Raw genomic sequence first — 72,089 nt, 5'->3', positions numbered from 1 at the left:
TAGACTTTATCATGGTAAGAGAGTTTCAATGTTTTATCACTATTTTAATACTTTTTTTTTTCTTTCTAGAATAACATACAATTAAAACGGAAGAAATATTAGTATAACTCAAGTCATTTAATCTCTTTCTTAAAAAGTGTGTGTGTTTCAGTTTTGAATAAAGATAACATTTATTACAACACACACCACCGACAAGCTTATAAATTCACTCAAAATAAAAGATGCTACTCTAACTTTCCTATCCTATACTTTCCACACTTTAAATCAAAACAAAAAAGCTAGAGAAAATTATTCTACCAAAGAACATAGAGTTTACAATGGCAGAAACTCCACAGAAAAAAGGCCACATAGTGATGACACCCTTCATGGCACATGGTCATCTAATTCCCTTCCTAGCACTAGCAAGAAAAATCCAAGAAACAGCACCATCCACCTTCACAATCACCATAGCCACCACTCCTCTCAACATTCAATATCTCAAATCTGCAATTTCCACCACCTTTTCTGATGTCTCAATCCATCTTGCAGATCTACCTTTCAACCATAGCCAATATGGTTTACCACCAAACATAGAGAACACTGAGAAGCTTCCTTTGACTGATATCATCAAACTCTTTCATGCATCAACAAGCCTTGAAGCTCCTCTTAGCTCTTTGATATCAAACATCACAGAACAAGAGGGTCAACCTCCGGTTTGTGTTATATCAGATGTGTTTCTTGGTTGGGTTACCAATGTTGCAAAGAGGTTAGGTACTAGGAGTATAACTTTCACAACTTGTGGTGCTTATGGAACTTTGGCTTATATCTCTATTTGGTCTAATCTACCTCATAGGAAAACAGATTCTGATGAGTTTTGGACTCCAGGGTTCCCTCAACACTACAGATTTCATAGAACTCAGCTGCATAGGTATCTAAGAGAAGCTGATGGAACTGATAGTTGGTCGAAATTCTTCCCTCCACAGATAGCATTTTCTATGAAATCTGATGGGTGGATTTGCAACACTGTTGAAGAGGTTGAGACTTTAGGGCTGCAACTATTGAAGAACTATCTTCAACTTCCTGTTTGGAGTGTTGGTCCCCTTCTTCCGTCAAAGGGTTCGAATTCGAAGTACCGTGCGGGAAAAGAATCTGGGGTAGCTCTTGAAGAATGCATGGAGTGGCTTGATTTGAAAGATGAGAATTCTGTTCTTTACATTTCTTTTGGATCACAGAACACAGTAAGTGCTTCACAGATGATGGCTTTAGCTGAAGGGTTGGAAGAAAGTGAGATTTTTTTCATTTGGGTCATTAGACCGCCTTTCGGTTTCGATATTAATGCAGAGTTTAAGGCAGAATGGTTACCAGAAGGATTTGAAGAGAGAATGAAACTTAGCAAAAGGGGTTTGTTGGTGCATAAGTGGGGACCTCAGTTGGAGATTCTGTCACACAAATCAACAGGAGCATTTCTAAGTCATTGTGGATGGAATTCTGTTTTGGAGAGTCTTAGTCAAGGAGTGCCAATTATCAGTTGGCCACTTGCAGCAGAGCAAGGATACAATGCAAAGATGTTGGTGGAAGAAATGTGTGTGGGTGTGGAATTGACAAGAACTGTGGAAAGTGTGATTTCTAAGGATGATGTGAAGAGGGTTATAAAAATAGTTATGGATCAAGAAGGGAAGGGAAAAGAGATGAAGGAGAAGGCAAAACAGATTGCATTACACATGAAAGAGGCAACAGTAGAAAGAGGTGATGAAAAGGGGTCTTCATTGAGAGCAATTGATGATTTTGTTAGAACCATTTTACAAATATAAGGTTCTATGTATTGTTGCATTTGAATTTGACAAATACTTGTCATAAATTGCTCAATAAACTTCTCACATAAATTTCTCAATTTTGATTGCTTGACACAAATTTTGCAGCACCAAATAGCACATTATATTATTAGTTTAGCACTTTTATAGTCAGATATTACTTATTACGATTTTTTTGTGAATAGTTATCATGTCATCAAACTGAGATATGACATGCCTCTTGAAATAACACTGAACAATAATTGTACCATCTTTTCTCTTTTCTTGTTTTCTGGACATTCTTGGATGCAGGGTAGAGGATTCTCCAAATACTTCCTATCAAACAAGTCTGCTGCCTACGATATGATACATATACAATATATGCAAGACAACAAATTTACGTAGAGAACACGAAAAAGAAAAAAACTACATTTCCTAATTCATTTGTGTATGATGTAGCCACCACCCTGCCATCAAAATGATACATACTCACATAACCACCTTGGTATCAAATAAAACTTTGATGCTTCAGGTTCTATGCTTTTTTGACATAGGTTCTGATCCCTGCAAAAAAAATTCATGCAAACGAAATATTAATATCCATGGTGAAAACAATATTGAAATAAGAGATTTTAGATTAAAACTAAGTTGAATTTTAGTAACAATATAGATATAAGTTGATATATCATTCTCAAATTACATTGTAAATTGTAACATAGAACTCTAGACTAGATTTTGACATGATTATTACGTGTCCAAATGGAAAACTAGTTAGTTTTCTTGTAATATATTAGACATTGGAAGGTTAACACCTTGCTTTTGAAAAAAAATTGATTTGTATTGGATTATTGGTGACACATATTTAAGTAACAGGAAAACTTACAGCGCAAGAAAGTTGCTCGCGGATATAAGACATTGATCGCAGTACAGCACCCAATGCATCTCTGGACACTTGAAACTTAACTTCAGACTCACCAGAAGCCTGGGCATCCTCAAGCTGAAACAGCTTAAACAATTTCAACAAACTTACAATATTGAAAGTAAATAAAGCTTTTTCAGAAAGTATCATTCCTACAATAACTAAAATAGGAACCATTATTTCTCCCATAATAATATAATACCATTATTTTCTTTACGTTTCCTTTTATTCTTTACCATATTTGGGTGCTGGAAGAATATAAAAATGAATGTAATCTTATTTGATTGGGTGGAAAAGTGGGGGAAAATTGAATGTAATCTTATTTGGTTGGATGGAAAAGTGGGGAAAAATTGAATGCAACCAATGTAATGTCTTTTTCACCTTGATAAAATAGGAAATAAATAGACCCCACATTAAACGAGAGACAGATACATTCGTAAAATTAAAAAGAGTATCGTGTCTGCTTGAAATTGTATTCTCTCCACATGAGAGAAAACTTTAATGTGGCCCCCACATCAACTTCTTTACTTCTACTCTATATTCTTTCCATAATCAAATGAGAGAAAATGAGACATTACAGTAGCGGGGAGACCCGGGTCGGTCAAAGAGAGAAGATGAATACTAGACCTAGCAATGAACAGGTCTTACATAATATTGCACATTTCACCCACAACCAAAGAATCTGAAACATCTTATTGTCAAAAAAAAAGAAAAGAATTTGAGACATCCACTATTGACAACTATTACTCCACATACATTCTATTTGCATCAAAATATGGCTTCCAAATTAGAATGACAATTCTTTTTCAGTCTTGCAATGCAAAGGAATGAAGCCCAATATTTATTTTATTCCCTTCTTTTCTGTTGTCAATCTATTTTTAAGTTAAAATCTTCTTAGTACAAAAAGAAGTGCATTGATATACGAGTTTCATTCCAGTAGTAGAAGAATAAAGCAACAAAGCAAGCTGACAGGGCATATTAGAGAATGGCAAGTCTTAAGAACAAAATAACATACCTTTAGATTTACTACAGCAACCTTATTAGCTGTTGTTGAAAGTTGTTCGCTGACTTCAGCCATAGACTTCAAAACAGGTCCCACAGTACCTCGAGAGAGATGGAACTTAACTTCATATTCTGCTGATGGACCCTTGCTGTAATCTTGCAACTGCAATTGAAGTGTGTTAAATGACTTGCAATCCTCACTAGTAGTGGGTTAAAATGTTGCAAAAGAGGATAAAGGCAGAGTAGACTACAACAATTAAATGTTAAAGAGAACTTTATACCCAAAAAAGAGCAATGGTCGATGGTTAACCGATTGGCAGAAGTTTCTCGAGTGAAGCTTTTAAATTAAATTAGGAATAATATTGGCATTTTTTCGTTGTCAAGATTGTTGTGAGCATACCTTGAGATTGATAACAGCTACTTTGTTCTCTGGGGTTGAGGTTTTGTTCTCCATTACCCATGTCATTGACTTCAGACATGGAAGAACCACCTACATGACAGAATAAAAGGGCTAGCTTAATGCAATGCAGTGTGTTCCAATCTCAAGAACATAATTTAAAAAAAAAACAACAAAAACAAAGGTTTTTCTTGACCTACCTTGTTTTCAGGTGGACCATCATCTTGCTGAAGAAGCAGAGGAGGTGGATGATCATCTCGCTGACTAGACATCGGGGGTGGACCATCAACTCGCCTACGAGGCACTGGCCGTGGACCATCAACTCTCTGACGAGGCCCTGGGGATGGACCATCAACTCGCTGACGATGCACTGTGGGTGGAACATCAACTCGCTTATGTGGTGTTGAGGTTATTTGAGGTAAATTCAGATCAGCAACTGGTTGAACAGGAGTACCGGCATCGTTAAGATTAAACCTTGTTGTTTCACCGTTTAGTGGCCATAAAATAGGGGTTGTTCTTGTATCTGATGTTGAAATATGGGTTTTCTTGTCAGTGCAAGCATTCTCACTGACTCGATGATTAGTTGGTGAAACTTTGGCAATATTCCTCTTCATGACAGCAATTTTCTTTCCACCTTCTCTAAGAGCACCCATTGCAGCATCATAAGTTTCCATTGCTACAGCCCCTTCCTCAGCATATTGGATGGCTTCCCGGCATAGATTGGTATACCGTGATGTCAAAGATTCATGTGCATGTAATTCACCACCACATTCATCCAATACAACACTGCTTTTTGCATCCCTTGTCCACCGTTTTAAGATGTAGTGGGATGGTATGGTGAATACATTAGACACAGTGAAAACAGTTAAAACATGCCTGCAAAGAATGCCTGAATACTCAAACATTTGGCAACTACAGTTAGCTTTCAACTCGGAATGGTTTAATGTGACAGTATACGACTTATGGACATCATCAAATTTTGCAACTCTAAATATGCTATTTGCCCCATCCTCTTCGATTCTGTTGGCAGTATAAGCAAAAGTTTCAACTAGCTCTTCTTGAAACTTCAAAAATATTTTCCGTGTATAAAGCTTAGCAACTTGATTCTCCATTGGGGAAGGTGTCTTTAGAACTGGTGTCGCACTAAGTGTCTCAAAATCTGATTCTATTTCCTTTTCAAACCACCTCTCCAAAGCTAGTTCATACTGCCTAAAGAACATTGGTAATGTTGTATGCTGGTTTACAAAACCGTCAAAAAAAGAACCATCAAATCCTTGATTAGGAGATAATACAGCGAAAAATGAATCACGGAAATATGCTGGTACCCATTGATCACGAGCACTATACAAGGACTGAAGCCAATCATGCCCTCTGAGTCCATATTTGTCCATGATAGAATTCCAAGAAAATTCAAACTCCTCAATCGTTTCTGTCAGATTAATACAATTATAAAGTTCAAAATGAAAATGTGGATGCATGCGACATAGATGGCCCAACTTTTCGTGGCCTTCTCGCAAGACATACCGCTTATTTATACAGTGACGTGCTTGGCGGAAAACTTGTGAAACTGCCGTTTGTATGGATCTGTCCTGATCGGTAGTTATAGAGAGAGGGTGACGGTCGTTCATAGCGGCTAGAAATGTCTTGAAGAGCCAACCAAAAGAAGCCTCGGAATCATCAAAAATGAGTGCACAACCAAACAAAATCATCTGACCATGATGGTTAATCCCAGTGAATGGAGCAAATGGCACATTATATTGATTCGCTCTATGTGTTGTGTCCAGAGTAACTGCATCACCAAAATGACTGTAAGCCGTCCTTGATCTTGCATCTGCCCAAAACACATTAGACACACGATTATCTTCATCAAGTTGTATTGCATAGAAGAAACCAGGGTTTTCAGCCTGCACTTTCTTAAAATACTCCAGCAGGCTCTGAGCATCCCTCCCTAATGTCTTCTTTTGAATAGGTTGCCTCACAGTATAACTCTTCAATGGGGAATTTTTAGCTGGATGACTTGTTTTGGCAGCAGCACCAGCAGGATAATTCCTACTCTTGTGACTATTCTTGGAGGAAACATGATTCCCATCAATAGATATATACATGACACCAGTGGGAACAAGCCCCACTCCTTTGTAAGTTTCAGGCATGGTTCTTCCAACACTAGAGAAATGCTTCAGTGGTCGAAGTTTTTCCACCTTATCAGTTACCGCCGTAGAATGACTATGTTCCTTCACAAACTTCGTAACAACCCACTTATTTTGACCCTTTTGCTCTATCCTAATCATCGCCTCACAACTTTCAGTCATCTTCCTTTTCAAACCCTCCCTGCTACACACAAACTCCCTAAACATATTCGTCCCATCCGCATTAAACTGACCATGCAACCCAGCTCTGGAACTAAAACCCGACCGTCTAGCATACTCACTATAAAAAGTTTTCGCAGAGTCCTCAGAATCAAATTCCATACCCAAATACGGCTCAAAAACCATACCCTCACCATGTGACCCAGAGTTTCCAACATTATTAACTTCACCAATTTCACCATCCCCGCCATTCTCCATACCTCGATCACCACTTCCTTCTCCAATAGGTATCACATGAACATCCATTACAAACAATTTATACTGCTAAATCATTGAGTCCCTATTTATACTTAGCAAGAGCTTCACCAGTTGCATGTATAGTCTAAACTTCTATCAGCCACCATGCATACCCAAAATCAAACAATATAGCTTATGAAGATTATCACAGTACTCACAATAAAATTTCAACAAAGCACCACTCTTTATTCTTCTCCAAGCATATTAAATTAATTCCACCTTGAATATTCCTAATAATGAAAAATGTAGCAAAATAAATAAATAAACCACAAAAGTGATCTTTATAATAATTTCAAAAAACACAAACATTACTTACACAATTTGATTGATCAAAACCAATTTCACCAGAGGAAAATAATAATAATTCAATAAACACAGTACCAATTACAGAATTGAATGAAGAAATTAACATGAAAAATTGGAAACCCTAACTTACAGTAATACAAAAATTAAGCGCGTGGTGAGCTAGTTTCAGAAGCTTCCGATTGCGGAAAAGCACGCGATTGAGCAATGCGGGGATAAAACGACGGCGTTTTGGGAGGAGTTAGGGTTTATGGTGGTGAAGCTCCACCGTTGCAGAGTCGGAGAAGACCGTGAAAGAGTGTCGTGTGTCATAGCATAGCGTGGATTTTCGATATGAAACACGTTAAGTACACCCACGTGTTGGTTACCGTTGGATGAAATCTAACGGCTGATATTTGTTTTGGTTCGTAAACATTCACATTCGGTGCTTGATTTAATTAATTAATTAATTTTTTGTTTTTAGTGTTGGGATCTATCAAGAGTAGTACAGTGTACTGTACCTTTCATTTTTGTTGTTTTTATTGATAAATGTGTAAATGATAATACTAATTCATTTTTGTTATTATTAATATTATTCTATTAGAGTAGTTGTTTTCATTTTTTTTCTTTTCTTTTTTGCTTTTCTTTTTATTTGAGGATTATTTTTATTTTGAAGTAAGTTTTTTTTTAGTGTTGGTTATGAATTTATGAATATGATGATGAATGGTATATCAAAGGTTTGTGTAAAAATAAATAGATTCCTTAAATATATGGAAAATCAAGTTTGACTATAAAATTTGAATTATTGTAATTAATGGAAAGATATCTTTAAAATAAAATTGAATTATTTGAATTATTCTAATATGTCCCCTTTCATAACTATTGTATTTAATATTTTTATATTTTCAAATATTGTATTTAATAATTAAAATCTTACAATTAAATAACACATTAATTTAATTTTAAAATCTTCCAATTATTGTGTTTAATCTAAAAGATGTTGATAGTAAATTTACATTTAATTAGAAAGAGTATTATCCAACAAAAAATATTGTAAAATTTCAATCATGATTAATTTAATTTTTTTATGCAAATCAATCCGTTTATGATGTTTGTACATAGACTTTATTATTAAAAATAAATATTTTAGTCATTGACTAAAGTTTTATTTAAGTTTTTCTTTTTAAAATTTAGTAATACATTAACTATAATTAAAACTACTATTAAAATATAATCAATTATATTAAAATTTCAGTTTATCAAAAAATTGTTAGTTTTTTCTATGATAAAAGTATCATTTATACTAAAAAATGATATAAATATTTATATATGATAAAAGAACATGAGACAATTATGATAAAAACATACATAAATTTATTATGAAAAATAGAAAATTGTCATTCTTTTTAGATTTCTACAATTATACATTATCATTTTATTTAATTAGTACACATAATATAAAGTTATCACCGCATCAAAAATAAGTTTTGCATGTAAAAAATAAAATACATTAATTGTGATAATTTTAATTATTATAATAACACGTTAAACATAGAAATTTTTAAGCATTTGACGGGAGCTGTCATACATTTTAGGTTTGAAAAAGTGAGCTAATATCTCAAATAGGTTTAATAAATTTTATTCTCTAACTATGATTAGTTTCTTAATTAAAATTATATAGTTTTAAACTTATAAATTATATTTTTTATATTATAATAATATACATTAAATGTAGAAACTTTTAAGCATTTGAAGGGAGCTGTCATACATTTTACGTTTGGGAAAATGGGCTAATATCTTAAATAGGTTTAAATTTTTTTAGAATTAACTCATTTGGATTCAACTGAGGTTTCTTAACTCATCTGAATTGACGGGTAGATGTGAACGTATCTATGAGATACAATTATTCACAGATCATTTTAATGTCTATATTTTAACTATTTTTTTTGTTACTGTTTTATAAAATTGAAGTTATAAAAAAAATTGACGGGTAGATGTGAACGTATATATGAGATACCAGTTATTGATGGATCATTTTAGTGTCTATCTTTTAACTATTTCTTTTGTTACTGTTTTATAAAATTGAAGTTATAAAAATAATTGTACGATTTATTATAAATATGAATTTGATACATATTATTAATATATAATTGAAATTACGTGAATATTTATGAACGACAAAATAAGTTATATTATGTTTGATATTTCAAACACATGAATTAAAATTTGATAAATGATTATAAGTTATAAATATATTAATGTTACCCATTCTTTGTATCTATATATGTCACACACTTTATTTATTTTTTTCCAAAGTTTTGATAAATAGAAATATTATTTTATGCATTTTACTATGCAGGTATATGATGCAGGCTTTGTTACTGATTGGTTCTGATGTATTATTAACACTTTCGTTGTTAACTATTAAGTTTTTGGGATTGACATGACTAAGTTTGAGTTGCATTTTGGTTATATATATATATATATATATATATATATATATATATATATATATATATATATATATATATATATATATATATATATATATATATATATATATATATATATATATATATATATATATAAAGGAACTTTTCAAATCATACTTAGGTACATGTAATGTGAAGTCCCGACGCACGGGTTTCCTACTAGTTCTTACTAATAATGTTTTCCATCTAAAACACTTCCTTAAAGTATTTTAATTTGTAAGAACACTTGTTACAAATTATTTTTCTTACTAAAACACTTGTTTGTTGAGGTATTAATTTAAGATACAAGTGTTCTTACTAATAATGGTATTCATATAATTTTCCTAAAACACTTTCTGTAATTAGTATTGTAGATGTCAACTGAAGTTTACTTAATAAATCTTTGAAGTAGGTTAAATGATGTGTTTTGATGAAGATATTAGCAGTTTAGTCCGTAAAACAAATAGAAATTAAACCTATGTTGGTATTAGTAACATGATGACATATGATGCGACAATCAATTTTATTGTATTTTATGCGTTCATGAAAAACTTTATTATGAGAAATTTGAGTAGCACTTTTATCGTCACAATGAAGTATAGTAGTAGAAGAATGTGAAACACTAATATCAATTAAAAATGATCATAACTAGAATAACTCATCAGTAGAATCAGCAAGAGCATGATATTCATATTATGTGCTCGAATGAGCAACAATTGTTTGCTTTTTTTTCTACACAAAGAAAATATAGTACCATATTTTTGAACAAATATTTGTTAGGTCACCTGTCTAATCGACATTAGACTATTCAAATAAGATCAAGGATGAACTAGTAGAGAAATGCTAACCATAAAAATGAGATGATTGAGGAATAAACATAAATTGACGGAATGTATGAATGACATATGCAATGTCATGGCAAGTAATAATGAAATGAAAAGACTACCAATAAGTTGTCGATACAAGATGGCATTTTCAAGGTGAGTTTTGTCAAGTGGTGTGCGCTTTTAGTTGACTTCCAAGGGGGGTGATTTAATATTAGTGTCTACGATACATGCTCGAGTAAGCAAGTCAAAGACATACTTAGTATGGGAGAGAAAATAGCCTAATGAATATTGAAAAACTTCAAGACCAAAAAAACTAAAGGAACCAAGGTTTTTTGTTTCAAAATGTTCACTTAGATAATGCTGTAGACTGTAGTGTTGAAATTACAAACTCATCATCTTTTATTATGATCATGTTATAGTTCCTTTTGATTTGATGCATTAAGTAAAATAACATATGTACAAGATGTATTTTATACAGAGGCAACATGTGGAACAAGATGATCCAACATATTTTCTAGCATCTAGCCTCAGTCTATTAGCTAGATTTCATGAAGAAATCTGAGTGTGAATGTGTTTGTTTCCAAGAAATTTTGCTTAGTTCGAGGTTCTGTTAAAGTGCTTAATAGAACTAGTTAAGCTAGATGTTTAACATATAGCTAATGTGTTTTACAGAACTAGTTAAGCAAGAGGTTCAACATATAGCTAAAGTGCTTGGCAGTACTTATTAAGCAAGAGGTCTAACATGGGATTGTCTAACATATTGGCATAAGAATTGAGTTTAGACTATCTTCGGATTTTCTTTAGAAAAGTTGTGGTGTTGACTTCTTCAGAAGATACAAAAGTTTACTGTTGGAAGAAGTTTTTCAATTCAAATTAATTTGGAGAAAATTTTATTAACTTATGAATATGGAGAATATGATTAAATTTAAAGATTTGGTTTTGATTCAATTAAATAAGTTTTGATTGGATGTATTTTGAAGGAAGACGTGGTCCAAGATTTACTATACAATGAAGATTTATATGAAAAGAGTTATTTTGGATGTTTGGGTGCAACATGTGGAATACGTTGTTCCAGCATATGGCAACATCTGGCCCTGGTTCAGTAGGCCAATGTTATTGCATTTTTGGAGCAAAATTCTTGATGAGGTTCAATCAGATTTGTTGCTATATTTTTGCAATGCGTTTGTGTGATTTGTTTGACAGTTGTTGAAGGTCAATTAATTTATATGGAGATTTAAATTTGAATTTGAATTAATAACAAATCATATCTTTTGTTGGAAATTTTTATGGAGAAAATCAAATCCAAAAATATATGATATTAATCTAGGCGAAATTAAATCAAATATCTAAAGGAGACCAACTCATAATGCATTTCTATTTAAGGAGACTCAAACCTTATGTTTGAGGTGTGCATCTTTTGAGGATACCTTGTGTTAGGGTTTATCTTTTGAGTATTTTTTTGTGATATCTTTGTGCACAACTCTAGCGCCTTCATTCATATCTTAGGGTATAGAGTTTGGTTTGTCAGTTGAGTTGTAAAACTTAGTTCTAAGATACTAATTCTATAAGCACGATAACAGAGTATTTTTTGTACAGCACACTATTGTTTCAGTAACTTGGCATAATTGTTGGTTTGTCTTAGTTGAGTTGTACATTTAACAAGCATTGTGTTAATGATTAAGTTGATCACCTATAATTAGTGATTGAGAGAAAGTGATAGGGGTTCTCATATTTAGGGGGAGTCTTAAATATAAAGTTACTAGGATTAGGAAAAGGTATTAAATATCATGGGGTTAGTCTTCTTATAAGACTAATTCTACTAATTCAAAGAAGTGAATTTCCTTTTTTTGAATAGAGTGCCCTTCAGATGTAGGTGTGGTTTCACCGAACTGTGTTCTTTTCCTCTTTTTTGTTTCATCATCTTGTATAAGTTAAGTTCTTATAACTTGGTAGTAAAACTGGTTTTCTGGTGCACAATGTCCCTGACATCGTGTCTGACCTTTGTCCCTTCAGATACAAAATTTCACATGTCATCGACATAAAGAAGCAGAACTAAAATACAATATCACTTCTCTAAGTAAATAAAGCAAAACCATGTATAATATATAGAAATCCACATTGTGTAAGAGTATAACTAAACCTAGAAAATCATGCCATATGAGCTTTTTTCAAACCATATAATGATTCCCACCATGTGTGTTACCTCTAAAAATCCCAAGATAACTTAAGGGAAACTCCTCCTCAGGAGGGAACGAAAAAACATTGTAGGAATAAATATACCATTGATTAAAAAATTTCATATTTAAAAATCATTTGCTTTAATAAGATTTCAAATCTCGCTTTCCATGATTCAAAATTTTCATCATGAAATAATGAAGGTGTTCTAGACTGGGCCGAGCAGGCCCAACACTTACTTTTGGACCGAGCAGGCCCAAGTTCCTTGGCTAGCCGAGCAGGCCCAATCTGCTTGGGCCCATTTCCCAATTACCATTACGAACTGGTCACGCGCAAAGACCACGTGGGTAACGCTTCAACAAAGGATTCGGTCAATCACCTCCGAACCCTACGCCACGCTCACCCAAAATGTGAGCCACCTGTTGACTCAGCCCTAGCAAAGGGTGTTCTGGCAGTTTCCTAGCATGTGGGCCTCCAATTGGATTTGGCCCAATTAGGAAACCTTGGCCCAGCGTCGGGGGCTAAAATACCCTTTTTCACTAGAGGGTCAGGTATTCATTCTTTACTTCCTAAACTCTTACTTGCTCTTTCTCTGATTGCTGCTTACTTTGGCATCGGAGAACCCTGCAGGTACCCCCCCCATTCTGTCCTACTTGCCAGATCCAGCCGTCGTGACGATCCATTCTAATCAGGTTAGATCAGGAGGTATATTTAAAAAACAGATTCATGCTTTAAGGGATTGTCCCAAAGCAAAGCAACTTTGGATTCACAAGGTCCCTGACAGAATTAAGATAGGTTTCTTTTATATGGAGTCAGCTGACTTGATTGACCTCAATCTTAGTATGAATCATAACTGGGCCAGCTATTGGGCGATTGGATGTCATAGTAATTAGTTTTGGAGGAACTAGGTGAGTCATGATAACAGTTATAATAGACCCGACTCTCTGGGGATGTTGGTCCAATGTAGAATGGGTGATTTTGATATAATCATGAAGAATAATAAGATAATGTCTAGCAAGGAAAACTTTACGATCATGGTGGGCCGGAAACCCCCGTAGAGAGGTTGAGTGAAGCTAAATATGGATGAGTCTTATAGGAATGAAAGTGTGTTAGGCTGTAGAGGCATTATCAATGGCATGCTTGGAGAGTGTAAGGGAGAGTTTTCCAAATTTTTAGGAAATTGTAGTGCAGCAAAAGCGGAGCTTTGGGGAATTTTAAAAGGGCTCTCGATTGCTAAAGATTATGGATGTTTTAAAATGGAGTTGATTATCGATTCTACTATAATCATCAAAATGATTAATTCAGACATAGCAACGAATATGGATAATTCATCTTTTGTGAAATAGATTTTGCGGATTGTGAAGATGTTTAAGAGGTGAAGGTGACTCACATTTATAGAGAAGCAAACTTTTGTGTGGATGCTTTAGCTAAAGTTTAAGCCACAAATGGGGATTCCATGATATTTTGAGAAGATATTATAGATTTATCAGGCACCGAGTGAATTTTGATGCTTTTAGAACTTCCATTTTGAGGAGAATTTTGTTGTAGTTTTTTCTTTTGGGCTTAGGCCCTCCCTATCACCAAACAAAATAAATAAATAAATGTGTTTGCAGTTATCATACTACATCTTGAGACGATAAGTCTTATAATAGGAATTAGACTATGATGTCACTTGTTGGACAATTGACTCCCAACACAAAAAAGAGATGAATTGTATTACATTGAAAAATGGTATTTCAATTAAAAAACATTTTATAAAAGTAATTGTGTAAACAATTTAAAAAAATGTAAGCAGCGAAATGAATAAATAAAATAAAATTAAAGTTAAATTTTTTTAAACGCAACTGAAATAAAGTAGCAATGAAAAAAAATACACAAGATATTTTTATTGTTTTGATTTTTTTTTAATTTTTGACAATTTTAAAATACATTTTTCTCTTTCATCATTACTCTGAAATTTTAATATATATCTATAATTTAATTTATTGAACTTTTCAATTTAACAAAATAATATAGAATAACTATATAAAAGTCCTTCCTTTATGTTTTAATGTGGTTTGCTGATTTTGAAAATTACATCATCTATTTGTATCAATCACATTAAAATAATCTATATTTTCCAATTTAATGAATTATCTAAATTATAAATTATTTGTATACTGTCTATCTTAATATAACTATTTTTTTAAAGCAAGATATACTATAAGAGAGAACAATGGGTTTTTCAACCCAGTTATAAGAAAAAGCGATCAATCCCGATAAAAAGGAAAAACCATTTACATTTACGAAATGAAAAACAACACATCCTTAAAAAACTCATAAAAAAAAAATTAGAATGTGTAATTTTTCTACAAAACAACCCCTTCCAAACAATCAATTCCAAACAGGCATCTTCATATTCCAAACTTAATATAACTATCTTAATCACATCAAATTTAGACTAAACCCATATAACTCGTGCATCTAGACCGGTGTCCAAATTGAAACACATGTAACAACAAATCTGATTTTACTTTAGAAATAGAGAGACTAATTAAAATTTTAATTTAGAAAATTTAGAGATATGAAAAGTACATTGAAACCATTTATAGTTATATATCTTCTTGCATTTTGTTTCATACGGGAACAATGGAGGAGAACGCTAAAGAAAACGAATGGCAAAGGGTGGGCAAAAGCAGGTTCAAAAATCTACATCCCCGTTGGGATGTGTTTCCGGTTGGAAGTAAGGCACATGAGGACAACGGGAACTCATTCACCACGGTTTTCTTCTCGGAAATACCGGAAAGAATCTCCTCTAAGGAGATGTTTGAGTTGTTTGGATGTGTGGGAGATGTCGTGGAAGTAGTCATAGCCCCAAGGAAGAACAAGTATGGAAAACAGTTTGGTTTTGCACGCTTTGAGGAGGTAGAAGATGGAAGACTTCTTGCCGTAAAGCTTGATAACATAATGGTGGATGGCAAAAAGATCCATGCTAATTTACCTCGCTTTTCGAGAAGGGAGTTTAATATGAAGACAGGCTCAGGGGTCAGGGTCATCGGTGAAGGCATGGAGCACAGAAGTCACTCGCGAAGGGAACATCTTCGTCAGGAGCAGGGAAATGGTTATCGGCCGGAAGGAATAAGAGGAAACTCCTCTTTTGCCGACGTTGTAAGGGGGGAGAAGAATACGAAGCAGGTGTGTTTTCTGAATTTCACCACTGGTCAGGAGTCTTTGGAAAGATTTAAGAAAGCTTTTGTTGGAGTGATGGTGAACCCAGGGATGTCTTACAATATTCAAACAAGTTTTGAAGTGGAAGGTTATTTCTCCAGTAGGGTAACCCCTCTGGGAGCAAATTTATGCTTGTTGGAAGATTTAGAGGAGGGTGCTACGCTGGACTTGGTTATGGAAGGGAGGAGTTGGTGGTCTCAGTGGTTTTCAGAGATTAGAGGTTGGAAGGAGGAGGACGTTGATACAGAGAGAGCAACTTGGTTAAGGATTTATGGGATCCCATGTCACGCATGGAACTATGACTTCTTCGTGTTGCTTGCAAACATGGTCGGAAAGTATGTTTGTTGTGACGATAATACAACTAAAGGGGAGCATATGGACATAGCTAGGATTTTGGTCAGAACTAATTGCGCTACTGTGTTGAATGAATCATTTAGTGTGAAGATTAATGGAACAGTTTTTAGAATCAAAATGTCTGAGGATACTCATGGTCCTTTGCGTATCGATCTAAAACAGTCAGCGAGGAAGAAAGATTTCTCAGATAGTTCGTCCGATTCCGAGTTGAGATGGAGCAACCTGGATGTTGGCAATCTTGAAGAAGGAGAGCTGTCAGCTTCTCCTATTCTCTCAGAAATGCCAAAGGAGAAGGACACAGCTATCGAGGAGAGAGGAAAAGATGTTACTGTGCCGGAAGACCTTGCGAAGGAAGAGACTCTGGGGAAACGTGTGTCAGAAGGGACAGAGAACAACAGGAGCCTTTCTTTTGATACAGCTCTTAGGGCGGCTAGGGAGGAGAAAGTAGGTAACACAGTCAGGATTGCTCCCTCTAAGTTAGTTCTTTCTAACGAGGTTGTTGGAGATGAATCCTCGGTTGATACTTTTTTCAAAAAGTTGGCAAAAGGAGTGGGTGAGCCAGAGTCTAAGGCTAATGCAAAAAAGGCTTTGAAAATTAAGGCCTTAGTTGGGCCGAGGGTAGGAAAGGCCATTAGGCCCAAGAAGCGTTCTCTTGCTTTTTTGGAGGATACAAACTCTAGCTTTAAAGTTGGGCCGTCTGAACTCTCTTCTCTTCGGAAGCCCAACTTTACCCAAAGGTTGTCTCAAATCTCAGAATCGTCTTGTTCGTCAAGCTCTAAAAAGGAGGAAAGCATCTTTTCCGGAGGATCCATTCTGTGTTGTGAACAGATTACCGATTCAGATGTTGCTAGAGGAAATTCTAGATTCTGGAATCAAATAGAATCTAAAGTCGGCGAAAGATTGATGAATATAATTTCAAAGTTTGGAGCAGAATTAGTGGGAGGCGAGAAGAATTTAAGAAAAAAGATCTTAGAACTTGAAGAGGTTGATAGTAAAAGTAAGCAGGGGAAGAAGGCGAATTCAATCGAGGAACAATGATTATAGGTTCTTTCAACATTAGAGGAGGCGGTAGTCTGATTAAGAGGAAAAGGATTGCTCACATCGTAAAGAATGGGAAGGCTGATATTTTCTTGATTCAAGAATCCAAATTGGAATCAGTGGATTCGGGTATTGTCAACAGCTTGTGGCCTAATGAGAAGGTGGGGTGGTCTTACTTGGGTTCCAACGGAGCTTCTGGAGGATTGATTACTATGTGGAAGGAAGATGTTTGTGAGGTGTTGTTTTCTTTCAAAGGGGAAGGGTTTCTAGGGATTAAAGTTATTCAGAAGGGGGTGTCTTTCTATGTCGTGAATGTCTATTCTCCCTGTTCTACTCAGTTAAAGAGGAAGTTGTGGAAGGATCTGCTGGAGTGCAAATCTCTTTATTCTGATGGGGAGTGGTGTTTAGCTGGGGATTTCAATGCGGTGGTTGATAAGAGGGAAAGAAGAGGGCAAGGTACCAGTAGTAGGAAGTCAGAGATGAAGGATTTCGCTGAGTTCATTTACAGTTCCAACCTTATCGATGTGCAGTGCAAAGGTAAGCGTTTTAGCTGGTTCAGTGGTGATGGCCTTTCTATGAGCAGAATAGATAGGTTCCTTATATCCGATTCTTTGATAGAGGCGTGGGGCATTTCTGGTCAGCGTATTGACAATCGTGACGTCTCAGACCATTGTCCAATATGGTTAATATCCGACCACTCTGACTGGGGACCGAAACCTTTCAGAGTAAATGATTGTTGGTTCGATAACCCTTCTTTCTTGCCGTTTGTGGAAAATGAGTGGAGGAAGATAGAGGTAGAGGGAAGGAGTGATTTCATCCTGAAAGAAAAGCTGAAGATTTTGAAAGTTAGCCTTCGAGCTTGGAATGAGGAGCAGTTTGGCAAAATCGATCTTGATATCAGGGAGGGAATTCAAAAGATCAACTTTGCGGATGATCTGCTCGCGTCTTGTCAGGAGGATTTGATCAAGGAGGTGGTGGTTGAGAGAAGTGCTGCTATTGGAGAGATGTGGAAGAAGATGAATCTTAAAGAGAACATTTTGAGGCAAAAAAGTAGGTTGAAGTGGGATAATTTTGGTGATTCGAACAGTAAGTTCTTCCATAGTTGTGTGAAGGAGAGGAATCGTAGAAACCAAATTTGTTCCATTTTAGGGGAGAATAGGTTGTTGGTCAAAGTTGAGGACGTTAAGGAGGAATGCAGAAATTTTTTCTCTCGGTTATACACTGAACATGACTCTTCTCGTCCTATTATGTCGGGAGTCCACTTTAGATCTATTTCGGTAGAGGAAGCAGCTCATTTAGAATCTCCTTTCCTGGAATCTGAGATCAGGGATGCAGTGTGGGGGTGCGAGGGTTCCAAAAGCCCTGGGCCGGATGGATATAATATCAACTTCATAAAGAGATGCTGGAGCTTTATTCAACAGGACTTTTACAATTTGTTTAGGGATTTCCATAATCATGGCAGGCTCTCAAAGGTCATTAGTTCCTCTTTTATTACTCTTATTCCGAAGTGCGACAATCCTTTGAGTTTAGGAGAATACAGGCCCATTTGTCTTGTGGGATGCGTTTACAAGATCATGGCTAAGCTGCTCGCATCTAGGCTGAAAAGGGTTTTAGGTTCTGTGGTGTCAGCTCATCAGAGTGCATTCGTTCCGGGCAGACTCTTATTGGATGGCGTTCTGGTAGCTAACGAAGTGGTTGATCACGCGAAGAAGTCAAAACAGAAGTGCCTTCTTTTCAAAGTCGACTTTGAGAAAGCCTACGATACGGTTAGTTGGAACTATATTAAAAGCGTGATGTGTAGGATGGGTTTCGAGAGACGTTGGATGCAGTGGATGGATGCAACAGTGTTCACTAGTTGGATGTCTGTTTTAGTTAACGGCAGTGCAACCAGAGATTTCAAGGTGGAAAGAGGGCTTCGCCAAGGAGACCCTCTGTCGCCCTTTCTCTTCGTTCTGGCAGCGGAAGGGCTATCGGGCTTAGTCTCTAAAGCCTTAGAAGCTGAAGAATTCTGTGGGTACAGGATAGGCTCTGAGTGTGTAGTGGATCTTTTGCAGTTTGCCGATGACACTCTTATGTTGGGAGCTGCATCCTGGAAGCAAGTGTGGGCGTTAAAGGCTATTCTTAGAGTTTTCGAAGCAGCGTCCGGTCTGAGGGTAAATTACAACAAATGCAGGATTATTGGGATCAATACGGATCCTCGTTTTCTGGAGGCAGCCGCGTGCTTCTTATCTTGCAGGATTGAGGCTAGTTCTTTTCGCTTTCTCGGTATCCCGATAGGATGTAATCCGGGGCTTTGCACCACTTGGGATCCTTTGATATCAAAAATGAAGTCGAAACTGAACAACTGGAAAAACAGATTTTTGAGCTTTGGGGGTAGAATCACCTTGCTGAAATCGGTTCTTTCTAGTTTAGCCATTTTTCAATTGTCTTTCTATCAAGCTCCAATGAAAGTTTGGAAGGAAATTCAACGTATTCAATCGGGTTTTCTGTGGGGAGATAGAGACACAAGCAGGAAAGTTCATTGGGTGTCTTGGGAGCGTATTTGTCAACCAATTGAAAGAGGAGGATTAGGGGTGAGGCAGGTCTGTGTTTTCAACAAGGCGCTTTTGCATAAGTGGAGCTGGAGGATTTTCAATCGAGAGAACGCGTTATGGATGAAGGTGCTTGAAGCTAGGTATGGTTCTGTCCAGAGGGTTCTGTGTGAAGGTGTTGTTGGGGGTGGCAGCCGTGCCTCTTCGTCCTGGTGGAAAAACCTTGTAAGTTTAGATGCTGGAAATCCGGTAACAGCTTTTTCTCGGAGTCTCTCTTACCGGCTGGGTTGCGGTAGCGCCATCTTCTTTTGGGAGTCATTATGGCTGGGTGATACCATTCTCAAGGAAGCTTTTCCTGCTTTATTTTCTGCTTGTTCGAAGAAGGGAGAGATGGTGTGCGAGTTTGGAAAGTGGATTAGCGATGTTTGGTCATGGGATAATTTAGGTATATGCTTGGATATGCTGTCTGTTTCTTCCTTGGCTGAATATCAGTGTCTTATCCACACCATTGGGACTGTCGCGCCGGTTAGGGATGAACCGGATGTTCTGTTTTGGAAGCCTGATAGGGACCGTGGTTATAGCGTGAAAACTGGTTATGATAGGCTGATGGGTAGCACGGATGTGGAGCTCTTCGAGGATGAGCCTGCTATAGCTTTTCGAAAGATGTGGGATGCTGAGGTGCCGTTTAATATCAAGGGTTTCGTCTGGAGATGTTTCTTAAACAGGCTTCCAACCAAGGAGCAGCTGGCCCGGAGAGGCATCCAGCTAACAAACTCTGATACGTTCTGTGTTTTTTGCGCAGGGGAGGTCGAATCTTTATCTCATATCTTCTTCTCTTGCATAATTGCGAGGCGGGTGTGGAAAAATATTGCTCTTTGGACAGGTTTGGATCTGGTTAATGAGGAGATCCCGTGGAAAAATTTTCTGCAGTGGGTCGGTAAAGCGAGATTGTCGAAAGTTCATAAAAAGAAGGAGGGGCTGATTTGGATGGCAGTGGTTAGGGGCCTTTGGATGAAAAGGAACGATATCATTTTTAATAGTGGGTTGTGTAACGTTAGTGACATATCTTGGGAGATCAAGTTGAAGATATGGAGATGGTCGTTTTTCGGCGAAATTGCTTATTCCAAGTGTAATTTCTACGACTTTTGTAAAAATCCGCTATTTTACCTAACGTAGAATTCAGTTGGTCTGAAATTTCCTTGTTCCGAGCTGTGTGCTCCTGTTTTGTAAGCGGGTTCGAGTACCCCTAGTACTCGTCTTAATCTAATCCTTGCTTATAAAAAAAAAAAAAAAAAATCATGCTGACATTGATTCTTATCGTTAACCTTTCTTGCTTTACATTTAATTAGTTGATTGAACTTGATACAACCTCTACTAATATCATAAATGGATCAGATTCACACTCCCTGAGAGAAAACTATTTCTATAAAATGGATCCTTGGAAATTTTTACCATATTATTGGCAGTGAAAATTGAGAAATGTCAAGATTATAAATGTTATTACAAAGAGAAAAAAAAGTGAGAACACCCTGATCTAAAGACTAATAACATCAGTCTTAGGTGGTTCAGTTGGATCAAAATCATCAACAACAACATTCTTAGAAAGCCTCAACAAGCTCCTCATAGGCAAAATAGCTTTTGGATTCACATCATGCATTGCCCTAGCAAACAAACACCTACATGCTTCACTTGCTGCTTCAAACAACATCGTATCCTTGTTATCAGGACCCAACAAACAATGTCCCAATATTCTTAACACCGGTTGCAACAACTCCCATGGCATTGAAACCCTACCCCTCTTATTAACACCAACTTTCTCTCTCTTCTCTTCTCCAACAACTTCAACATCTTCCCTTTCATCATCATCATCATCATTAGCATCATCTTCAAGATCATCGTCTTCGAAATCCTTATACATGTCACCATCTTCACCGGCCCATATTTTACAAAATTTACAAAAATCAATCTTCGACGCGATTGTGAAATGAGAGATCTTGCTGTAGAATAACTCGAGTGCAACACCGACGATTCGAGCTCTTCGCGTGGATCGGACAGTGCCGTGTGGCTCAAGCGACGGGGATAAAACAGCGACGTTTAGATCAGTTGCATTGTTTTTATTTATAGTTGATTTTGATTCATGATATACGCTAGGGTGAGACATGTCGGGGATGGTAACGGTAACAGATTCACCTGCACGTGAGGTTGTTTCGTAGGCATAGAGAGCTAAGAGAACGGCTTCGAAACCGGCTTGCGGTTTTCTATCGGCGACGCGGGAGAGGTAAACGCCGGCGATGATAGGGAGGAAGCGGAGGACGTTGAGTTGGAGATCGGGGACGTTGGATTGGAAAGTATCGTAGAGCCAACGGCAGAGATTGTTGTCGCCGGAGCCGGAGTTGGGGTTACGGAGGAGGGTGGCGATTTGGGAGTAGATTTCGGGTTCGTTGAGGATGGAGAGAGGGGTGGTGGAGGGGGTGATGGTGAGGGAGGGGTTGACGATGGAGGAGAGAGATTGGACGGCGGATTGGATTTTTTCGGAGGTGTTTGGGATGAAGGTGACAGAGGGGGTGGTGGGGGTGGTGGTGGAGGTGGGAGTTTCTTCGTCGGACATTGTGGGTAAGATAAGGAAAATGGGGGTTTGAGAGAGGGAAGGTGGCGGTGGTGGTAAGAATGAATGAATTGTGTTGTTTTTGTGTTAGTGTTAATGAGAGAGAGAAGGCGTAAGGTGTGGACTCAAAATAGGATCTTAGTTTTGTGTTAATATCACTTGGAAAGAATGCAAAAATCTTTCAAAAAATGAGGAAGAGTTTGCTACATTTTATATGTTATTTTAATAGGATATCCTTATTTCAAATTATATATTATTATACAATATTAATGTTTAACTTTTATTAACTATAATTTTTTTATTTTAGTTTAAGATTATTTTTACTCTCAACCAATATACTAATGAAGCATTATTAACTTTAGTTTAAGATTATTTTTATTCTCTCAACCAATATACTAAATCTATTTTATTATTTCTCTTATGTTAAAATTTTCTAAAATTAAGTAAATGATAAATGTGTAAATAAATTGAAAATTATGATTCATTCTACACACTTATTCATTTAAGAAAAATTTTAAACTTACCCGCTCCAATTATCCTGCACAAAATCATGTAGACTACTCTTACTGGCAGCGTCAGGATAAACTGATTTTACATGCCATTATTTACTCAATAGATCCAAGTATTATCACCATGTCTAGAAGTGTCAAAACTTCCAAAGACGCATGGGATACCATCCACAACATGTTTGCAAACAAAACTCGCTCTCGCATTATGCATCTTAAAGAACACTTATCGTGGTTTAACAAAGGTTCATTGTGAGTGACATATTACCTTCACACAATCAAATCAATGGTTGATGAACTTGCTGTCATCAACTCTCCATTAGATAATGTTGATATAATCATTCATACTTTGAACAGACTTGGAATTGAATTCAAAGAAATTTCCACTGCCCTTCGTGCTCGTGAAAATCCGATTGAATTTGATGCACTTCTTGACTTGCTGATTGACTATAAAAGTCATCTTAAAAGAGAAGAAGGCCCAACTCCTATACCCTATATAAACTCCATGGCTACCTACCCAAGCACAACACTGGCCCCTCTGGTCACCATGCTCGAGAAAATTCATCTGCAAATTCCATAAATTGGATTTTGGATTCGGGAGCCACACATCATATCACCAAATCATCATTAGTTATGGATCTAAATCCCAATAGAACATACATGTAAGGCTATTATTTCCACAAAAATGTATAACTTACACCTTCCTAAAGTTCTTCATGTTCCTAATATTTCACAAAATTTATTGTCTGTTACATCTTTATGCCAAACTAATCTCACTTCTATTGAATTTTTCTCTAATCATTTCTTGGGGAAAGATCTGAAAAACAAAGGAACCTCTTCTAAAAGGATTGCATAAAAATAGACTTTACCACATGCCACCACTCACAATCCCCCATACAACCTTCGTCACCACCATCTCTTCATCTCTTCCTTGGCATCATATCTTTGGCCACCTTTGTGAAAGAACAATGAGACATATTTTCTCAAAGCATAAAATATAATGGTTATCTTTTGCAGCAACTAACCATTGATGTAGAATTGGAAAGATCCCGAGCGATGAACAAACAAGAACATAATGCCTTCAATATCAATACTAGCTGTTATAAATAAAGACTTCGAGAACAAAAGCGCGACTAGAATTTCAAATTTTGAATTTTGGTCAAGCAAAAAATACTTTAACATAAGGGTTCTATTTCTAGAACCACCTGTGAGAGCAATAAGATGAACAAGTCCAGTAAGCATGTTGTATCTTATGCATTATGGTGTACTGTATTTAACTTAAGTGAATCGTATCTCACGGCATTACATATTTATTTTAGTACATCGTACCTTACGTTGATCCTTATTTCACTTAACTACATTGTACCTCATGTGATATGACAAAATCTTTCTGTAATAATGTTTATGTGTGTAATTACCATTTGTCCCTCATGTTTATACTAAACACAAAGCATAAACTGTGTCACCTTTGTCTAATTCAATATTGGACCTTTATACATTTATCATATTATGCAAGATGAGCAAATTTCATATAGGTCACTCATGTCCTTCAATATGATTTGTGGAATATCCATCAACCATCTTTATGGTCATCCTATTAGAATAATGTTTGATCAATAACAAAGTACTCAATTCAACATATAAGATTCATAGTGATATCAGATCGAAAGGCGATATATATCAATATCACATGGAGAATAACTTATGACACTTGCATTATATTCTATGTAGTATTTTAATGGCGGGCCAATCTAGTATAAATATTCCTCCTAGTATTTATAAATCTCTCAAGATTTGATAGTTCTTTATTCATGATATGTGAGATGTGATCATTGATCTATCCATAGAATAGTCTCAATGCTTTAATGTTATCATGTTTCACAATAAAGTTGTTTACGAATAATGTCCTTGTGTTTAGGGACTTTATTACTTTGAAAAGAAAAACATGATAAAAAAATCTCTTATGATTATTAGTAGATAACTCGATACAAGTATCAAACTTTAATAAAACTATTTACTTATAAGACTTACACCAGCAAAGTAGCAAAGTACTTGTTATGGGTTGGACAAAGGCTCAATAAGAGGACCCAAGTGCTAAGCCCAATGACACAAATTCCATTAAAATTATTTATTATATATAATTGTCAAACATAACATAAGATACATTTTGTGATTTCATACTATGCGTCACCCATTTTGAACTCTTAATTAACTTAGAAGTTGAAATGTTAACCTTGTAGGTTCACCTTTGTGCCACCGCACCACTGTATCAAGAGTCCATCACCACGAATCAATAATCAATCACAACTTTGGATTTTAGAAAAACTAGATCTATGGCCCGTGCGTTGCACGGGTTTAATTAAAATATGTTTTAAAAATATTTTCTGAATTTTAAAACATCAATTTAAGTAAATATGAATTTACATAAATAATTTTTTAAATATAAAACTGTTTTCATATTTAATATTAATTTATTATAGAAAATAAATTTTCTTATATCATTTATAGCCTTATAGGTATTAAAATTATATAAATTTTTTTAAATATAGTGGTTTAGTGATAAATTAAAATTATAATGCTAAAGATATTGAGTTTAAATTTTTTTGTTCAATTAGTAAAAGAGACATTTTTTCAATTTTTTAAAATAAATAAAAGTAAAAATAATTTAAGATGATTTTTAATATTCAATCAAGTTTAAATATCATATCATATTTTATTTTAATAGTGCTGTCAGATAATATTTTTTTTGGAATAAATATATAATTATTATCAAAAATAGTTAAAACAACCGTTCCGAAGATCCAGGTGATGTACTATGCATCCACAATCCTTAAGGAGATATATACAATATATCTATAATTATACATAGTTTTTTAAGTTTAAAAATATATTCATTCGATTATATTTTCACTAATCTTATCAAATTTTATTTTAATAGTGCTATTAGTTGATATTTTATCCACATATGATTGAATATTTTTATATCATTTATATTTATTTTTTTGTTATATATGATTTGTAAATAACAACTCATTTATATTATAATATTTTTTATTACTCACTCATGCCATAGTACATAGTTTTTTAAGTTTAAGAATATACTCATTCAATTATATTTTCATTAATATTCTTTTTATGAATTTTTTCATCGTCATTTTTCTATACATTTTCAACAATTACATTTATCTTTTATTTTTTTATATCAAATTTTAAGTTTATCAAATATTGTTTAAGTGTCACTCTCGAGACTATTGTTGGTAAATAAATTATTTTGAATTTTTAATGGTCTCTATTTAAATGCACCATCAATTGACATGGAATTGAATAAAATAACTCTTCAATTTTAAAAAATTGAGAAAACTTCAAGGTTAAGATTTTTTTATTAGTTGAATATTTATTTTAAAATAAGATAAATATTTCATTTAAGTTTATTTTATTTACTATGATTTGATTTATGCTAAAAAAAATTATTCAACTTATTTTATTTGTTAATAGATAATATTATTTAGTAATATTTAAATATCATTTTTCATTTTTAATTATAAGCAATTCATTTTTAAATATTCTAACTGTTCAAATCACTTGTAAGGTGTAATTAAAATGATGAATGAAAAGAAAGACAATAAAAAAAATCTTAAAATTTCACACCTTTTTTATTTTTCCGGTTAATTATAGTAAAGAGAAAGTAAACAAAAATAATATAGTAATTGTTCAAATCACATATATGATATAATAAGAATGAAGAATGAAAAAGATAAGAAAATGAAAAATCTTCAAAATTACATTCCTTTCTTGTTCTTCCGAAATAAACTCAAACAATATATTAGCAATTTCCAAATATATTTATTTCATTAAAAAAATCTTATATATGATTTTTTTAATAAAACGAATAAATATATTAAAGATATTGAAAACAAAATGATAAAAATAAATATAATTAAAAAAATATAATTATCATCAACATATTAGTATATTTTAACTTTACAATTTAAGTATCATCTCCTATATTTAAAAATTCTTAAGTCAAATTTTATAATTTCAAATTTAGTCTACGCAATTAAAATGGTTAGAGACAAACTTATCTCTAAGAGATCACTTGTCATCGATTTCTTGAACACTAAAGATGCAATTGAAATAACAATATGAAGATAAGATCAAATTAATGGAGTTAGTATCATACAACATTAACTAAGGAATAGTCAAAATAAAGATTAAGAAAGATAAACAAAAAGTTACAATACAAAATTAAAATCCTGCGACAAAATTACTACTAAAAAGTGATTACAAATCAAAATCAAACATTAACTAATGAAGAGTCAAGATAATATGAAGATTAAGAAAGATAAACAAAAATAACAATACAAAATTAAAAAGCTACTAAATCAAAATTAAAAACAACATCTATATTCAACATTTAGTATATATACATGATTGGATGTATATTTCTTGAAATAGACAATCTTGAGAACAAATTTAAAAAGAGAAATGGAAAACAATTGAGATTGAAGGCCATTTTTTGAGGTATTTATAATGAATACATAGAATTCAAAGAGAGGATAATTGAAAAGTAAAAAAATTGTAACGCACGTATATTCAATAAAAAAAGTTACAGCAATATTTTTTTTTTAGAATAAATTAAAATGTAGAAGATGGAAAGTTTTTATTCTCTCTTTAGAAATCTTTAATTCATTATTATTGCACTTAATAGAATTAAAAAAATCAATGAAAAATGTTTAACCGTTACATTCAAATTCATTCTTATTAAATGTTTTTGTAGAATTCATTTTTATTAAACTTCTATGTGACCGTTAAATGTTATATATTCTAACTGTTAAATATTAAATTTATTCTTAAATAAACATGTAACCGTTGTATTACTTTTTTATATTCTTTATTATTGCAATAAGTATGAATTAAAAGAAAGTTTAATCAATTTATTGATATTGCATCATCACAAAGTTTCTCATTTTAAACTTACTCTCTAATAGATTGACCGTATTATTTTAATAATCATTATAAAATAATCTTTAATCAATAATTTATTTATAAAATTATAATTATTTATCTATTAGCCCTATCATGATAATAATTCTAATTTTTTTGTTGACATTGCATCATAAATAAAAATTGACAATTATTTATAAAATTAGAATTATTCATCTATTAGCCCTATCATGATCATATACTATTTATTTTATTTCTTCTTGACTATAAATTATTTATACAAAATATTTTTTTATATAAATTAATATTTATTTTGTTTAATATTTATTTATTTATTTATTCTTAATTAATATATATTAAAATTGTAATCAGATTTTTTTTATATTTTCTACTATTGCAAAATAGATAAGTAATTATAATTTTTACAAATAATGTAATTTTTAATCATAGTAGCTGAATATTATATTATATTATATTATATGTTATTTATTTAGAAATAAAAAGTTCATATTTATTTTGAGAAAAAATATAATATTTTTGAAAAGAGACAATTGTATTGACTCTAATCAACTTTTAGAGTTAATTAGTAATATAAAATGAAAAATTAGTCAAAGTATTTTCAATATGAATTTTTATTAAAATTAAATTCATTATTAGAATAATCTAAATTCAATTATTCATTTAGTGTTTAATCTATAGATTAAAAAAAAAATTATTCAATGTCAAGTCCAAAAAAAAAATTTAAATCATATTTTCTCTAAATTTTTTTATTTTTTAAAATCATATTATTTTACTAATATTATTAGCTAGATATTATATTATTATTATTAATAGTGGTGGTGGTTTAATATTATTATTATTTTTTATTTTAATATCATTAGTAATTATAGTATTGAATTGGAGTTTGTGTTTGTGTGAATAATTAAAAAAAGAGTGATAGAAATTCTAAATTCTAATATAATGCCACATAAGCATTAGAATTATAAGATGCTGCCACATTGGATTTAGGGTTAGATTTGTGTTCAAGGTTGTCATCATGACAACCTTGGATTTATATAAAAAAAGAGTGATAGAAATTCTAAATTCTAATATAATGCCACATAAGCATTAGAATTATAAGATGCTGCCACATTGGATTTAGGGTTAGATTTGTGTTCAAGGTTGTCATCATGACAACCTTGGATTTATATTAAGTAGATATACATAGGCATGTAGTTCACTTAATAATTGATTAGATCAAATTAATTATTTATTTTTTATTGATTCAATTTATTTCCAAAATATAAATTAAACCAATCCATTATATTTTGGGTTAAATATATTTTTCTCTTTATAAATATCTCAAATTTTATTTTTAGTCTCTATTAAAAATATAATATATTTTAATCCCCACAAAATTTTTATGCATGCAATTTTAATTCCTAATTTTTTTTACAATTTTAAAAATTGTTTAATTATGTTTTAACTTTTAAATTTTTGATTAACTTTTTTCATACATGTATGTACCGTAAAATATTTGCTTATAGAATTTTAGTTTTTTATAATGAAAAAAATTAAATATGAATTTTTTAAATTTCAAAAGATAATGATAAAAGTAATGAAAATCTCAACTTATAAATCAATTTTTGAATTTTTTTTTTAAAGATTTTTTTATAACGCTATAAAAATGTCTACAAAATAATCATTCAAAAATATAAATTAACAACATGATTAAAATTACGTGCATAATGATGTTGTAGGATCAAAATATGTCTTTTCTCATAAAGGACCAAAATCAAAATTTATAATTTATAAATTGTATTATTATTATTATTATTATTATTATTATTATTATTATTATTATAATAATAATAATAATAATTATTATTATTATTATTATTATTATTATTATTATTATTATATTCAAAATTTTAAATTTAGAAAATAGTATTGAGTTGAATTACCTTGTAACTGTTGTAAGTCCAGCCAGAAGGGATATACGCTTATTCCTCAGCCAACCAGTTTTGGATCTCTCATCAATTCTTTGACCTAACTAACCACACAAACCCTTTCACCATTCTTTCCCATTCGTCTCCATTCTCTTCACCACCCATTTCAATTCTCAGGTATTTCCATACTCCATTTTTACCCTCTAATTTCGTTTAACTTTTTTTTTTTTTTTTAAATTATTCTTATTTAATTGTAATTTTTTTTTCAAAATTAGGGTTTCAATTATTTCCCAATTCATTGTCTAGGGTTTGAACAATTTTCAACCCCTTTCATTCATAGCTTAGGATCCTTTTACTTTTATGGAATTTGATTGCCTGCAGAGTACTGAATTTTCTCAAAATTTGATTAAAAAATCAGCCATAGGTATAGATATAGTTGATCCAAATCCAAAATCTAATTCCAAGGAAATTTCAAATCCTGATTTTGTTACAAATACCAAATCTGAATTTGGAAAAGGTGAGAATTTTAAGGGAAAGTTGAAGTTGAAATTGAAGAAAGGAATCAAAGCCTCTGCCACTGGTTTGAATCAATCATCGGGTTCCGGTGATGTGGTTGATGTGGTTCGTCGGTCGATTACCGACCTTCCTCCTGCATTGATATCTGAGATTCTCAATTGCCTTGATCCCAAAGATCTTGGAATTGTTTCGTGTGTTTCGTTGATTCTCCGTGGTCTTGCTTCCGAGCATCATGCTTGGAAGGGGTTCTATGATGAAAGGTGGGGGCTTCCGGAAGCTCATGTGGCCGCGTTGGAATCTGGGGCTGGGGACAGAGTTACAGATGATAAGTCATGGAAGGAGATTTTTGTGGAAAGGGAGTTTAGGAGTAAGACTTTTATGGGAAGGTATAGTATGGACGTGTTGTATGGCCATACCGAGGCGGTTAGGACTGTTTTCTTGTTGGCTTCTGCAAAGCTCATATTTACCTCTGGGTATGACACTGTTGTGAGAATGTGGAACATGGAAGATGGGTTGTCGATTGCGTCGTGTAGACCTCTTGGTTGCACCATTCGTGCAGTTGCAGCAGATAGGAGACTACTGGTTGCTGGTGGTACAGATGGGTTCATTCATTGCTGGAGGGCTGCTGAAGACCTGCCCCATCTGTTTGATCTTAAAGGCTCGCGAAACCAGAATACCGAGGTTCGACTTTGGGGTCATGATGGTCCGGTTACTTCACTTGCTTTAGATTTGACGAGGATTTATAGTGGCTCTTGGGACACGACTGTTCGCGTGTGGGACCGTCACTCGATGAAATGTACTGTGGTGTTGAGGCATAGTGACTGGGTTTGGGGACTTGTTCCTCACGATACTACAGTTGTCAGCACATCGGGATCCGATTTGTATGTTTGGGATACTAATAGTGGTACTTTGGAGAGCATTGTTCCAAATGCTCATGTTGGTAATGCTTATGCTTTGGCAAGAAGCCATTCAGGGGATTTTGCTTTCACCGGAGGCGAAGATGGTTCTATACATATGTACGAGATTGTTCGTGATAGCTATATGATCGAAGCGTTGCATGTTGCTACATGGGATCCGCACTCTGGTCCTGTGCATTCCCTTGCCTTTGAGTTTCCTTGGCTTGTTTCTGCGTCAAGTGATGGCAAACTGGCTCTAATAGATGTGAGGAAGTTAGTGCAGACGAGCGAGCGTGTTCTACGGAAGAGAGCTTCAAAGGCAAATAATTCGGGAAAAGTTAATGCAGAGCCTCCACAGAGGATGTTACATGGATATAAGAACAATCTTTACTCTGTAGATATAGGAGCTGATCGAATTGTTTGCGGAGGTGAAGAAGGTGTAGTCAGGATTTGGAATTTCACAGAAGCTCTTGAAATTGAACGCAGAGTCCGTGCATCGAGAGGAGTGCGATTAGAGAACAGAATGAGACGGCGTAAGCTTCAAACTGAGCTCAACAGTAAAGGTGGTAGGAGTGATCAATGTTCTGTTGCGGCCAAGAAGAATTCAGTGCCTTGTATTTGGCCGAGGGGTGGAAAGACGAAGGCGTAGCAATTGCTGACATCAACCGTTTGTCTCTAAGCGCCAGTTATCTATCTTTTATGTTTCTGCAAAATTGATCAATACTGTATTTTGGTTTTAAGCAGGTAAACTGACCAACTGAAGTTTTTTTTTTCTTTTAGTATTATGATTTAATTACCAGTATTAATAGTAGCAAACTAGCAATCAGATGAAAGCAAGTTCATTAAATATTTCACTCAAATAATTTTCAAATGATTGGTTCTGTGTGAGAACTCTTTTACATAAGTAGTTGGCATTTATGGTTTTATTAGTTGTTGATGTGATGACTTGGTTAATAGATAAAGGTAAATATTTTTATCAGCGTTTTAGAGTTTTAAGATTTTTGTTAGCAACTTTAACGGATAAAAAAAGAAAGAAAGAGGAAACAACATTTGGGAAGTAGGATTAATGTTTGTTCAGCGTGTTTAAATCTTTGTCAAAGCCAAATACAAAGAAGTTTAAGTATCACATTTTAACAAATTATTTGTTCCAATATAAGGGTCGCCTTTACTATCCAAAGCAATTTTCATTTTCTTTTTTCAATTGTACCCATCAATTAATACTACCTACATCAGGATAATTTGATAAAATTGATATTGTCTCTTTCATTTATTATATTTTCTTAATCGGCTGCGACTCTTAATTTGAGACGGAGGGAAATATTTTCTTAATCGGCTGCGACTCTTAATTTGAGACGGAGGGAGTTAAAATAAGAAGGGAGACTCTAGAGAAAGCTTATTGCCAATGGCAAATAGCAAAATAGCAAAAGTGTAGATTTAGAAAAGATGATAACCAATGTGCCGATTGGTTGGCCAAATTTGGTACTACTATATTGTTTTTCTCTCACAATTGAATATGGTTCTTCTTGCATGTACCTCTAGGGTGTATAGGCAGCTAATAACTTAGTCTTTCTTTGTTCTTTATTTTCCTCCTAATTAAAAATACTGGATAACCAACAAATTTACAAAAATAATCTTCATTCTTTTTTTACTTGTCAAGTTTCTTTTATTTGAAAAAAATCATTCTTACATATTTACTTTATTTCTAACATTAATTTTTTTTATGTTACTAATCGTCTACCCATACAATATACGATATGTTCTATTGAATTATTATTTTATTAAACTATATTTTATTTATTATAATTTTAAAATATAATTTTCATTAAATTGATACGAATGAAAAATTTTATATTTGAAGGGCTTTGTTTAAAATATATATAATTTGTTATAATGTTTTGAAATATTATATGACCACTTAAAATAAAATCTACATGAAACTAATAAATAAATAAAATAGACCATTTATATGTTATATATCTCATTCTAAATAAAAAAACAAGTAAAATATAACATAGTTAAAATTATAAAGAAAAAGAAGAAAATGGTATAATTGTATCGTTAAAGAAAATGGTAAAGATTACCTGGAAAGGTCATAGTTTTTATCACCTCTTATTTGCGGATGATTGTCTCCTCTTCACTGAAGCTAAGAGCTCCCAAGTAAAATTGGTATGGGATGTTCAAAGTTTATGACATCTTCAAATGTCCCTCGGCCTAAAAAGAAAATTTGAATCTCTTTTTCAATTTAACCATACTTCTCATCTGGGTAAGTACTTTGGTTTTTCCATGTTGTTTGGTAGAGTTAAAAATTCAAATTTCCACTATATGTTAGACAAGATGAATGAGAGGCTGACAGGTTGGAAACTGAGCCTTCTGAGTAGATCAGGCCGAGTCACTTTAGCCAAAAGTGTTGTTACTATTATGCCTTTTTACACTATGCATAACCTTTGGCTTCCTTCTAGAATTTGTGAGAATATTGATGCTATTGTTCGTTCTTTTATACTGGGGAAGAACTCTTGTCATTGGGTTAATTTGAAGAGCTTAACTAAGGCTAAATCTCATTGGGGTTTGGGTATTCGCACGGCTAGGAACTCAAATATATCTTTTCTTAGCAAACTCATTTGAGATATTTTGCATTAACTGTAAAAGCTTTTGATTCATATGCTGAGGAAAAAATATTTGTTTGAGACTCATATTCTGCACACTCCTTATAAGCCTGGAGATACTTGCATGTGGTGGGCTATCGTGAAGGCATTGGAAATCTTAGGGTCGACTTTTATTTGCATAGTTGGGAGAGGTCATATATCAGTTTGGTATGATAAATGGATCAATGATATATATATATATATATATATATATATATATATATATATATATATATATATATATATATGGGGGCGACTCAAGTGAGAACACTTGGTTATTATGAGAAATGAGAACAATGAATCACGACCATTAAATTTAATTTTAATGGACTGGATTGGTTTCTCTTTCTAAGATCCAGTCCATTAAATATTAAGGATCTTAGAAAGAGAAACCAATCCAATCCATTAAAATCAAATTTAATGGTCGTGATTCATTGTTCTCATTTCTCATAATAACCAAGTGTTCTCACTTGAGTCGTCCCCTATATATATATATATATATATATATATATATATATATATATATATATATATATATATATATATATATATATATATATATATATAATGTTGTCCTTTATGTTGACATCAATGATGCTTATCTTTGACTTTGTGACTTGAGAGAGAATGAGGATTGGAACTTCAACAAACTATATACTCAACTCCCTACTTTTTACCAAGGTTGTATTCGTAGCATTAAAATTCATCATGATACTGATGACAAACTCATTTGGAATGACTCCCCTAATGATATATATTTAGCAAGCCATGGTTATAGGTGGTTGGATAAACGTTCAACTCAACATGTTGCGCCTAATACTTCTTGGAAATGGATTTGGTGACTACCAATTTCTAAGAACCTAAGGCATTTTTTTGGCTAGTGATGCGTGGAAGTCTCCCCACCTATGTTTTTAGAGGTTACCGCCATCTTACCATAAATACTTCATGTCATAGGTGTGGTGCAAGCATGGAAAACTATATGCATACTCTCCGTAATTATGCTAGTGCAATGTCTATCTGGACTTATTTGCGTCCCACTCATCCTAATGATTTTTACATGTAAGATTGTCAAATTTGGTTCAAACACCATGCTACCACTGAAGCAAGCATTATGTTCATAGTAACTTGTTTTTAGATTTGGCGGAATAGAAAAAAAGACATTTTCCAGAATGTGAAAAAAGATATTTGGGATTCAGTCAACAATATATTATCGTATCATTCCTCCATGGTTCATACCCTTGATCCCACAAAAAGCAACACGTGATTCGTCATGTTCGTTGGCATCCCCCTTCTGAAGGCTTTATTAAAGTCAATATGGATGGATCCTCTTTTGGCAACCTTGGTAATGCCGTTTTTGGAGGCCTTTTGAGAAATGATGGTAGATTTATGTTTTTTTTATCTTGTGACCGAATTTCTAATTTATTGGATGAACATTAAGCTATTTTGAAAAGTATATAATTGTCTTGGGATCTTGGTTATAGATATATCATCATCGAATCTGACTCTCAGACATCTTTGGACTTAATTGTTGACACCGAGCATAATGACTTTCATACCCATGCAACTTTACTCTCTCCCTCTCTCTCTCTCTCTCATTAGGAATTTCACTTCTCTTCCTTGAACGGTCTCCTTTGATTATTGTGTCATTCTGTTTTTAGCATATATTATTTTACTAATTATTTGGTTTATTAATTATATTGAAGCATGATGATTAATTAAATTATGTTTTGTAAATTATTTGGGTTATATGTGGTTTTGGTTAGAAGTGAGAAAATGAGAAAATAATAAATTGGGCCTATGTTGGGTTAGTATGAGAAATAAGGGGGTGTTATTGTTAAGCCCAATAGATAACTAAAGAGATACTGAGATTTTTACAAAATAAGAAAAATAGAAAGATAGTGAGAAATAGAAGAAAAGAGGAAAAGAAGAGAGATGAGGAGAAAGAGAAGAGAAATAGAGAAGAAGGAGGTAACCTTAGATTGAAGATTTTGAACTAAGGTAAGGGTGCGTCTTCATCTTATTATGGGATATATGATGCATAAGTAATGGGTAGTAACATGTTAGGATTTGAGAATTGAAATTCTATGTTTTGACATGTTAGGTTTTGATTTGAATCCATGAAATTGATGATTGAAATATGTTTTGATGTTAGTAATTGATACATATATGTTGTGTTGATGATATGAAATATTGGGTTATTGATAGAAGAGGTTTGGGGTTTTGGAATTGGGTTGAAAATGAGTTTAGAAGCATAAAAATCTGTTTTTTTACTCTAGTTCAGTGGGAATCGGTTACGGGTATATTGGTACCCCCGGTTACCACTTGAAAAATAGCGTTTTTTTGGACGTTTTAACTGGGTGTAACCGGTAACGGTTCTAAGGGTAACCGGTTACCGTTTGGACAGATTTTCCAAAACTTCAAAAATTCATATCTTTTGTACCGTAAGTCCATTTTGAGCGCCGTTCAAAGCGTTATAAAGCTAGTGCAATAACCTTTTTGATAAAAATATATTTTTTGGAATTAGATGATTTAATCAAAATGTGGTTATGAGAAATGACATGTATTTATGTATGTGTATGCCATGAATTAATGTTATATGTGAATAACATGTATTGGTATTGTTTACCTTGTGTTCATTGTGATGTATAGAATTAATGAATGCTATGTGAATTCATTGTTAGTGATGTATGTATGTTGAGCAACCTTTGGTGAATGATCTGATGTGTTCGAATTATTGTGATATGATTGTATGATTAAGATTGAGAGATAATCTTAATCGCATATGTTGTTGGTCTTGTTGCACATGTATTCATGGGAGATATTATTATTCCAGTTGGTTGCTTTGATCCTTGTATGGAAATATAAGCGTGGCTTTGTTCCTATGTGGATCGGAAGAGGTGGACTATATGTTCATATTGATGGGCTTTGGTCTTGTCTGGATCAGAAACGTGGCTATGGTTCTTGAATATGGAATCGGGAGCGAGTGAGCTTGATGTTCATATTGGTACCACATGCATGAGTTGCATTGATTGCACTAGAGTCACATTTATGTTATGTGATGTTTGCTTTTATGCGTATTATGTGATAATTTGTTAATTGTTACATTGGTGGTATGTGGGATATATGCAATATATGTGCTATAATTATATGAATCATTATAAATTGGGATAATTGTATTCGATTCTTTTAGAAATTAAACTGTTGAGCCATGTCGTATAGTTGAATATGTGAAATAGAGTGAGATATGCTATTTCCATGAATATGCAAGGTGTGATGAATTCTTTGGTTGATGTTGTTATACATTGTTCACTGTTGTATATTTCTATAATGATTTGAATTCTCACCCCTTCTGTTTGAATGTTACCTTTATATTGGAAACATGCAAATGATCCGAAGTAGCTAAGATGCGGAGTTTAAAAAAATTAGCTCCTTTTATTATTTTGTTTTGGCGTCAATGCTCTGATATGTAACACCAGGAGGATGAATGCTTGTTTACTTTATTATTTGTTGTTTTATTTTGGTGATTATGTTGGAGTATTATAAACTCTATTTATTTTGAAGAAAAGTTGTTCGATGCCGTCAGAGAATATTTTTGTAATAAACATGATTTCCTTCCGTTGCATTAATAAAGTTGAAGTTGAAGTTGTTTGTCGGTTCATCCGAAAAGTGTGTTATATATCTATTTATGCATGTTTGCGCAAATTTTATTGTTGATGAAGTGTAGCATCCTAATTGTTGTATATCATTTTGAAAATAATTTACTCTGATTTTATTAAATTATCGCTAGGGAATTAGGGTGTTACAATCATACCTTGAGAGAAGAGAATATGTATGTGCTGATTGATTGATTAAGTTTGGTGCTTCTAATGCCAACTCCTGAAAGACGTGGATTGACTTTCCTCCTCAGTTGAATATCATCTTGCTAGCAGATATCTCTGGGGTGTTTAGACAATAGATATCTTAGTATTTTTTTTTTATTTCTTGTTTTTTTTACTTTCCTCTTAATAAAAAAAAGATACCTTTAGAGTGCGGAATGAAACAAGTTCCTCACCATGAACCACATTTAATAGCCAATTGATTGAATAATTTTGCACATATATTTTGTTTTGACTAATCTTTTCTCCTTAGTTATCTGTACCTCAACAACAACATTGACATTACTATCATTAACATTAGTAATATAACACCATTAAAATGTCCACATTTTTTTCTCAAAAAATGACTTTTTTATTTCTAAGTATTCATATTAATTAAGGGATTAACTTATATTAACTATTTATGAGTGGATTAGTAGCTACAAGATGAATATGATGTCCATCTCTACCAGAGCCGTCTTAAACTTTTGAGAGGCCCTGGGTAAGAAGTTGAAGTTATCTTCAGTTGAATCGTGAAATTTTTTCAAGGGGCCCTATTTAAGCGTAAATTAGCTGTGGAATATATAATTGGAGGCCCTTTTTGACATAGCTTAAATATAAAAAAAATGTGAGGCCATGTGCTGTAGGTCGCCTTGCACACCCTCAAATATGGCCCTGATCTCTACATCTAAGCTTGACAAATAAGAGCATAATGTAATATCCAAGCATAGGAATAGGTTGTATATGAAAGTGTTTGTGAGCGTCCAATGAACTCCATGTTGGTCTATAAATGAGGAGTAATATATAAACATTACTATAACACGCCGATTTATTATTGATGTTAGCAAAAGGTCTTGCACATATAAATTCTAAGATTTAGTTGGCATACCATATAGACATGCATGAGATTCATTAAGTTATAGGCATAAAAAAACCTAAAGAATTTATGAATGAGTGCTACTCAAGAAATCTTTATGCACTATGTTACAGTTTTCCTACAAGCCACATAATTGACATGGAGATATGGCCTCAAGTTGAAGTTAATGAACTTCACCCCACTTATATACAAAAAGAGACATGAGAGACATAAAAAACCAAGGTTTAGGAATTAGGGGAGGGTGGTTCTAGAACAAGGTGACCTGGTATGGCATATCAATGTACTAGATGTGATAAATTTGGCAATAACTTAAACTAGTGCAAATCTATTATTCAAAATCTAGATGCTTTCAAAAGAAATGTAAGACCTATCTATGTTTAATTATTGAAAACTATCTGCTTGACGCATATTATTGATAAAATTATATCTTTTACGTTTGTTGTAGAGAAAATATCTAAGAAATAAACGAAGAGTTGAGGTAGATGGTGAACCAACTCTTACAATTGACATAGTATCGATGCAAGTGTTAAAAAAGAAGGATATTCCAACCATATTAAACCTATTGTATATGTAAACTATATTGAATCTCTTGTATGTGTTTAACCAATTGAAAATTTTGAAACTGTCCAACTTAAAATAATTAAATTGATGAAAATCAAGAAAAAAGCACATGCCAAGCATACTAAACCTATTGCAAGTGTTGAACCTGAACATGTTAATAATGTCTAAGATGTTGAACTTATAACATGTTTGATAGTTTTCTTGATGAATTGATTTCGTCATTTCTAAACATTGTGTTTGACACATTTTTTAGAAGCATTTCAGGTGCCTAGTTAAAAACTGCAAAATTAAGAGCCAATAATGATACCATTGAAGAAGAGTACATAACAAAAAAAAAGTTGGTATCTAGTTCTAATAAGATGAGTAGTGATAAGTTGAGGAGTCTAAAGATTAAGTCATATAAAGGAACAGGGCCGTCTCAAACAATTCGGTTACCTTGTTCGAATTTTTAAAATCGTCCCTTCAAAAAAGAAAATTAAAAATTAAAAAAAGTTTATTTTTTATTAGTTTATATATAAAATCATTTGTCATTAAAAATATATAATGAAATCAATAAATTAATGTTTTGTAAAATTAAAAAATTAAAATATATTGACTTGAAAACCTTTATGAATTTAAAATTATAAATTTAAAATAATTACATAAAAAATTATTTATCATTTAAAATATAAAATTAAATAAATACTTTAAGGTCCTGTGCAACGGGCCAGGTTGCACAGGCCCATATCCGACCCTGTAAAGGAACCAATGCAAGTGTTAATGAACCAATGTTGGTACTTGAGTTTGAAGAAACATTTTTGACTCAATAATCTAGTGTTGTGGTACCCGACCATAAGCTTGGGACATGTATCCGATTTATGGTATCTTGGGATGATATATCTACGAGATTTTCTCAGTGATTTTTATAATGTTTGTTTTTGTATTGATATAATTTACGTAACTCACTTGCAACTGTTATTATCCATGTAATTATTGAGAATCAAGTGTGAGGAAGAAGTCCCACATTGGTTAAAAAATGAAGAATGAACACTTTATAAGTGAGAGAACCCACACACCTATCACCTTAAGATTTTAGGTGGATATGTGGTTTGTCTCTCACAAAGGTGTGTCCCAAGTGTAATATGCTCCCTTGTTGACCCCCCCCCCCCCCCCCCCGAGTAACCTCCAACAGTGATATCATGAGCCTTTGGTTCGAGAAAGGGACCGACTTACTTATAGTTAAAGAAAGTATCATGAGCCTTTGGTTCGAGAAAGGGACCAACTTACTCGTAGTTGAAGAAAGTCAACAGATACAGGTGAATATGGAAGATAGAGCTTTCACATGAGGGAGAGCATTGTATATTCTCACACTTGAGGAGGAGTGCCACATTGTTTAGAAAAAGGAAGAATGAACACTTTATAAGTGAGAGAACCCACACACCTATCACCCTAAGGTTTTAGGTGGATATGTGGTGTGTCTCTCACAAAGGTGTGTTCCAAGTGTAATATGCTCCCTCGTTAATCCCCCTCGAGTTACCTCCAACAGTAATGACATATGAAAGGTGCACTTTATGTGCTTGTTTGGCCGATTTTGAAGATGCTATGCCTTATGCACATAATGTGTTTTTTTATCCATGTAAAAACCAGGCTATGCAACACAATGAATAATGTGTTTTAGGTACTTTTTAAATAATTATTAGCCTATGCATTTGAATTCACATTGTTTTATCCCTTTGTGTATTAACAGGCATATATGTACTAATATGTGCTTCTGTTTTGCACCATGTTAACAATTAGATATGACGTTGCTATATTGTTCAGTCAAAATTATAAAAAGTAAATAAACATAACAATAGGATGGTCAAAAACCATTATGGATAACTATGACCTTCTTTTACTTGAAATGGTGAACTATATGATATTGTTTGTAATTCTCAAACTCATCCACTTCACATAAGTTTAGAATTTGCTTGCAACAATGGCAAGGTTATCATTGTTTATTTGATCGAATTTGGCAAGGACATTAGAAAGGATTTTGAAATTCAGGAAGGAATATTATAAGGACATTGGAAAAGAATTTGAAATTTAATTTGGCGAGGAATATGGGAATGAATCTAGCTTAAAAAAGAATGGAAATACAAAGAATAAACTTCAATTTGAAAAGAAGAAAACCTAATGGATAATTGTTGCACTTATTATTTTTTGGATTTTTTTTACAAGCATGTGCACTTTGGTGCTTTTTTAAGTGATTATTAACCCCCTTCATTTGAATGAACTTTATTTGACGTCTTGTGTATTAACATACAGATATGTATTAGTATGTGCTTCTTTTTTGCACTATGTTAACAGTTAGATATGATGTTACTAATATTGTTCAGTCAAAGTCATAAAAAGTAAAGAAACATAACAATAGGATATTATCAAATTTAATTTGATTCATTCATGTTGGGGTCTGTTGAAAATATACATGTTGAAGAAGTCTCACATCACATAGTTTTGTGAAGGAAGAGGGAGTTCAATGATATATATATATATATATATATATATATATATATATATATATATATATATATATATATATATATGATTAAAGTTCTTCTAAGTCCAATATCGCTTCGTATAATGATGGAAGAGAGAATCCAAGGTTATATATAAAATTCAAGTTTTTCTTTACAAGATGTACCAGTTAAAAGAACTTTAAGTTTGTATTTGACTTTTTATATTTTCACTTATGCTCTTGTTTTAGAGTGTTGTGAGGGGTAGTTAAATATTTTCTTTGGAGAGTGTGGGTGTATTGGAGCTTGGAGTGGTTACGGTCGTGGGTTTTTTTTCCAGTTTTGAAGTTTTCACGTTAATCTTCTATGTTGTTATTTTGGTCCTCTTTTTTCTCTATGCTTGTTATTTTCCCAACAAATGGTATTCGAGTCTGGTTTGGTGGGGTATAAATTTTAGTATGCTTTGTTGTTGAAGTTTTGTCTGATCTTTCACAACTGAAAATAAATTTTATACTCTGTGTTGGTTGGGAAAATATTATTTTGTTGCAGGAAATTTTTTGGTTGCAATGTAAAGTTTTTCAAGTGTAGTTTAGATTGACTTAGAGAAATTTGATGGAAGAATCAATTTTGGCTTGTGGAAAATTCAAGTCAAAGATATTTTGATACAATTAGGATTATATAAGGCGTTGAAAGGAAACATTTTCAACATGGACAATGAGAAGTGGGAGGAACTAGATTTGAGAGCTTCGAGTATAATCGACATATCTTTGGCTAAGAATATTCTTGCGAACATTCTTGGTACGTCGTCAACCAAAGAACTTTAGGAGAAACTTGAAGGGCTATATCAAGGAAAGGATATATCAAATCAGTTGTTGTTAAAGGAGCATTTTCATAGCTTGCGTATGGATGAACATACAAAATTATCTGATCATCTAAGTATTTTAAATGGTATTGTTTCTGAATTAGAAACTATTTGAGTCAAGATTGATGAAGATAAAGATTTGAGACTCATATGATCTCTTCCATCTTCCTATGAGCATATTAAACCTGTTTTGATATATGGGAAAGAAACTTTGAATTTTGAAGAAGTTGCTAGTAAAATCATTTTTGAAAAAAGAAGATTGAAGGGTGAGGATAATACTTCATCAAACTTAGCGTTGGTTACTAGAGGAAGGCCTTATGTGAAGAAAAACAATGAAACATTTGTGAGATGTTGGAAATGTGTAAAAATTGGACATATAAAGTATAAGTGTTCTGATGGGGTAGCATCAGAGAAGGGCTCTGAGTCAAATGCTAGCAATGTCTCTCTCGCTGTGAGAGAGGATGATCTTCTTTGAAAATTGGGAAGTGTGTCCTCATGACATTTTTGGTGTCATGGAAAAGTACATGTTATTACTAGCGAATTAACACACGGGTATTGATGCAAAGTGTGTTGTGAGATTATGTCGATGGTTGAAGAGCTTCCTACCAACATGGAAGTTGCACCATAAAATTTTAACCTAGTTTTCGGCATGTGAAAATTCTTGAAGTGGTTTAACTTCAAGTGAAGTATACCCTTATTTATGTGGAGATGAGAGTTTTTTAAAACCATGATTGTCAGTGAGGACAATGTTAAAATTCTTGGAGTGGTGTAGCTTCAAGTGACTACTCTTTATGGTGGAGTATGATTGTAGGTGAAGACAATAGAAGTTAATGTATTATTTTCAATCAAGGTGAAGATTGTTAGGGTTGGTTGAAAATATACATGTCGAAGAAGTCCCTCATCATTTAGTTTTGTGAAGGATGAGGGAGTCCAAGGATATATATATATATATATATATAGGATTAAAGTTCTTCTAAGTTCCATATGGCTTAATTTAGTGATGGAAGAGAGAATCTAAGGCTATATATAGGATTCAATCGGGACCATGGGGATGGTTGAAGGTAGTCTGTGTTGTAACAATTTTTACATAATATTATTCTCTTGTTGTCATTTGACATCGGTCGTGGTTTTTTCTTCGATTTTAAAGTTTCCATGTTAATCTCTTGTGTTGTTATTTTGTTCCTCTTTTTTCCTCTTTGTTTGTTATTTTCCCAACAATTCATTGTACCAAATTCACATTGAAATTAAAGATCATACCTTAATACTTATTACACCAACTTGTAAACAACAACAACAAAAATTTCAAGAAATAATAAGTACAATATTCCTTTAGATAAGCCATTATAACCTTGCAATTGTTGTAAGCAAATTATAAACATGTGGAAATGGATAAGTTTGAGATTTACCAACAACATCATCTAGTTCATCATTCTAGATAAAAAAGATCACATATATAAAAAAAAACAAGGTTTAGTTCATCTTTCTACATAAAAATGTTACATCTATTCAAAAAAGAAGAAAAAAAACAAGCTCAATGTAACATCTATTCAAAAATAGTAAACTCACGCCCAGTGGGACTCGAACCCACAGTCGCTTGATTAGAAGTCAAGCGCCTTATCCATTAGGCCATGGGCGCCTTATTATGTTTTCCAAATTTTTTATATTAATTATATATAAACAAGTATATTTTTAATAATATTTTTTTAGATTCGATATAATAAATATGGTGTCATCTAGGGTGAGTCATCAAATAGGTGATTCACCGGTGAATCACTTATATTTACCATTAGATTTATTTATAAAATAAAAAATATTTTAGATGAGTTAAAAACAAAAAAATATAACACATAAATTTGTCCTCAAATTATCCCTTTCCCTGATTTGTCTTTCCCTTTCATCTCTCACACATATGATTCAACTTTGGTAGTCATTGTCCTTTACCATAAGCCTATCCATTTATCTTAATAGCTGATTCTGTCACAAGATAATTTAAAGAATTATTTTAATTTGAAAATTATGATTTTGCTTCAATAAAAATCACAAATCATAAGACTATCATCCACCACATGAGGGATAACTTCAGCCATGATTTTTTATTGCCTAAGCCATCATTTATGAGTAGGACTTCCTTGAATGATATACAGTTTATGGACAATTCTATGTAGTTTTTTTAATATTTAGGGGTATAAATTGAATAAAAATGTAGAGGTATTATGGAGATAGAAAAAGGAAAAATAATATTAATTCTAGCCATTGATGGATAGAATTAATATTATTTTTCCTATTTCTATCTCCATAGTAAACGACCATGTGGCCATGGATTGTCAGGTCGGAATGACCTCTCCTATTGAGCAAGTTAACTATGTAAACAACTTTTAGGGAGGAATTTCTTATTAAAGTACCTACAACTCATAGTGGAGGAATCACCCAAACTTTTCGTATAAAAATCCGTCTTTATATACTCCACCCATCACAATGATTTTTCAAGTGTAATACCCTAAAATTCTAATGCGCATTTTTAAAATAAAATCACGCAATAACAAATTGTTTTTCACATCAGAGAGCCGCATCTCTCATAAAACATGTTTCTCATAAACTTTATAACAACGCTAAAAAAATTCAAATTATATTATCGCAACTGAAACATGAATATGAATACATAAACATGAATACACCATTTATTAGGGATGAATAATTGATTTTTAGAATAACCTTGCATCCTTAAATTATCATTTGACAATTGAATAATTATTATGTTGTTGTTAATATAATATATGTTTTATGTTTCACTGTTTGATAAACATTTTGAACTTATTTGTGATTTATCTTGTAATATTAACATGGAAAAGATAAAGGCTTTGACCTTCCTATATTAATTTTGATAAATTCTTATCTACCTAATTTAAAAAGTTAGGTAAAGTTACCTTCAATGTAAAATGTCTTGGAAACAACCAAAAAATATACTATTTAATAATTAATTAAATAAGATAAAATTAAATGATGCAATGTGATTGGTGGAAGACACACTACCCAACTTTTTGTGATGGGTAGAGAAGTTGTCCCCATTAATTTTTTAAACTTTGGTATCTGATCTTATAATCAATTAATTCAAGTGGACCAATCTCACTATCCACTTGCAATAGTCCTGTTTATAGCTAGAGCAAAGCTTATATAGTCTTGTTTATGGAATAATTTGTTGGGAGAGAATATGGACACTACGAGGTCTAGAAAGGGGATTGAATAAACCTATTCTCTAAAAGATAATTTGAAAAACATTTTTGGTCTCATAAATGTAATCAAAGATTTTAAGAAACGCCGAAGCTTGGAAGCATCTCAATGAATTAAACCAACTGAATGATTACAAGATATCATTAAGAACTTGATTACTTCTAATGCAAGTCAAGCACAAGATAACCAAAGTCGCTTAAACCAAAGAGATTTAAAAATACTTTACATATATATTCATTCAAGACGTAGTTGGACTGATGATGATCTAATAAAATTGATGCATCGCAGACCTAAGCTTACACATTAAATCTCTATAAGCACGGCCCAACCTAAATGACATACAAACGATGCAATAATGAACTAACGTGATAGCAATACTAATGAATGCTGGAAAATTAAGGAGGTAAGGGAAGAGAGAAACGATACACATAGATATATAGTGGTTCAGTGTTCTTCTTCGTTTTGTCTACTCCACTCTTTAATGGTGTTAAAGAACCATAAGAAAATAATCACGATCCTCCACTATTTTGATAAGTTTGATACAAGCAGTTTGATTACAATGAACTGTCATATGATACTTCTCTTTGTTGATGCAGACACTGAAATTGCTAACGAAAATAAGATTCCCAAAGATCCTGATCCAATAATCTTACTATCCACAATAACCTGCTCCAAGTATTTGTGTGTGGCAATCCACATGATCCTATAGATTTCTTGTCTAAGCGTTGATTGTACAACTCCCAACTTTTTCTACGACCAATATTTCCACAATCTCACTAAAGTTGGACAAGTTCTAACTCCACCTTATGAACAATTTGTACTTGAGTTCTCCAAAAGCATCCATGAAGTATAATGAAACTCTCTTATTGATAAATGCCAAACATGTCCAAACTTCATTTAAGAAATGATACCTGCACATGTTACAAATAAAACATTAGATACCCTAATGTACCACTAGTCTCCCTTAAGCACTCGATCTTTAGAGATGAAGGTCTACTACAATGGAAAATAACTAAGGATGAAGATGATGAACAGTTCCAAAGGAATCTCACAAACACTCTTATTCATAAGGTGTTAATCAAGGAATTAGATGTAGGTGAAAGAAGAACACACACATAAAGATTCTCTATACTTTTTGGATAAATGGGTCTTGGTTCTTGATGGATATCACGAGCTTGATCAACCATGGATTGCTACAAGATTAATCAACTCACTCTCCCTAATTTCCCTCAAAATAACAACATATTGCACAAGAACAAATGTAAACTAAAAGAAGTGAACCTAACATGAATTAACATTCAAGAAGTTGTTCTAGAGAACAAGAAAGAGATTGAAGGTGCTAGGAATAGACACACTTGAGAAGAGAAGACAAATTGACATTTTATCTTTATGGGTTTCACCCACATAGTTTCACACTCTTGTCTTTGGATCAAGCAAACAACTATTTAAGTCTAAGGTGGAAAATTGAGTTTGTGAAGCTATAATTTGAGTCAAGAAGAAATCATGATTGAAGTCACGAGGGGTTGTGTTTCGAGTCAAGTTAAATTCATGATTCGAGTCAAATTGTGCGGAGCAGAATCCTTGCTTCTTGAAGAGTTATGATTCTAGTCAAATTTACAACATGATTTAAGTCACGAGAGGTTGTGATTCGAGTCAAGTTAATTTCATGATTCGGGTCAATTCATCTAGAGGAAATTCAAATTTTCACAATGTCCATGATTCGAGTCACACATACCTCTTGATTAGAATCAAATGACTTTTTACCTTGATCTAAGAGTTCTAACTTGTGATTCAAGTCATGACTGATGAAACGACAAAAACAATTTACTAGTCTAAAAAAGAAACACTATCATGGATCAACTCTATAATTTTATTGAATAATAAAGAGTCTTAATAGTACAATGTTAAATAATCGAAGCGAACATAATACAACTCAATTGCGAATGAAATACAATGCAAATATTTAAATTACAAGCAAATTACAAATAGACGAATAACTAATATAATATACATGCAAATTGACAAAAACATATAAACAAAGAATATAGTAACACACGACAACATGACCGCACTTTTAAAATTCAAATTTAAAACCTTGAGAGAAACACTCTTAGAATCCATATCTCCACCACTAGATCAACCCGTTACAATTGAAGGTTCAACCAACATATTTTAATTGACAAAGTTTGAGAGTGGGATTAAGAAACTTTTGTATTCCTAATAAATCCTTCGATTAATTTGTCAAAAAATTATAAAGAAACATATATAACTGTGATGTTCAATGGTAAGTTCAAACAAGGAGATTAAAAAAAATTCTAAAAACCCTTTGTTGAATCCTAGTTAGGGGACTCTACTTCAGCGATTCAATCCTAGTTGCAATATAGTATCAGATAGAGTTACAAGTAATAAATTATGTAAGACATTTTTATATTACATAAGCGGCCAATCATAGACTTGTTTCAATTAAAAGTTTCCATAAATTAAAAATTAATCTAAACTGTTTTTTTTTACAGTAATCTAAACTAAGTTGTTCAGCTTAAAATTGAAAATTGAGGCTAATAAATTAATAATGATTGTCACTAGAATTTATTTAACTAAAGGTTTGGTGGTAAACTTGCAAGGCATGATGACTCTCATTTTTCTATTGATTTACCTTGGTAAATTTGTTAAGGAAAAATAAAAATAAAATAAACAAACTATGCTGATGAAGTTTGTTTAGAAATACAAAAAATGTGAGTTTTCCTTTATAAAGATGTTAATGAAAATAAAGGTACACACTTTATCCAATGACAACAGAGTAGGTTATGAACGAAGTTGTTTCCCTTCCTCTTTGCTTGATACATTACCAAAAACACTTCTTCAATTTAGACAAGGTTGAAACAAATCTACTACCTATTTGGCAAGAAAACGTTAACTGTTTTTCTTGTAATTTTGTGTCAAACAAGCACCTACATTCTAACTAGAATAGTTTAGCAGTGACACCAACATTAGCAGGAAATCAACTCTTGCTCCAAAAAGTGATACAATACAAAACAAATATACAAAGAGAAAACAATATGAGAAGAGGGTTTCTGATTAATTCTCTTCCTGGAGTTTTTATGCTAATGTGCAAGTTCATCAGCATAGTTCATGGCCAACATTACACTGAGAAAACCGTCTCAAATGTCAATAGTAATGGGAGAAATGGCTCACTTGTATCAGCATTGTTTGTATTAGGGGATTCCTCTGTTGATTGTGGGGACAATACTCTATTCTACCCTCTGCTTCACGGTCGTCTATCTCTTCATCCGTGTAATGGCTCGGATGCCACTCTTCTTCCTCAACTTATTGGTACTCTTCTTCCTCTTTTCCTTTTTTCATTTTACTATATAAATTCCAAATTGCGATCCAGATACTGCTGAATATGGCAATTAAGTATGATTGATGCGGCAGCAATTTGGTCATGAATCATGATGAAAGCTTGATCATGCTTATCTATGTACATATTCCCTGCAATATCTGCACACAAAAAAATCAGTGTATTAATTTTTTATTATCAGAATAAACAAAGTTAAACTAAGCTTACACAGATAATGACATTAATTGCTGTAATGAAATCATTATTGTAGCTGAGAAGATTGGATTGACGTCAATCCGACCATTTTATGCTCAAAATGGATCTCTGACTCAGATTCTTGGTGGTCTCAACTTTGGATCAACACAAGCTACAATCCTGAACCAGGGAAGCTTCAGCCACCAGTCTCTCAATCAACAACTACGTCAAGTCTCCGAGAGTATGCAGCTGCTGCAACTGCAGCTGAGCGAAAACTCTGCTATTGAATTTACAAAATCATCCATCTTTTTCCTCTCCTTTGGCAAAGAGGATTACATTGATCTATTCTTACACAACTCTTCCAACCCAATGTTAAACCATGACGCTCAATATTATGCTACCATTTTGGTCAATCAGATGACAAATGCAATGAGGTATCTGTATGAAGCAAATGCAAGGAAAATCATATGCTTAGGAGTTTTGCCTCTGGGATGTACACCACGTATAGCATGGGAGTCGAATCAGACATCAAATGGAGATGATATTGATGGAAATGGTTGTGTAGATAATGTCAATGATTGGATATTGGAATACAACAGAATTCTAGATGAACACATAGTCCAGCTTAATGCAGAACTTTCTGATGCTCATATAGTGTTCTGTGATGTATACAGCGGAATATTGGAGATTATAAACAAACCAAAATTTTATGGTATGTTTTATAAAATCAATATGCTGTTTTATAATGTATGAAACTAATAAATATTCATGTGAAGGAATTTTATGAAATGTTTTTTGAATACACAGGTTTTGAAGACACAGAGAGTGCATGTTGTGGACTTGGTTTGAATGGTGCAATGATAGGGTGTATCTCTACAGAAATGGCCTGTAATCAAGCTTCATCACATGTTTGGTGGGACTTGTTCAATCCTACTCAAGCTGTGAACTCTATCCTAGCTGAAGCAGCTTGGTCTAACCAACCTATACCCGATCTTTGTCGTCCTTTAACCATCCATGATTTGGTCAACACCAAAACCTAGCATTAAACTGCTACTCATGCGGCATACGATTCATTCATAAACAGTAAGTTCGGCAAAATCACAGTGGTTTATAGTGTTAATACGAATCTCACCGTCAGTCGAAACATGCACTAAGATTATGAGAACAATATGGTGTTTCAAAATAATGCAATAAAGAAATAAAAGTAGCACTGCTAGGTTTCAGTGGAAATCATTAATATATTGTAGTATATTACAGCACATGATATCAAGATCTGTGTTTATTGTTATAAAAATGGGTTTTGGTGCTGACATGATTTGTCTTTGTCTTCTCAAATTGATTTAAACAATGCATTGATATCATTGATACCCCGTAGCACCAACATCTCTGAAAAAACCGACACCAACACTAGTAATCACGTTTAATTTATTCATTTTTACAAACTATTATTGGTGTCGAAGTGTTAGTGTTGATGTCGTGTTTCCGGAGTCTGTGCTTAGTGATACTACTAAGTAAAGATTTTGAAAAAAGATGCATACTTTAGTAAAGGAAATGTAGAATATACTATATTGCTTTCTAAAAACCCTAAATCACAGTTATTGACCCCAAAACCCTAAATCCCCAAAACTAGATCTTAACAATTTTCCATGGCAGCGAAAATTCAAACCTTTTTACCTTCATTTTCCGTTCCAGCCTCAAAACCTAAACGCCGCTTCCACTTGCTTACAATTTCAGCCTCAAATTCCACTCGTCCATCCATCTCCGGCCGTAAGCTCCGAGTAGCAGTAATAGGAGGAGGACCTGCCGGATCCTCCGCCGCAGAAGCACTAGCAAGCGGCGGAGTGGAAACCTTCCTATTCGAGCGCAATCCTCCGTCAACAGCAAAACCATGCGGCGGAGCAATCCCTCTCTGCATGCTAGAAGAATTCGACATTCCTCACCACCTCATCGACCGCCGCGTCACTCAAATGCGGATCTTCTCACCTTCAAACATCGCAGTCGACTTCGGCAAAACCCTGAAACCAAACGAATTCATCGCCATGCTCCGCCGTGAAGTCCTCGACTCATTCCTCCGATCCCGCGCCGAATCCGCCGGTGCCACACTCATCTCCGGCCTAGTCACATCTCTCAACCTCCCAGCCTCACCAACCGCACCCTACACTATCAACTACACCACAAAAAACTCCCCACGTAACTCTCTCGCCGTCGACGTAGTAATCGGAGCCGACGGTGCCAACAGCCGCGTCGCGAAATCAATCGATGCCGGCGACTACACCTGCGCGATCGCGTTTCAAGAACGAATCAAATTATCGGACGAGAAAATGAAATACTACGAAAATCTCGCCGAGATGTACATAGGAAACGACGTGTCACCAGATTTTTACGCGTGGGTTTTTCCCAAATGTGACCACGTGGCAGTGGGCACTGGTACGGTGCGGTCGAAACACGATATTAAGCTGTACCAGCGGGCCATAAGAGAAAGAGCATGGTCCAAGATCAACGGTGGAAAAGTGATTAAAATCGAAGCCCATCCGATCCCAGAGCATCCTCGACCCATTCGGGTCAGAGGACGCGTGGCATTGGTAGGAGATGCGGCAGGTTACGTTACGAAATGTTCGGGTGAGGGTATTTATTTTGCGGCGAAATCGGGTCGAATGTGCGGAAACGGTGTCGTTAGGGCTTCGGAAGGTGGTGAGAAAATGATTAACGAGGGGGATTTGATGAGGGAGTATCTTAAGGAATGGGATGCGAAGTATGTGAACACTTTTAGGTTTTTGGATTTGTTGCAAAGGGTTTTTTACGGTAGTAACGCGTCTAGGGAAGCTTTGGTGGAGCTTTGTGGTGATGAGTATGTGCAACGGATGACGTTTGATAGTTATTTGTATAAGAAGTTGGCGCGTGGGAGAGTGTGTGATGATGTTAAGCTTTTTATGAATACTATTGGGAGTTTGGTGAGGTGTGGTGATGTAGGAACACATATGAAGGGTTTGATTTTGTAGAGGATCTTTACCTCTTAGTTTGAAACTTTTGAAATTTATGGCATTGACTAGTATTATATTTGCCCTACATTATTGCTTCTCTCATGTAGTTTCATTTTCTGTTATTGGCTATAGCCTTCCACTTTGCAAGAAAAAATAAAAGCTATTTTCATTTTATGCATTAATAATTTATTCTTCACTATTATTTGTTTATGAAATTTTTAGTATTATAGTCCTTCTATTATTTGTAGTAATAGGACATAGTTCTAAGTTGGGGTTGCAATACCATTCCGTTTAGAACCGTCCCACAAAAGCTCAAAAAAAATAATAAAACGGGACGGACAAAGTTAAGGGTGAGTGTCTAAAACTTTGGTCTGCTCCATAAAAAAATGTGAGTGGAGCGGGCTAAGCCCGCAGACACTGCACTTTTTAAGTCTAAAAATACAAAATTTATATTAATTCACGTGCCCGCAAATGTCCGCATAAAAACGGGGCGGGACGGGACGGTCACACTAGAGGGTGAGAGCCTAAAATTTTGGCTCGTCCCACACAAAAGTGCGGGTAAAACGGACATGTCCAACGGGCCGAATCCGTTTTGCCACCCTTGGTTCTAAGGGACTCACCTCAAAGTAGTGTTTGAGGAAGTAGTGAGACCCACTAACGTTTGAAGGACTCGTTCTCTAAATTAGGGCTCGTTTTTTTAGAAATAAATCATTGTTTAATGGATAAAAATCGTTTCATTCTTTCCAAGTCTTTTGCTTGAGATACTATGGAAGTCCTAGGGACAGGGATAATTTTGATTGAATTCTAGAAGAGGACAAGTCATAACTCAATCGACCCATGAAGTTTCAGAAAGAGACATTGGATTTTCGAGCAGATGTGACCTGGTAAGTCATTCGTCATCTAATATGATCCATCATGACCATGGGCGGGTTGCCTGACCCATTTTTGTAGCATTAAAAGATAACTGAATTGTTACGTGTCAGGACACATGTTCCAAAAAGGGTCAAACTTTGACATTCTCTGAAGGAAGAAATTACTTCTTCCTACTAACATGGAGAGACGATATTTATGTTCCTACTAGTGTAGAGAACCGGGCTTTATATCTCTACGTTCTTGTCAAACACTTGAGAGAGAATCGGTCTCTTACCCAACAATTTAGTAGAAGAGCTAGGTCCATAAATATCTCAACTCTTAGAGTTGAGAGAATTCATTCACTAATTTTACATATTCAAATGAAACTCTTTATTCTCTCATGTAAGAGAGTTTACCATTTTCAGTACAATTGACCGATGTAAAACATTGATAGATGCAAGATATTAGTGCCAATATTACACCTAAACACTTTTGTGTGTATGTAACAATTCTATCATCTATGTTTCCATCATACATAAAAATAAGAGGGCATGATAGTCTAATATATAAATATTTTTACAAGTATTTTGTAAAATTTTATAAAAATTCTTAATAAAGATGAATCTCCTCCATTGATAAAACTCAACCAATTTTTTTATTAATAAAATGGCATATTCAATAAGTTACAAATTGACATAATTCAAGGGCTAAATGCAACAATTACATTGACCCAAACAAAACATGCTCATTTGTCCATCCAAATCACACATCTAAGAGACTCTCCATTAACCAATAAATCAAAAGCTTTGTTGATGTCTTTAAACTCCACCTCATGTGTCACAAACTCATCCAACTTCAGTTCCTATTAATAATTGGAGAAACAATCAACAAAAGAATACAAAAACTTGTTGCCATTACTACTTTTACATAAATAAACTACTAGTTTTACAATAATTTATCAAAATAGCGAAAGAAAGCATAAACTTAACAACAAAATAAAAAAATCTTAGTACCTTGTCCATGTAGCGTTTAAGAAGAATAGGTACATCAGTCTTAGGTTTGAGTCCTCCATATAAGGATCCCATGAGAGTCTTCCCTTGAACAAGGACCCCATTACAATTAAGGCTCAACATGGATTCTGGCCTGTCCACTCCTAATACAATTGTTTTCCCCCAACCCTATACACAAGACACAAATTTACAATTCATGTTTTCAACAAGTATATGTCGCGCATTACATTGGTCAAAGGAAAACTGAATTCATATTCGAGTATTACGGATAGAAAAAAGTTAGCTATTAGGAGAAAAAATCTCACTAAGAGTGGTCGGTCAAATTCTCCGACAGAGATTAATTATCAGTAAAGTTGATGAATACTTCACGCCAATGACATAGTTATAAATAAAATAAAATAAAAATTAGTTAGTAGAAATAAAAGCTATGCTTGAGATAGAAATAGACCTTTCTACATGAAGCATATGCTTCTTGCACCAATGATGCCATACCAACACATTCAAAGCAATAATCTGCTCCACCACCAGTCATCTCTATGATAATTTGACTCACAGATTTGTTTTCACATTCTCTTGAATTTATAAACTCTGTGACTCCAAACTTCTTCCCTGAATAAATCCATGAAATCAGACACATAATTTAGGCCTAATAATAATCATAACTTCTAAATGTGGTGGTGTTATTGAACAAATGTTGCATTACCAATGTCAAATTTTTCTGGTTTGATATCCACGCCTATAATCCTTGTTGCTCCACAAAGTCTAGCTCCCTCAGCAACCTAGGAAGCCATTCAATTGCAATGAGCATTGTAGTATGCAAATAAGTGCTTATATCAAATCAGTAGGTAAATAAGATCAAACAAGTCATTCCAAATATAAACTATGGAAAATCCATACTGCTAATCCAATACATCCAAGTCCAAAAATAGCTACTGTAGAACCTGGCTCCACATTTGCTGTTTTCCAAGCAGCTCCTACTCCTAAAAAATAAATATTAGATGAAAAATATTGAATTAGTCGAATTAAAACTATATGTGATCTGTCTGCAAATTCTAACTCAACTAGCAGAAACCAATATTGACAGGTTAGACCTCATCACCAGGATTCAAACCCTGATACTCACAGTTGTGCGTGTGAATTTTTAGTGGTTATTACCATTTCGTCTACCGACTAAAAAAAACATATGCGGATTGATTCACGTAGTCGATCTCATACCTGTTGATACACCGCAACTAAGGAGGCAAGCCCTATTAGGAGGAATTGCTGGATCAATCTTGAGTAAATTGGCAATGTCAACAACAGTGTACTCACTAAAACTAGAGACGAACATGAAATGGTGTATACTCTCTCCATTTAGATCAGTGAATCTTGTTGTGTTAGCATATCTAGGCATCCAAGGTGAAATTTTGAAAGGAAAGTTTGAACAAAGGTTACTCTTTGTTGATTTGCAATCTGTACACTCTTCACAATCAGCAATGAAGATTGGAATAACAATGTCTCCTTTTGTAATTTCTGTTACTTCCTCTCCAACACTTTCCACAACCCTACATCACATCAAAATCAAAGTAAACTTTAACATCATCAATCTCTCATCAAAATATATAGACACTAGATTCACTCTCTCACTCACCCAATTGCTTCATGACCAAAAATCCTTGGAAATATTGCAGGAGGTTCCTTCAAAAGTCAAAACATAAACGCGAAAAATGCATATTAAAACATTATTTAAGAACGTTTATTAAATAACTGATGTATCTAATCAATATACAAACCTGCATTTTCCAAAAAGTAATATCGCTGTGACAAAGAGAAGTGCATATGATACGAATCCGAGCTTCGCGTGGCATTGGTGGAGCCACGACGATCTCTTCGATAATCAATGGCTCGCCTGGTTTGCGACAAACCGCCGCTAAAAAATTACAACACATGAAACTTGTCATTATCAACAATTAACACTGTTGAATTGAATGGTAAAGAAAATTACTGAAAAGAAGGTGGAAAGACACACACACCTTTACATCGTATGGGTTGTGGTTGTTCAGTAGATGTTGTTACTGGTTTATTAGCTTCCATGGTGATGAGTTGAGTTGAGTTGCATCAAGTAAAGACAAAAAAGGATTTTTGGTTGAAGACAACGTATGAACTAATATGATATCATATGAATATGGAATGACTAAAAAAGCATCTTTTGTTAGGTGGATTTTGAAAGCTACCAACCAAACTAAACTGAACATGACATGATGTCACATGTGGAATTTATATTATTTTGATGTGGTCTTGTCCTCTAATGCATTTTGATTACATGTTGTTTGACTTCAATACATTATGAAATTTTATTAATCACCGTTTAATTAAGACAAATTTTAATGACCGTTAATTATGACAAGTTATATAATACTGTAACTACTTTGATGCTCTTAAAAATGGCTTTAAGCGAAACGCTGGAGAGAGTTTAATCAGTAGTGTGCAGTTGGTAATTGAAATTAAGGTTTTGTTTTAATAAAGAGGGAAACGGATTCATGAGTTATTATCTGATTTGTGGTATATTGATCTGATTTATTAAACCGTTATATATTTTTTTTATTAAATGTCAAAATGTAAAATTAATGTTAAAAAAAACATAATCATGAATTCAAGGACTAATTCTTTTAAGTATATATTAGGATTAAATTAAATATCAAAAGTATTCTAATTTTTTATTTTAAAAATGTTAAATAATAAATTAAAGTTAACGAATTAATTAATAATAAATATTTATTATATATAAGATTTTTTTAAGTAATTTATTTATACAGATATAGGTTGAAGAAAATTGAAGTATGAAAAAATTATAATTGATATTATGTTTTTTTCATTTATATTTTGCATATTAAAAAAAACTAATAATATAAGAATCAGATCAATTGGTGATCACATGTGAAATTTAGGTGACTTTGCTTCTTGGTGAAGAGATGAGAAATTCATGGTTTCCATGGATAGTACAAGCATGTTTGGAGTGATTGGATACTTTAGACATGCTTTGTTTGAACTTTTGGTAGAATGTATGTAGAGGCAACAAGTTGGAAGCTCAAGGAGAGTGAACTTCGTGATTAAGTTAGCTTTTTTAAAATAGAAGTCACCACTTTAGTCTTGAAATGGAAAGAATTCTTGGACAATGCTTGAAACACTTGGTTCATAGCTCAAAAGCAAGTAAAATCATCTGATTATGGTGCCTTGAATAAGTTAGAGGACCTGTAATGCTTGATTCTTGCATATTTGGATAAGTTTTTGAAACTTTGTTCTTCATGTTCATGACTTGAATTTCAAGTGTTATGGTGCCCTATTCACAAATTCATATCTCTTAGCTCAAGCATTGAAATCTTGTGCTAATGGTCTCTTTGAAAAGCACTTGCAACACTCTTCAACTTTGGTCTTTGGTTCCCTTTCAGATTCATCTTGGATCTTGGTGAAAATGTCCATGAAGTTGGAGCAAAACTAGGTTAAAACACTTAGAATTTTTCTAAGTCTTTTGTTGGAAACTTCAGGATCACATAACTCTCAAATGATTCATTTTTTGAGGAAAAGTTATATGTGACAAAGTTGTTCATTGGACCAAGATCTACAATTTTCATGTTGGAAGGTTTTTCAATTGCATACTTGAAATTTGAAGTTACTTGCCCATGAACTTTTTCTAAGTCTTTGAACTTTCCAACTTTGACTTTTGTTGACTTTTTTATTTTTGATTGATTTTTCTTGATCAAATGACTTCAATAATCATTTGTTAGTGATTTTGATCTTCCAAAGTCCATGGTTGACCAAATTCCTTAAAAGTCAAAGATAATCTTGAACCGTTCATTTTTTTCAGATGAATTGTATTTTTGTGATTTTCTATTGAATCAAGCTCTCCTCTTCAAATGAATGACATGAGTGGATTATAATGTTGTATTGGAGATCCTTGAATTATAGTTTGAGCTATGGAACCATGTCTTGATTAAAAGTCAACTCTCTAGATGAATTAGGTCAAAAACTCTAACTTGTGCACCAGATGAAATTGGAAGTTGTTGATCTTGAATTGAGTCACTCTTGGACTTTGATTTTTTTGAGCATATGAGAATGCTTGAACTCCTTTGTGGGTTTCAAAATTCTAATCTTGCCTGAGCCTCTTGATCAACCACCTACCTTGGGAAACGAGCACCAGGCAAAACACAGTATCTTTTTTTGTATATTTTTGTTAGTAAATGAAATATAAACAATGATGATGATGATAATGATGATGACGACCACGCTATGCACTAAATGATGTGGGGTCTCAGGGTCAAAAATTGGGGTACAACAGGTACCACATGCATTGGAGTAGAGGATAAGTGTGCTACATAAGCATGCATGTGCATGTTGTGTAATGTCACATAACTCTGTGAAATATTGTAAGATTGTGTAATGTTGTATTTTGTGGTTTATGTTGCCCTTTGTTGTTATTATACCATATATTTTGTATAATATACTCCTACCTCTATGTTTTTATGTTTTCCAATGTGGATCTATATGTAGAGTATTCTCAAATCGAGACTGATGAGTTGTCTCCTTGCTGTAAGGATATTAAAGATGGTGTATGAGACAACTTATTTAATTTTTTGTAAGTTTATTCTTGTTGAACTGTTAAGTCATCTCGTATGTTGGTTGTAGTAAGACTATGATTTTGTGACATCCATGTCAAGATTAATAATTTTCACAATGTTATGTTGGATTCTTTGTTTTCATCAAGTACTCAATTATGAGAAGTTTTACATTACCTATGTTAATGTGATTTAGGGTGTCACACTTTGGGGTCTGATAAGAACTTTGGGCCAATTTTTTTATATACTTCCCATTTTAAATCTTTAGTCCCTTTTCCTTTGGCCACACACTTAAACACACAGTTAGTGATGAAAATAATTTGATTATACTAAAATATAATTTTAGCACTTGTAAAGTCAATTCATTTTGATTAGTAACTACATGAACTCAGTAAAATCAATCACTTTTTTATCAACTGAATAACATCATTTATCTTTGGCTACAACTTTAACTAGATAACAACACTTTGGTATCATACAAAATAGAAATAATACATTGGCAGTTCTCAAAGTATCAAATTACAGGATGTATTTATTATTATATACTCTCATAAGGAAATCATCTTTCTATGCAAGTGCTCTCCAACTGAAGCTACTTCTCCATGAATATGATGGTGATGATCATGATCATGAAAAAATAGGGTCAACAATCCTACTAAACACAGTACTGAACCAACAAGAAGTTTGTCGTACCGCTCCACCCAATGAAACTTCAGCTGACTGGCCCCATAAAATGACAATGCTACTAGTGAAGTCATCACAGAGATTGTGCTGTAAATGCAATGTGTAAAAGCTTAGTTAACAGTAGCAAATCCCAAAACAAGTCTCACAAGTGATTATACCAGTAGATAAGTTGATAAAAGCCGATCCAAACAGACCTCTTAAACCAAACTAGGATCAACAGAGTATAAGAAAGAATTTCAGGCATCAATATGAAGCATCTTTAGTACAAAACGGCGTTCAGAACTCAAATACAAGACATAAATCAGGATTCTCAAAATATAATGGTGTATCAACCATTATATTTTTTTCTCATTTTCTGAAAGAATTTAAAATTTCATGATCCTGAATATGGTTTTAAATAGCGGTCCGCATCCATAACTATGGATAATATTGCTTATGTGATAGCCTTTGCAACAACATTGTACTGCAATTATAATGTGATCTTAAATCACGTGTCCTGCTGCATCTTAACCGCATCAGAAGATTTCGGCCATTTCGTTCAAACTTATCTCACAAAAAAATTAGAAATTTGAAACTCTAAATCTCAATATTCTTCATATCTAATGAAAATCTTACTTTTAATTGTCTCTAAACTAGGTATTTTAAGCACCTCTCAATCATTATTACGGAGTATATGTTCACTTAGAATATGCTAAGGTGGATAAATAGTGTAGTGGCGCACTAATAATCGTTTATATAGTTTGTGAAAAAAACTTAAAATTATTTCACACCACAGCAGCTACAATACGTGTCGCAATGACAGCAGTCACAACTCCATCCGCAATCGCAATTTAAAACCATGATTTTGACATGAAGCATTTCTAAAGGGTCTTAATTTCAGTGTTACCGATCGAAGCACCAAAAAGCAGAATTTAAATTTTTCTTAATCTGTGATGCAATTGACTTATACCTGAATAGAAGCACTATGATGGCAAGCACCATCATGGAAGATGAATTTCCCACGGCAAGAAATACTGGAAGTGTTGTGGCACAAGGAGACAATGCAGGAACAAGAATAAGCCCAGCTACTGCCATTTTCTCCATGGGTTGGTTGTGCGAATGACTATGGCCGCCTTTTCCCATAACAAACAACAAAATATACATACCACCGAGAAATACGAGCAAAAGTGAAGCAAGCTTATGCACTGTTTCTTCGCCGGCAATGGTGTTTGCCATGGTAATTGCTGTTATACCAAGCAGTGAAGTGGATATTACATGTAAAATTGCTCCAAATGCAGCTGCATGAAAAGCAAAGAAAAAAGTTAAAAAGACTCTTCTGAGATAAGCCATGAAGATCTCTTTGAGGCTTGAAATATCGAGGCAACATTGATGTAACCGATTGCCTCTATGTTATAAAAAATGCACGGTAACTACTCAAGTACTTGCACCGTGCTTCACTCTTCTACATTTTGCCACTAAAGAGAAGCTTCTGACAATTACTTCCTCTATTCCTTTTTATCTTTAGCCGTCGTTATAATTTTATTTACATATATCAAGAAAACTAATAAATTTTGTTTTTGATAAATTAATTTGTCTTTATCTTATACCCTTAACCATTAATTATCTAATTCTTCTAATTATTTCTCTCTCTGCAATCAACATTTAAGGATATTATTGACAAAAAAATCATCAATGTTGCATTGAACTTTAAAAATGACAAATAAATAAGAAGAAAATTTTCAGACAAAGGTGACAAGTGAAAAGGAACTAAGAAAGTAATAAAAACTCTAATGCAAAAACTAAAGAGATAAATACATGTTTGGATTCATATTGCAAATGTTATTTTAGAGAAACTCTACTGATACTTCAGGTTCAAATATCCTTTTAAAGATTTTCGACCAATTTCCAAATACACATAATCTTCCAAAGCTATATCTATCCAGAAAATTTGTATTCATTATTCAGCAACATAACTAGAGTCGTCATAAGTATTTGGAGGCCCTATGTAGATTGGCCGCGATTCAATCATGATCAAATAATCAGAGGTCATATTTAATCACAGTTTAACAGTGACAAATATACGGTTTAACTGTGATAAATTTTAAATCCTATGCGGTAGCCCGCCTTGCACGCCCTCAAAGACGGCCATAAATTTTGAATCTTATGCATAGCACTAATTCACATCTACTCTCTATGATCTCACATCACATCCTTAATTAATTAACATCCATAAACCAAAACTTCAAGAATTTTCAACGCAACTTCATCAAAAACAAAAACAAAAAACGGAGAAATGAAAACTAATCAATAACCAATAAAACAACAAGAGATCTGAGAGAGAAGAACAAAAGAAGCACATACTAACAAGGAGGGTTCTAGAAAGGGTCCATTTCTGAGCACGACCGACGATGGAAAACGGAAGCCAGTGAGTTGGAATGAACGAATGGAGAATCGATACGGTGGCGATACCTCCGATTGTGGACAGATCTTCGGCGGTGAAACTATCCATTGATGTTTAGTGCCGAAACGAAAAGTTTGAAACTTTATGAGTAGGATCTACGAAAGAGGAATTTTGATTGTAAATTCTTGTAGAGGATTCAAAAGGGTTGCTACATTACCGAAAATTTGGAAGCAAAATCTAGTGTTGAAGAAGAGGGTGAAGGGTAAATCTGAGTGAAACGAAGAAAATGAGAGAAAAGTATGAAGAAAAAATGGAAAATGAAGTTTTATTCGGAGAGATGCTTTTAATAAATTTTAATATACATATTAAAGTCAAGTACTAATGTATAAATTTGAATTATGTGTGGACCTTAATGTAATAAATTGAAAATAAAGCTTTGCTTATAACTCAAAGACATATTAATCCATGTATCATATCATTAGAACTTTTAACTAAGTTTCCTATATGTTAAACCTTTGAAATGTCGAATTTCATTAAGTAGAGTAGAAGTAATTTTAGTTACAAATTGGATAAAACCATATGTCCTGCTTTGGCACCTAGACTTATATGTTCATAATTGTCCAGGTTTGCTTAGAATTAAATGACTCTGAAGTGGATCTATGCGCTTGCAGTTATGACTATCAGTTGATTTTGATGATGATAATTGATGAAGCAACGATTTTTGAAGATAACAACTCCATATGTCAAATGGCTTGCGGATATTAAGAGCTCTTGGTGACAATGGAGTTAATTTAAACTATCAAAGTAAAGATTTTGATGATGGCACATGGTCAAGAAGATATCTTGAGTCTCACCAGTATGAAGATTCAACTTCTAATTGAAGTGTTAAGTCATTGTGATATCAAGCAACTGAATTTGAAAACTCGAAGTTGTGAAAGTGTGAAGGCTTGCATGATCCTTTTCATCTCGTATTAGAGGGATCAGTTTAAATATAAAAAGGTCACGAGTAAGTCTTGAAGTACTATGTCAGCCACACACACACGCACACAGAAAAGTTTTGAAAACCTTCTCTGATTTTATAAAATGTCTTGAAAACTATCAATGCTCGTATGGAGTTGGTTAATAAATATTTATAATCAATTGGGAAAAGATTTTACATTGTCTAATCAATTAAGAACATGATCTAATTGATTAAAGCAAAGTAAATGACTTCCTAATAAATAGAAAAGCTTTTAATCGATGAAACCATGTAGTTGTTTTAGGGTTTCTTTTTTTGGATTAGGATTGTTGTATTTTGAAAGCTTTTAATCGATTGAACAATTAAAATGGCCCTTGAATCATTTTATTTTTGAGTCAAAGATTTTCCTATATAAATGAGGTTTCTCTTTATTTCAATAATCAAACTAAATATTTGATCATTTTAAGAATAATTATAAAACTTGGTCATTTTCATTTAATTTATATTTTCAAAAAATGAATAATAGTTATAATAAACTTGATATTTTAAGATTAAGAAAGCTTAATAGATAATAAATTTATACAAAATAAGGATAATAAATTATATGTAATAGGTGTGGGCGGAAGGAAGGTCCTCATTCATTCCTATATGCTATCAATGCGGAAATAAATGACACATGAAATCAAAGTGCACTCAAAATAAAATCCAGAAAAAAGAACCAAAATCAAAATCAAAGAAAGTTCAAGAAACCTCAAATGGAATCAAAGAAACTTTACATCAATTGAGATGACAATGTCATGGAATCCACCAATGAGGAAGAAACAAACACCTGTCTTGTGGCAAATTACAAAGAATATGAGGTAACTTCACATCTCCCTTATGATGATTTAGTAGGATTGTTGACCCTATTTTTTCATGATCATCATCATCATCATATTCACGGAGAAGTAGCTTCAGTTGGAGAGCTCTTGCATAGAAAGATGTTTTCCTTATGAGAGTATATAATAATAAATACATCCTGTAAATTGATACTTTTGAGGATTGTCAATGTATTATTTCTATTTTGTATGATACCAAAGTGTTGTTATCTAGTTAAAGTTGTAGCAAACTAAGTTTACCATGTGAAGATAAATGATGTTATTCAGTTGATAAAAAAGTGATTGACTTTACATGCAAAGTGTTGTTATCTAGTTAAAGTTGTAGCAAACTAAGTTTACCATGTGAAGATAAATGATGTTATTCAGTTGATAAAAAAAATGATTGACTTTACCGAGTTCATGTAGTTACTAATCAAAATGAATTGAATTTGAAATTGGATGAATATACAAAATAGATAAACCATATTGATTTGTAACGTCTGCATTCGGTTTTTTGCATTGGATAACCATGGCGTGTCAGATAACCAAAAGAAAAGGGAAATTGGTGGTGGAAAAGGACCTTAAAGAATTTCGAAAAATGTTATTCAAATTTCAAAAATGGATTTTCAAATGAACCCTTTTCACACCAAAACACGTTTTAGGTGAGTTTCCACCCATATGTTTTCTAAAATTTAGTCCAAAAATGTTTCTTCAGATTCACCCTATACGCACTCCATATATTCCTAACGGAGACAAACCTAATTTTGAGATTAACTAATCCGAAGATGCATCTCCATATCCACCCAGGTAGAATGCGGAGATGCATTTCAGTATTTACACCATACATAAATTTTTTACTTTGTTTTAGAGATACACCGATGAAATTGATGATGTACTATAACTATATTTTCATATTCAATTTTATATAAATTAACCATACACTTTCGAAATAATATTATGAAAATGATATATTATTATAAATAAATTTGTAATACATAACAAAAACAAAATAAAATATAATCGATAACAGTACTCCTAATATATTTACTATATATTATTGTGTATGTTGAACCCGGGCCCATGGGTGACGCCAACGCCCGGCGAGATAGGGCAGTTACCCAAGCTCTTCTTCAAAATCTCATCGCAATGGTCTCTCTCTCACTCAAAAAATTTAAACTGCTATACGGAGTAGTCGCGGAATAATGGTCTGTTTAGATGTCAAATCGTCGTGAGTTCTCTTCTTTCTTTTCTTTCGCTTTTAAGCTCGATTTTCGATGCGAAATCGTTGTTGTAATGTTATTCGCTGTTGTTGTGATGTTATTCATTGTTGTTCGTGGTTGTGGCTTATGAATCAGTGAAGAATTTTTCGCTGAATTTTTTGTTTCGCGCTATGCACATCAAGTGTTCGGTGAAATGCCTGAACATGTTCTTTTGTTTTTCTATGTTGAAATCTATTGGTTGAAGTTATAGTTTCGGTATGGGTTTCCCGAGTCCACTGCTTGAGCATCTCTAATGCAGCCTTTGAATTTGGTAAATATAAGAAAATCCATGCACTCGGAAGTTTCTAAATCATAATCGGGATCTTTCTCTGACTTGAGGGCCCTTCGTTCCATGTCGACGCCATCGTCGTTCCGTTATCAGGTCATCCCTTTCTTTATTCTTTATATTTATTTCTCCCTTACCATTTACTGCTAGATCTCAGATTCCGTAATTCCACATTGTTCTCAACTCGTCTTCCTCGCATTCGCCCAATATTGTAATATTCCATCATTCAATTATTTATTCATAACTGCTTGAAAATTGATATATGCATAAAATTTGAAATCTATGTTCTATTTTTTAACTTTGGAGCTGATGAATCCATAATTATGCTACTTTAATTCGAGTATTATATGGTTGACTTTTCATATGTTTCAATAGTTGAAAGAAAATACATGAAATTAGAAGAGTAGGTTGTTATATAAGATCATTATGTATTTTAACGATAGTGATATGTGATGTATTCTAACAAATTGTATTTTGTTATCACAATATATATGTACTTGGTATTAGCTTGATACTTATATGTGCAAATTTAGTGTAGGAGGTACTGATTTGATTTTAGTGAGGGATATGATAGTATCTTACTTCATTCCTTTATGATTATCCTATATTTATGTGAAAATATTTGTTGGAATGTGGTTTATTTTTTAGTTGTGGTATTTGAACAAGAACGGATGAACGAACAAGACGTTGATAATGTTAAACCAAACACGTAACAGCTACTTCGTACCTAGTTAGTATCTTTTCAATTCTCTACCTTTTACTCAATATGTTTAGACTTCAATATGTTTAGACTTTGTATATTTTTAAAGAAGATTAGTGAAAACAACATTTGTTAACACTTTACAGTATGTTTGTTTCTTAAATTATCGCAGCTTGTGCATGTTCTAGAAAAAAAATCACATGACTTTAGGAATGTCTCTGCTATAGTATAGTAAGGAAAATTTACCACATTCTATTGTAGAAATATATGGGGAAATATTTGCCCTTATTTTCATGGTGTGACTCTAAGTTCAGTGTTGCATAACAGAGCCCTTTTGTAATTATTCTTCCCAGTATGAATAACAGAGCCCGATTGAAAAACACTTAAAGAATGTGATGCAATTTACTTTGTTTAATTTGTGCCAAAACTAAGTATACCTTTTACTTAGTTGTTGTTGGACTCGTGTTTTATAGAAGAGTTTAGTGCCGACTTTGAGGATAAAGCAATTGAGATAGCGATTTTCGGTCATTAAATTTTTTGCCCAGTCTATATATTTTTTCTGGCTTCGTCACTGCCCGGGCCCCTTGTTCCTATGTGCCTCATGTCCTACAGTGCCAACCGTGCCTCCTCCAGCTTGTGGATTAATTAAAATTTCTCGAAGCCCATGGAATGCTGAAGACTATTTAAAGAGATCCCTAGACCTAATGTAACCCAGTCTTTTCACATTTGTAAAATTAGGGGAAGGTTAGAAAGCTTAGGTTTTGAGAGTCTTTTGTGTTTCAAGTCTCCCACGTATCTTTTGATACTATTTAGTAGGAAAATTGAACCAAACCAAACTAATGCAGTTTGAGTTGGTTTTGTTGGTTCGATTTTTTTTAAAAAAAAAAAATTATTGAGCCATACATACACATATAGAGGAAAATATAGTTTTATGTTTTATCATTCATACATTTCCATAAAAAAGTTTAGAATGTCAAAATAAGTTTAAAATTTTATACATAAATTCATGTCTTACACGTTTATCTTTAGTCTAAAGAATGATATACATGAAATTGCATTCTTAAATAAATATCATACAAACAATACCATAAAATATATTTTGTTAAAATAGTATTAATAAATGAATAATATTTTATTTTTTGTTGATATGTAAATTAAAATAAATATCATACAACGAATATGATAAAATATACATACAATATTTGTTGATTTCTCTAAAGAATTATATATATATATATATATATATATATATATATATATATATATATATATATATATATATATATATATATATATATATATATATTAGTTAGTAAGATTTTGTAACGTAATGCAGTTTGGTTTGGTTTACAGAATACAAACCACAAACCGAACCGAACCGCACGGTTCAATCAGAAAATGGTCCAAACACATCTGAACCAAATGCGATTTTTTGCGGTTTCGGTTTGGTTCGATTTGGTTTTGCAGTCTTCTATTGGACCGATTCAGTTTTGAACACCCCTAACTACACCATCAACGTTAAGGGTCTTTCAACTGGGGTTAGGAGGTTTCCATCTAAGATGAACCTTAAAGATTTCTTTGAACATGAATTTCCTCGACATTAGATCACTTTCCTTGTACTGCAAGATACATTCCTTTGTGCTCATTTTCATATTTTGAGGCATGATATAATCGTCAGCATTTTTCTTTGGTTTCTCCAATGCCATAAAAGATGAGAAGTTATAGCCCATGTTTCTGGCCAAGTGTTTGTCGCCTGCTTGTTGATTTTGATCTTCATTTCATAAGCCAACCAATCATTTTTTTAAAGTTGAAGAAGGTCTCTCACTTATTTGATTGATCAAGCTCTTTCTGGATGTGTTTTGCGCATGCATATATATATATATATATATATATATATATATATATATATATATATATATATATATATATATATATATATATATATATATATATATATATAAAAGATATTTCTTCGTTGGTATTGAGAGTCACGTCAACATTACTCTTAATTGCTTCGCCCCTTCGAGCTCTATGTTTAAGGAATTGTGTACATCTAAGATATTGTATCCTGATTATTGGTCGAGATAGTATATGAATATCGAAGCTGGTCTAAGTAAAGGACTCAGAAAAGCCATATAAGTCGCTTAGGGCCGAGTTGCTCTATACATGCCTTTATGAATATTTATTATCTTGACACTATCATGTCAAAACCTATCTCTCAAACGCCATAATGAATGAATATATGTGTTCATGACCACTCAATAGCAATCAAGTGTGTTTGCCTCTCTTATCCCATATGAGGTAAGGACTCACTATACAAGGGAACACACTTCAAATTAGGAACAGACTAATATTGTTAAGTAGAAAATTCACCCACTTTGATTCTGTTGTGACTCTATCTAGAAAACTTCAAAAAAAAGTTATCAAATTAGTGTTCACAAATAAATAAATAAATAGATAAATAAATAAATATATATATATATATATATATATATATATATATATATATATATATATATATATATATATATATATATATATATATATATATATATATATATATATATATATATATATATTTATATATATTTCCAACTACATATAAATATATTAATTAATAAATTTTAATGTTTTAAAATAATGTCTAAGTATAGGTGTAAGAATGACATTAACACTTATTTTCAAATTTATTTTATTTAAAAAAGTTAATTTTAATCTATATTTAAGTAAATATATATTATTCTTCCATATTCAAAATTTCCATTTAAAAATATTTACCTTAATTTAAATAATATCACAAATTATTTACTTTTCTTTTTTAAATGATATTTAAATTTTCCTTTGACCATGTATTAAATATTTGAATTTCTCTTTGTGTGTATATATATATATATATATATATATATATATATATATATATATATATATATATATATATATATATATATATATATATATATTCTAAATGTTTCTATTTTCACTATGGATTTTAATTAAAATTATATATATAAACTAATATTTTTTTCATTCATATACTTGTATATAATTATATTCGAGTAATTAGGTTTGTGGTAAAAATTTAGTTTTGTAACTTTTATTTAATTATATTTGAATAATTAGGTTAGTGGTAAGTATTTAGTTTAGTAATTTACTCAAATTCAATATTTCTAAGGATTATTACAAATAATCATCAAAATTATTTTAATCTATAGAAAATTTTCTTTCTCCATTATACATGATTTTATATTAAATAATATTTTTATATGTTAAATAAACGTTGCTATGTAAACAAATTATTAATTCACATGTATATTTAATGTTTGAAAAAAAGTTTCAAAGTTTGATGTTGATAAGGGAAAAACTAATAGTTACTCAAATTATAATTTGAATTTTTCTACTAAGAGTATTTTAAAATTTCTCAAAAGGTAGAAAACCTACTTAATATGACAAACTCTTTATTTTTATTTTGCTTTACTTTTATTTTTTTCTTTTATGGGTTAGATTAATATCCTCCATATTTTCTTCTTTTTATTTAATAATTTTTTAGCATATATAAAAAACTAAAATAAAACTTTACTATATACAAGAAAATATTTAATAAAATTAAATCAAATGGAGGAATTTATTAAGTATTTTCACTTTTTTTAAAAAAATAAAATCAGTTTTATTTAATATATTGTATTAAAATACTTTAATATATAGTATTTACCAAAAAGAAAACATTTAATATGCTGATTTACATTTCTTTAAAAAAATGAAGTTATGATTTTTTAACTTTTATATATTTACAGTGCAACTTAAATTTATTTTGAGGCAAAATCCCATCTAATTGAAATTTAAAATTATTTGCGGTTTGCTTTTAAATTATTAACTAAAAAAATTAATTTTATTTAATCTAATTTCACACGGTTTAATTTAGATGAAAATTAGATTAAAAATTGTAATTTTTTAATTAATATTATGGAATGACAAGATCAATTGGATTTGAAACAAATAAAATAATAAAAAGAAGAGAGACTAAATTTAACTAATAAGAAATATTAAAAAAAAGAAGCAAAACACAAATAAATATATTAATTAAATATATTAATACAATATATTATACTAATAAAAAAATAACTATTAAAGTATATGTAGTTGTTTGTTCAAAATTTTGAAATATAAATTCAAAATTCAATCTGATCCAAGTGTTTTTCTATAAAAAAAACATCTAAATACATTCAATATTATCCATTTGTGTGCAATTTTCAGTTATTATTAAATCAATTTGTAAACTTTTTATTTAAATTAGTTTAAATTTAAATACTTTAGTAAAATAATGCTTTACATTGTTATTAAATCACAATTGATATACGTGAATAAAATCAAATGTTTTTAATGCTATGATAATTATAATTGATTAAAAGAGTAAAGAATTCTATATCAACAATGCAAATAAATTAAATATTTTGTCTAAATAGATTTTTATTTAAAATAAAATTATTATTTGCAATTAAAGTATAATAAACTTTTAGTCGTTATTGTAGCAACTTTGAATCAATTTTTATTTAAACTAAAACTATTATTTGCAATTAAAGTATAATAAATATTTTATCTAAATAAATATTTATTTAAATTAAAATTATTATCTTCAATTTACTTCGCATATTTGAGTCACCTCGACTCTCGCCCGACATAGTTCTAAGACTTAGGCATGCTAGTATAAATAAGGAGGTACACTAGCCTATCCCGTTAACCGTGCACACAATATTGTTTATAATGGAATAATCCTCGGTTGACCTAACAATACCCAATTTCTATTGATATCTCATATATGTGATCGGTCACACAATACACATATATGAGATTCTAAGTGCTATCTCCTACACCTATGCGTACAACAATTCGTGTGTAACATTATGGTCTATTAACATCCTACTAGTACCCTGTAGACAGGGGCTGCTCTAAGGCCCAGCGAGCTCGGGCAAGCGCCCGGGCTCAATCCCTATTTTTTTTGTATTCCCCCCAATTTAATAGTCGAGTTTTAGACAAAAAATCAGGGGCAAAATTAGGAACAAAGTTAATAAAAATAGGGTGTGAAAATTAAAACAGATGAATAAGTAAAGTTTTTGTCCAAGGTGCCTAAAATTCCTGGCTCCGCCACTGCCTGTAGGTCGAGTATAGTATTACGAGATGTTAACAAATTGTTAGAACCTCGCTGACCAAGTCTAATATCACTGAATATCTAATCCTACCAGTATTGTGTGAGATTTACGTCTAATTTTGGATTATACAATGTGTAGAAAGTCATAACATGACTTCATATACTAATAATCCCATATATGTTGGGATGTTAGTGTAAAGATCCTTACACCCGTGCATGCCACATACCGAGTCTAACATCACATCCCATTAACATCCTACTAGTAACATGTAGGTCGAATATAGTATACATGATAGTCACGACCAACCAAGTACATAGTCTCCTAAGTACATGCCCAACTAACACAATGACATTCTACCTCTATCGATACATCCTTTAAAGTGTAAACTATTGATTTTGCACTCCATCTCTATCAATACTAGTACAAGGTATCATGTAGATAGGCTGATAATTTTATTTAACTTTCATCACACTCATATTAGTTATATCTATACTTTCATTCTTATTAGTTTTTTCATTGTACACTATGAAATCTAGGGTTTGAAATAATATGAAAGAAGTTTAGCGTGGGTTAGTTGACGCTAAATTACCTGAATTAGCGTTGGCAAATCGACAATTTGTAATTACCATAAAATTGATTATAGTGTTAGCTTCATGTCGATTGAATCAACATTATTTTGTGTCGGCCACAAATAAAACCGACACAACTATTACCTTTAAGCCTTTAAGTTAAGCTGACGATATAACACCAAAATGATTGTTAAAAGTAGGTTTATAGGGTTAAACACATGTTTTAAACTAACATTCCCATTAGCTTCAAGCCTTTAATATGAGCTGACATTGACGCTATAGTGGTTGTTGAAGTTGATATCTAAGGTTAATCGTGGACTTTTTAAAAAAAACTGAAAAATAACATTAAAAGAAAGAGAGGATAACAAGATACACAAGGGGGGGCAAGCCGACCTCTTAAGAGCAAAGCCTAAGCCTAGGGGTACCTTCCTTGTATAACAGGTAATCCTTAACTAAAACAGAATGCACAAAAGAAAACCAAGCGAATCTACAAATAGACAATCCTAAGTTTGCAACGAAATCAACACAAAAATTGGCTTCCCTAAAGACATGAGAGATCATAAAATCAATCGTGCGAGTATACACAATACAGCGAAGCCAATGAGATCTAATCTTCCAAGGAACTATATTTAAATCAGAGAAAGCTTTTACGAAAAGCTTGCAATCAGATTCCATCCACAACTTCTCATAACCCAAAATTCCCGCCTTTACGATCGCAACAATAGTTGCCAATAACTCTGCCAATGCAACATCACCTCCCACCATGAAATCACATAAGCTCCCCACATGAGAAGCATCTTCAGTGTGAAAAATGTCG

At 32.8% G+C, this 72,089-nt stretch overlaps 9 protein-coding genes and 1 non-coding gene across 10 annotated transcripts in view; 4 read left to right on the top strand and 6 right to left on the bottom strand.

Annotated features, from left to right (window-relative positions):
• Positions 1–175: 175 nt before the first annotated feature.
• Positions 176–1,870, top strand: LOC131615965 (UDP-glycosyltransferase 92A1-like). Its single transcript, XM_058887169.1, has one exon. The coding sequence runs from the start codon at positions 318–320 to the stop codon at positions 1,788–1,790; it is 1,473 nt and encodes a 490-aa protein (XP_058743152.1). The 5' UTR covers positions 176–317; the 3' UTR covers positions 1,791–1,870.
• Positions 1,871–1,999: 129 nt separating this feature from the next.
• On the bottom strand, positions 2,000–7,332 carry LOC131615964 (protein FAR1-RELATED SEQUENCE 3-like). The gene is made up of 6 exons (XM_058887168.1): positions 7,127–7,332; positions 4,288–6,920; positions 4,091–4,180; positions 3,704–3,853; positions 2,653–2,766; positions 2,000–2,333 (listed from the first exon to the last, which is right to left on the bottom strand). The coding sequence occupies exons 2-6, from the start codon at positions 6,697–6,699 to the stop codon at positions 2,298–2,300; spliced, it is 2,802 nt and encodes a 933-aa protein (XP_058743151.1). The 5' UTR covers positions 6,700–6,920; positions 7,127–7,332; the 3' UTR covers positions 2,000–2,297.
• Positions 7,333–20,991: 13,659 nt separating this feature from the next.
• LOC131617874 (uncharacterized) lies at positions 20,992–22,343 on the bottom strand. The gene has a single exon (XM_058889143.1). The coding sequence runs from the start codon at positions 22,181–22,183 to the stop codon at positions 21,110–21,112; it is 1,074 nt and encodes a 357-aa protein (XP_058745126.1). The 5' UTR covers positions 22,184–22,343; the 3' UTR covers positions 20,992–21,109.
• Positions 22,344–29,589: 7,246 nt separating this feature from the next.
• LOC131615963 (F-box/WD-40 repeat-containing protein At5g21040) lies at positions 29,590–32,024 on the top strand. Its single transcript, XM_058887167.1, has 2 exons — positions 29,590–29,735; positions 29,834–32,024. Exon 2 carries the CDS (start codon positions 29,919–29,921, stop codon positions 31,617–31,619), a length of 1,701 nt encoding a protein of 566 aa, XP_058743150.1. The 5' UTR covers positions 29,590–29,735; positions 29,834–29,918; the 3' UTR covers positions 31,620–32,024.
• An 11,779-nt stretch (positions 32,025–43,803) lies between these two features.
• On the bottom strand, positions 43,804–43,876 carry TRNAR-UCU (transfer RNA arginine (anticodon UCU)). The gene has a single exon. It is a non-coding gene; the product is annotated as a tRNA-Arg (tRNA).
• Positions 43,877–48,397: 4,521 nt separating this feature from the next.
• Positions 48,398–50,256, top strand: LOC131615962 (GDSL esterase/lipase At1g71250-like). The gene is made up of 3 exons (XM_058887166.1): positions 48,398–48,798; positions 49,077–49,712; positions 49,808–50,256. Exons 1-3 carry the CDS (start codon positions 48,525–48,527, stop codon positions 50,038–50,040), a joined length of 1,143 nt encoding a protein of 380 aa, XP_058743149.1. The 5' UTR covers positions 48,398–48,524; the 3' UTR covers positions 50,041–50,256.
• Positions 50,257–50,396: 140 nt separating this feature from the next.
• On the top strand, positions 50,397–52,166 carry LOC131615961 (geranylgeranyl diphosphate reductase, chloroplastic-like). The gene has a single exon (XM_058887165.1). The coding sequence runs from the start codon at positions 50,647–50,649 to the stop codon at positions 51,997–51,999; it is 1,353 nt and encodes a 450-aa protein (XP_058743148.1). The 5' UTR covers positions 50,397–50,646; the 3' UTR covers positions 52,000–52,166.
• Positions 52,167–53,469: 1,303 nt separating this feature from the next.
• LOC131617873 (alcohol dehydrogenase-like 7) lies at positions 53,470–56,016 on the bottom strand. Its single transcript, XM_058889142.1, has 9 exons — positions 55,856–56,016; positions 55,616–55,752; positions 55,474–55,520; positions 55,059–55,387; positions 54,741–54,823; positions 54,547–54,622; positions 54,292–54,452; positions 53,847–54,011; positions 53,470–53,695 (listed from the first exon to the last, which is right to left on the bottom strand). Exons 1-9 carry the CDS (start codon positions 55,914–55,916, stop codon positions 53,579–53,581), a joined length of 1,176 nt encoding a protein of 391 aa, XP_058745125.1. The 5' UTR covers positions 55,917–56,016; the 3' UTR covers positions 53,470–53,578.
• Positions 56,017–58,823: 2,807 nt separating this feature from the next.
• Positions 58,824–61,832, bottom strand: LOC131615960 (uncharacterized). The gene is made up of 3 exons (XM_058887163.1): positions 61,460–61,832; positions 60,069–60,396; positions 58,824–59,206 (listed from the first exon to the last, which is right to left on the bottom strand). The coding sequence occupies exons 1-3, from the start codon at positions 61,605–61,607 to the stop codon at positions 58,984–58,986; spliced, it is 699 nt and encodes a 232-aa protein (XP_058743146.1). The 5' UTR covers positions 61,608–61,832; the 3' UTR covers positions 58,824–58,983.
• Positions 61,833–71,668: 9,836 nt separating this feature from the next.
• The window catches only part of LOC131619755 (uncharacterized), a 579-nt gene continuing 158 nt past the window's right edge, over positions 71,669–72,089 (bottom strand). The window contains exon 1 of the mRNA XM_058890820.1: positions 71,669–72,089. This exon is cut by the window's right edge and continues 158 nt beyond it. Within this exon, the coding sequence (XP_058746803.1) occupies positions 71,669–72,089 (421 nt within the window).

Source organism: Vicia villosa, linkage group LG7 (genome assembly GCF_029867415.1).
Source record: "Vicia villosa cultivar HV-30 ecotype Madison, WI linkage group LG7, Vvil1.0, whole genome shotgun sequence".
NCBI lineage: Eukaryota > Viridiplantae > Streptophyta > Magnoliopsida > Fabales > Fabaceae > Vicia > Vicia villosa.
Note: the sequence above shows the minus strand (reverse complement) of the source record. Positions and strands in the feature narration are given on the sequence as shown.

Bases quoted from the DNA above. Each gene is read 5' to 3' on its own strand.
- LOC131617873 (XM_058889142.1), bottom strand. From the start codon at position 55,916: ATGGAAGCTAATAAACCAGTAACAACATCTACTGAACAACCACAACCC. The intron at 55,388-55,473 runs GTGAGTGAGAGA...GATGTGATGTAG, and splicing joins TTTGGTCATGAAGCAATTGG to GGTTGTGGAAAGTGTTGGAG. The intron at 54,623-54,740 runs GTATGGATTTTC...ATGGCTTCCTAG, and splicing joins TTGGATGTATTGGATTAGCA to GTTGCTGAGGGAGCTAGACT.
- LOC131615963 (XM_058887167.1), top strand. From the start codon at position 29,919: ATGGAATTTGATTGCCTGCAGAGTACTGAATTTTCTCAAAATTTGATT.
- LOC131617874 (XM_058889143.1), bottom strand. From the start codon at position 22,183: ATGTCCGACGAAGAAACTCCCACCTCCACCACCACCCCCACCACCCCC.
- LOC131615965 (XM_058887169.1), top strand. From the start codon at position 318: ATGGCAGAAACTCCACAGAAAAAAGGCCACATAGTGATGACACCCTTC.
- LOC131615962 (XM_058887166.1), top strand. From the start codon at position 48,525: ATGAGAAGAGGGTTTCTGATTAATTCTCTTCCTGGAGTTTTTATGCTA. The intron at 48,799-49,076 runs GTACTCTTCTTC...TCATTATTGTAG, and splicing joins TCTTCTTCCTCAACTTATTG to CTGAGAAGATTGGATTGACG. The intron at 49,713-49,807 runs GTATGTTTTATA...TTGAATACACAG, and splicing joins AAACAAACCAAAATTTTATG to GTTTTGAAGACACAGAGAGT.
- LOC131615964 (XM_058887168.1), bottom strand. From the start codon at position 6,699: ATGGATGTTCATGTGATACCTATTGGAGAAGGAAGTGGTGATCGAGGT. The intron at 2,767-3,703 runs GTATGTTATTTT...AAGCTGTTTCAG, and splicing joins TTGCTGTAGTAAATCTAAAG to CTTGAGGATGCCCAGGCTTC. The intron at 2,334-2,652 runs GTAAGTTTTCCT...TTTTTTTTGCAG, and splicing joins GCGAGCAACTTTCTTGCGCT to GGATCAGAACCTATGTCAAA.
- LOC131615960 (XM_058887163.1), bottom strand. From the start codon at position 61,607: ATGGATAGTTTCACCGCCGAAGATCTGTCCACAATCGGAGGTATCGCC. The intron at 60,397-61,459 runs GTATGTGCTTCT...CTTTTCATGCAG, and splicing joins TTCTAGAACCCTCCTTGTTA to CTGCATTTGGAGCAATTTTA. The intron at 59,207-60,068 runs GTATAAGTCAAT...TTGCATTTACAG, and splicing joins ATCATAGTGCTTCTATTCAG to CACAATCTCTGTGATGACTT.
- LOC131615961 (XM_058887165.1), top strand. From the start codon at position 50,647: ATGGCAGCGAAAATTCAAACCTTTTTACCTTCATTTTCCGTTCCAGCC.